At 38.4% G+C, this 72,089-nt stretch overlaps 1 pseudogene across 1 annotated transcript; it reads left to right on the forward strand.

The window, feature by feature from the left end:
• The first annotated feature begins 12,219 nt into the window (after positions 1 to 12,219).
• On the forward strand, positions 12,220 to 45,651 carry LOC149161764 (putative ubiquitin-conjugating enzyme E2 23; annotated as a pseudogene). The gene is made up of 9 exons (XR_016261887.1): positions 12,220 to 12,345; positions 12,488 to 12,547; positions 27,192 to 29,531; positions 42,777 to 42,989; positions 43,077 to 43,658; positions 43,801 to 43,870; positions 43,974 to 44,113; positions 44,521 to 44,832; positions 44,937 to 45,651. The product of XR_016261887.1 is annotated as a putative ubiquitin-conjugating enzyme E2 23 (transcript).
• Positions 45,652 to 72,089: the final 26,438 nt, after the last annotated feature.

Below are 72,089 nucleotides of genomic sequence, written 5' to 3' on the forward strand. Positions count from 1 at the left end.
CATCACATGTACATTGTACACGGTGCCACCTGCACAACATGTACACAACACCACTTGTACAATCATGCACACCACACCATATGTACGTAGCACCACATGTACAACATGCACGCAACACCACTTGTACATAGCATTTCATTCCCAGCATGTACATAGCATTATTTGTACACAACACTGCATATCCGACATGCACAGAGCACCATATGCACACATGCCGCATATACGTCATGAAGACAGTAAAATATGTATCACCCCATATGCAATATTCGCACAACTCTATTTGTACCATCCTGTACATAACATTGCATAAATAACATGTACAGATGCTATGTATACACAACACCACAAGTGCACACATCATATATGCAACATGTACAACATATACAACGTAAGCTCAACAATAGTACCACACATCCAAAACCACACTGTCCTTACCAAGAAACCTTGCTTCCGGTATCTCATCCATGCTTATCCTAGCATGACGCAAACCACACTGCTTTCACTTTGTTGATGTATCCTTCAACATTACCTGTTATAACATAGACATAGGTATAATACAAGTATACAATATCAAATCATATCCACATGATACTGACCTCATATATTTTTCGTGACTATTCTTCCCAACTGGTTCCTCATATGACCAGGAACCTCTTCATGTTGTTCTCCTGCATAAGCAATCATTCCTCCACAATAATGATCCCTAACAACCCTGTTAGATAGTAACATAGATACATGGATACATACATATGTATATAAATGTTAGCATAAAAGAATGATGATCCTGTCAGACAATGACATACATACATACATGTATACATATATAAACATCAACATAATCCTGATCATAACAAAATTTCCAGATAACATAAGCTCAAGGTTAAGAGAACTTCCTTTATTCATGCACGACATGCATGATATTGAGAATAACAGTTCCCAACATATCCAAGGCATATGACACCTCTGATCCATTTACTTTACCTTTTCTAGTTACTTTTCTCATGTCTGAACTACTTCTGTTCATTTACCACAATGGACACAACCAGTCCAACCGACTGTCATAGTCTTACCTTCCGTTGCGCTTACTCAAACACTGAGCTCCATCTAAGTCTTACATTAGTTGTTGGGTACCACATATCTCTCCTCGAGCTACATTAATTTTCCTCTTTCCCCAAACAATTCCCAAGGCTCAAAGCGTAAAAGGAAAGAATGAAAATAACAACAAGAAGAAAATCATGAAAACCAATAACAACACGACTTCCCAAACAAAGTTGCATAGCTATGCACCAAACAAAATCAAACCTGCAAATCAAGCACAGCAATCGCAAAAGACCAAAAGCACAAGACTAACAACAAACACCATGACTCGATCCCCATGGTTCCCAAGGAAACTCAACCAGAGCCTTCTTCAAGATTTCATGGCAGTCTCTTGCCATGCAATCCCCTGCATCATACTACCATAAACACATAATTGTCAGTGCATAAATAAACATAATAATATACCAGTTACCTCATCTAATTGTGCCAAGCACGCTGCTTGCAACTGAACACATCCACATCATCTCTCAAGGGACTCCAATCCTTTAACAGATCCACCTGTAGCTAAAGACTAGCTAATATACCTGTCAAGTGCATGTTCATGAATATAGCACATATCCACATAATGTCAGACAAAATCAAGGTTAAGAATACTTCCTGTGTGCAAAGCACTCATTCGTTCAAAATTACGGTTTCCAAACATAGCCAAAGTAATTCTTGCCCAATTCCTTTCTTTTACCTTTTTACCTTGCTGCAAGTGAGTCTTACCATGTACTATCACATCACACAATTGTTAGTTATATAAACACATCAATTATTACCTCGTCACACTAATACCAAGCATGTTCCCTACAACTGCCCACACATGTCAATCACATGTTCCAAATATCAAGACAAACATATCTATCAATTTGACATCAACCATTCCCAAGACTAACAATCGTGTCACAATCCATAGTCATTAGACATAATGTTACAACTACATTCAAGTACATATCGACTGTCTCAACACATATATTTTAGTACAATCATCTTAAAACAAGATAATTTGAACACATACTCATATTATGAAATTCATCAAACATTCAACCAACTCACAAACATACCATGTTAAATAAATTAATTAGACGACATAATAGGCACCAAACACTCAAATACCAAATAGACGACATAATCAACTATGAATCACCAAATACGATACATTAAAAAAATCATACCTTAGTGTACCTCAGGGGAGGCTACCTTGTCTGCATAATCAATCTAGTTAGCGAGATATAACTTTACAACATGTCAACATAAATCATGATATCCATAATAGTAACTAACTAACATGTTCATAGTACAAGCTCATAAGCATATGTCGTTCATGCATAATAATCACATATGTATGATCCGTCTAAATTAGTACGACACTACATCACAAATATGTCATCTCATACCTGAGTATCGCAACCATAACCATCTGCATAGGTCAAACCAGGTTAACACAATACATATAACATCAATATCTTCAATGCAATGAACATAACCATCACACATATGACCAATCCAAATTACAACATCAAGATTTCAATGAAATAACCCTAATGATCAAGTTAATAGCACATAACAATAATAAGTTATATATCATGCTCATCACAACATAAAACCTAATTGTCAAGCTAACTATCCTTGAACATACTCAACAATAATATATAACATAATCATCAATTTATCTAACATAAACAACAAAAGCAGTGCATACAACCACATGTTACTATCACTCATGACTATATAACACATGTGCATATAACTACACTAATCATCTAACATTTATCATGAATGCAACCATAACACCAAATGCATGTACATAAACCTAATGTGTATAACCCTAATGCATATAAAAATCCTTAACTTGCATACTTGCATGCCGAACATACAATATATGTATGTCAATCTGCTCTTACCCCAAAGTCTAATGCTGCAACCTCATTATGATGATCTATATCCCTTGCTCTATCTCAACTAGCTCATTAGCATCATAACAACCAATAGCATCATGATGACCTAAATTGCATACAATGACTTCACAAGGAATGTTTGACCTACTATACATGCATAATCATAACCAAGATCATATGTGCATAACCACTGCATATACACACATGAAAAATGAGTACCAAACCATATACACATCATTCCAGCTAGAGTCCAATCATCAATGCATGACCAAATCAACTACACAAACCATGACCTTATGTATGACAACAACCATTACTCCATTGTAGACATTGCCACTTGCAACCAGCAATATGCATAAGCAATGCCAAATCAACTGCACCTACACATAAACGCATGTAGTCAAACATAAGCGATCAATTCTTGTAATCAACCTACAAGACTGATACATGTAATCAAAATACTAAAAAAAGTAACCTGGCACACAAGGATATAAGTAATTATCATGAAATCAACATGTAAGCGACATATAATTCATACACAGTCAGTCACATGTTCCAAAAATCAAGACATCGTGTCTATTAATTTGAAATCAACTTTCACCAATACTAACAACCTATAAGCATACCCCCTTACTATCCATGGTCCAAACTAAGGTAGAAGGAGGAAGCTACTATAATGGCCCGATCTCAATGTCCAATTATGGAAATGGGATCTCCAAAGCTCTACTAAATTTAACCACACTTGAAAATAAATTGATTTTCATTTCTCATACATTTGTATGAGATTAATTCAAAACATTGCACTTATTCCACTAGTAACATAATAACTAAAAACATGCCACTTTTCCATTTCCTTACATGCAACTTTCAAATTCTTTGCATGCAACCTTTCAAATTCCTTACATGAAACTCTTCAATTTCTTTGCATGCACATAGGCATAGATCAACTACATCCATATTATCATACTACAATACTATCCCATCTAAAAAAAAACATTTTCTTCAAACAATTACCGTACTTTTACATTTTCTTCAAACAACTACTATACTATTACATTTGCATGTAAGCATTTTTTCAAACACTTTACATTTAAAATATTTTCATAAAAGTAAGCATATATCAACTACATAAATAATATTACACATCAATACTATCCCCAACCACAAACAACATACTCACTGGGGCATTTTATCAAACAGTTTGTATGCAATTAATCATTGAACCATTTAAGCATTTCATCAAACACTTTGCATGCAAACTAATATAGCGAATGATTCAATGCATATATCATAAAATGTAGTAGTAAAAGTTATGGAAACTGAACCATATGATTAGTGGTATTTTCCCTCACTATGGTTCAAGTTTCAACTTCTAGGATTTCATAGATGAAAAGTTATAAAAAAAATACCAACACAATCATATTTGGTGCACAATTCTAGGAGTATCCAGAAAGCTCGACTTCCACTGGTCATATCTCCTACAATATAGCGAATAAATGTCTGAAATTTTTATCACAATATCAGTGGGATTTCTCTTCACTGTGGAAAAAAATTCAGCTCCTGAGAGTGCCCAAAAGAAAAGTTATAACAAAAATATCAATGTGACCTGTTTGAGACCTAATTTTAGGAGCATTCAGAAGACTCGACTCCCTCTGCTCATATCTCCTAAAATATTACGACCCAATATTTGAAATTTCTACCACATAATAATTGGTATTTCCCCTCAATGTGGACGATTTTTTAGCTTCTGAAAGCCTACAGAAGAAAAGTTATTGCAGAAATTCCAACATGACCTGTTTAAAGGTGCATTTAGGAAGGTCATCTTCCTTAGATCATAATTCCTAAAGTATTGTGAACCAATATCTGAAATTTTTACCACATTATCAGTGGGATTTACCTTCAGTATGGACAAATTTTCGACTTCTAATATTCCACAGAAGAAAAGTTATAACAGATATGACAAAAAGGTCTAAAAATTAACCTTTGTTCTTCATTTTACCTATGATAGAGCCCATCCAATCCAAGTGTTTGAACCATGCTCTGATACCACTCTGTAACAACCTCCGGGGTAAATGTGCATATAAAACAACATAATAGGAACAGAAATACAATAAACATATCATCCATCAAAATCCATATATACATCAGTACATTTGCACATGAAAATCAAGGGAATGATTTTTTTTCATTAATAAATGGAATGAACCAACCAGAGATGAGACTACCACATTCCACCCGACCATAGATTGGCTGAGCCAAGTCTCTCTTCAGCCAATCACCCCCGTGCCATATTCCAAGCATGAATGTGGGATCTCATAGAACACATCAATCAAAACTCATCCAGGGCTTCCAGAGGCCACCCACCTCAACCCATCAAACAGTGATTTCACCTCATGGTCGGACATCACTATCATCAGATTGGTCTCCATCCAAGCCTTCCAGGGCTTCCAGAGTGTTTTTCCAACCAAGGCTTCCAGAACTAGTAACTCAACCCACATCTTATACAGGGCTTCCAGAGCGTTTGTCCAACCAAGGTTTCCAGGACTAGTAACTCAACCCACCAAGGGCTTCCAGAGTGTTTGTCCAACCAGGGCTTCCAGGACTAGTAACTCAACCCAAGCTGTTACAGGGCTTCTAGAGCGTTTGTTCAACCTGGGCTTCCAAGACTAGTAACTCAACCCAAGCTATGGAAAAATGAGAACCAACCAAAAACAAAGCAATGAAAGTAAACACACAATCACCATGGCTATCCAAGAAATGGCAAGGCTAGGCAATCCACTGTCAATCCAGGCAATCCTCCATGCCAATGATAGATCACAACCAAGAAACCAAATGCATGTGCCATGCATGCCAAAACTAGTGAATAAATCATGCATGCAACTTGATACCTGCAAGCAAATCTAATGTAGTTGTTGATGTTGATTCCCTCTTGTGCTTTCCTGCTCTTCCTTTGCCTTCTTGCTCCAAGAATCCAAGTATGCCACACCCTCCAAGAGTGTTCCAAGAAAACTCTAAGTCTCCAAGAGTATGAGAGAAAGAGAGAGAATAATGGGAGAGCTCCAAAGCTTAACGAACCAAGTCTTGCCCATTGATCCTCATAAGCCTTTTTATTAATGAAGCCTCTATTTTCTTCATTTTCCATTATTTTCCTTCAATTTCCTCCTCACATGCAAAATGTGACCTTTCACCTTCCTTTTCTCCTAATTTCCATTATTTTTCATAAATAAGTGTGCCAAAATACCTTTTTGCTCTTTAATGCCTTATCCATTGCCTTTGCCAATTTCCTTAGTCATAAACAACCAAAGGAACACCCGCTAGGATGTCCTGCCCACCATTCAGCTTGGATTATGTGTCCCATCATCTGTGGTATTTATATATTTTTACATGGAATTTTCACTAGGGCTATTACAGATTAACTGAAGAATATTGATGTTCTCTTTCACCAAATTAGTTTCACTCATGTCTATAGGGAGCTAAATCCTAATGTAGACACTCTCTCAAAATATGTTGTTCTTTTGGCTAAAAATCATAAGGCTTTAGAAGATTTTTTTTATGGAGAATTACTCTTCAAAAGACAATGTAACTTTGTAGATATGTAATGTTTCTTTATCCTATGTATTAGGACTATTGTGTAAATGCTATGTAGATGGTCCATCTGTTTTTTGAGTAAGTATTGGATTGTGTAGGCCATAGTTTAGCCTCTTTAGACTATGAGCTTGCAAACTTTTAGGTATGTTTGGATGCTAGAATGAATAAACCTTAAGATGTTTCTTGATGTAAGCATAAAAAGTGCCTGTTATACCTCCCATTTAATTTAAATAAAAAGTGTTCTCTCTCTCTCTCATTATGATGAAAAAAATAGAGCTATTTTTTTTGTAATCTAATATTTCGTTAATCCAAGTAAATTATAACAATTTCACATCCTTGCTTATCATTGGCTTTCCACATGGGAAATGAGACCACTAGTAAAATAACAGGGTAGCAACTCAAAAATATACATGGAAATTATACCAATGTGCCAAAAACTTAGAGAGTTTAGAGAGGTCCTTGAAGCACCATGAAATGTGCATATAAATAATTAAAAGTGCCTATGAATAATACTATACAGACCAAGATACCACAACGTAGTAGAACTACCTAACCAGAGAAACATAAAACAAAATTCATTAGAAAACTAAGTAGAAGTGGAGATGTCCACGCCAATTAGGTTGGTGTGTGCCTAACTACAACCACTTGGACATGGAGCAGGAGCTAATTGGCCTTCAATATATTTGAGATGATCTCCCATGTCTTTTTGGTGAGGCACCGCCTTGTCCAACATCAACATAATATCCTCTTTAGCTTCATTCTTTTCCTTAATAACCCTTCCAAGCAACATTTTCATCCTCCAGTAGATGTCAATAGTCAACAAGTATTGGTTTTGTCTGCCTCGGGTGTGCCTTAAGTGAGGCACCTACTTAGTAATATCCATTAACATCTTTGAATCAAAATGGTAGTTGCGTTCAACTGCCACATATGGTTCAAACTCACAAAGCTCTTCCTAGACCACTGTAGGGACTTACTTATGAAATATGTGAGTGTAAGCCTAAACCTTAGATCTAGCTGAAGAAGCTCCCATCCCTCCACCACTGCCATTACCTCGTCTGCATTATGCTCTCTGTCAAACCATATTTTTAGACTCAGGTGACTGGACCAACCTTTTGTTTGAGCAATATGTTATGAGCCTATGAACATAAGAGGAATAAGGGCTTGAATAACTCATCCTCTCTTGCAATGAAAGTGGAAAGGCAAAGAAGGCTCACACATAAACAACCAATGTGGAAGGAGCCAACATAAAAATAATAACGACTGGTAAAAAAGCAACTGAGACCACATCACAAAAGACCATAAATATCAAATCCCTTTTGAGGTTGAGGACAATGAATGTCCCAACCCAAACCAACATTAAGAATGCTTGAAAATACACCGTAGCCATTCCCCTTTTACCTTCCCATTGTGTAAACTGCAAAATCTCATTACGGTCTAGTCTCATACCTTGTTCTTTCCATCTGAAAACATAACCACCAAGCCTTGACCACATTGCCAGTTTAATGTGTAGTGTGTAACACATCACCCTTGTTGATTGTGTGAGCTGACATTTGCCTCATTTCGTCCCACCTCACTTGATCCAGGGAATAAAGTATAAATCTTATTATATATAATACTTCTTATATAATAATTACCCTAACTTTGAAGCATACTCATATGTTAAAATGAATCACTCTTAAGATAATTTTTGATGTAACTTCAACAAGTACCTATTATACCTTTGATTTCATTAATATATATGTGTATATTTATTTTAAAATAAATAAATAAAAATCTTTTATTATTATTATTATATTTCTTCAAAAGACATATATGTAAATAATTATACTGACAAAAAATTTAAATAAAAAAATAATTATTATATATAATTTATATATCAAATTTTAAATTATTTTTTTTCCTTACGAAAACTTTCAAATATTACAATGAATCAATCCTCAAATGTTTCTAATATAAACCCAAGAATTATCTATTATACCTTTCCATTTCATTCGGAATAAATATATATTCATGTAGATGATAATTCATCTATCCAAATGTTAAATCATTATTTTATTTATAATAATTTATCTCATCAATCAACTTCAAAATTAATATGCTAACTTTACACTTACACTTATTCAATTTATTATATTTAATTTATCATAAACTTGGTCCAAAATAACCCTTAAACATATTTAAATTCCTTAAATTTCCCTCTCCGGACCACTCATAATGTTCTAACATCACCGACACAAGACACCCAAGGCCAAGCTATGTGACCTCCAAGGTAAACTCTGACAGAAGAAAGGCGTAGAATGTTAGATGCCAGCCTTGCTTGCAGGAGAAATTGGAAAAGTATTTTTGGTGTTTTCATTGGTTGGAACACTTTGCCCTAACTTAATAAATTTCTTTACGCACAATTCACGTTTAAATGTTATGCAAAAACGGTGAGAGGGCCCACAATTATAGTGAATAGGCTATATCTTTTCTCTTGTTATGGAAATGTAGAAAATTTAAATATCCTTTATATATTGTCAAAGTAGATACGTAATGTGTTAAGGTGAACTTGAGACATACGTAATGTGTTAGTGATATAACTGGGGATTTATAATTTCCCCCTTTCAATTATAATATGCACTTGTTGAAAAAACCAGTGATACTATGAAGTGTGTGTGTTTTTATATGTATATATTTTGCAATTATTATTTAAAATCTAATATATTATTTAATTGTATAATTTGTTATTGAAATTGAAATTTATAATTATGGAATTTATTTTTATCGAGGTTAAATTTTATTTTGATTTTTCAAAATATTTGTACAGGAGTTATGAAGAATGTATTATATGTATTGATTAATTGAATGAGTCTTTTTAAAATAATGTAAAATTAATCAACTTTTATGGTAATTAATTTTATAGTTTCTCAATTTGATGGGTTGTTATGATGGGCATTAAATGATTTTATAGATTTGATGCTTCTTCTTATCGCCTCCTCTGTGCATGCCATCACTTCATGGCGAATTTATGAGACCTCTCCTCTTAAGGAGGGTGGTAAAGGTCCCTTGGCACGATTCTTGTCTTTGCGTCTGTGTAAATTGGGTTTACTACAATATGCTCTTTATCTTTGGCACTAGCTCAAGCTTTGGTTTATCCTTCATCGCCTCCTCTTCTTGCTTCCCTTGCCCATCGTGCACTTGGATTGATGTCTGGTTGCTCAGGTGGCTTTCCTTCCATCTACATTGTTGGCTTTCCCTCGTCCCTTGGTGGATTTTTCCAATGGTGAAGGCTTGGGCCCAAGCTTGCCAGTGGTGAAGCTTTCCTAGCAAGTTATCATGGCCTCCCTCTTTCATAGTTATCTCATGCAACTTTCCTCCCATCTATGTCCCGGTCTTTGTGATGTCTTGTTGCCTTTGGTAACCATGGCTCATCAACGAGCTCATTGTTCGTGTGGAAGTGGTGGTCGTGGTACTTTAGGGGGTTTTGGAGCATGATTGCGAGCCAAATCTTCAGCCCACAACTTCCATACTCATATGCCTTTAGACATTCAAGAGGAAATCCATCTCATGGAAGAGGAAATTCATCATAACAACTTGTCACTTTGGATTCAAAAGTCATGGTTGGTATGGCTTATTGAGTTTCGAATACATACAACTCTCAGGGCCACCAAAATCACTATATGCATATAATTGATTTGCATTGGTATGTTAAGTTGCTATTGAGGATGATTATGGTTGATAGGAGACAATGTAGGTCAATCTAATGCACAAACTTGGATGGACTCAAAGATATTATGCTAGAGGTGGAAGGAAGGCTTGCCAAGCTTGAGATGGGATAATTGCCTAACTCTCCAATTCCATTGCCATGCAAGGTTGAGGAACAACCCATCAACCATGATACTTCACTCTTCTCCTGATGCTCAGGTTCCCTATATTTCATCGTTTCATTTCATGGTCTTCCTACTTGCCCATCTGGGTTGTTGATATGTTCTTAGAGTTTTTGCACAGTTATTTTTCTTGTTTCCTTAGACTGTGCAATCCCCAAAGGTTGCCCATTTTGGTTCTTGTTGTTGGTTTCCCCATGGTGGGGCAACACTATCTTTTGGAGTTCTCAAGCTTTGGACAATCAATTTCAACTAATTTTGTTAGTTATTAACTCTATATTTTATTGTCCAGGTCTATGACTTTTACCTCTTTCCCATTAAGGAGCTCAAGATATTTGCATGAATATTTCAAATGGTATATATGTTGACAAAATCGATAATGGAAGTCATGTAAGCATAATAAAACCTTAGGATCGTTTGTGATTACCACATTATTTCACGATATAAACATGTGCCCTACACTTAGTTCACACTTAATACGTATTCTAGAGGAAGTGTTTGATGAGTCTCTCAACTTGAATAGTGTAAATTTTAAGAAATAAACCAAAATGATTCTTAACCTCTAGCATAATGGTGTTGTTCCCTATGTAGATGGGGAGATTTCATAGTTGCACCCAAACTAGGTATGGGTAGAGACATGTTCACTTAGTTGAATTCCAAGAACCGTTATTTCTGGAAAAGACTAACATTGCTCGATAATTGTAATCTTATTTCCATGATTAGTTTTTGTTCTTTGGCACTCTTAAAAACCTCAAGAGCAATAATTCCGCTTCAACAATTTGCACACATAATATTAAGTTATTCTAAAAGAGCCATATAAGTTGGCCATAGTTCATTAAATATATGTATTATAACATTTAATTATATAGAGCTAGATTATCATGGTGATCTTTGACTAGTTCATTAATTTTGGTTACATAAATATATACATTTTACATCTCATTGTAAGGTGGACCACCATGAGCGAGTGAGTGTAATGATCATGTTATATTTGCTTATAACATATGATAATATAGATCATTCTTAATCCTAGATCTATCAAGAATTGAGAGAGATAAATCTCTCGAGGTGTATAAATTTAAGCAAAGGTTCGTGATTCCTTTCCATGCTTAATACATATAAAGTTAAGATGAAGCTATGTTCATGCTATTTTTCTAATTTTAAAAATTGATATGATATTTTATACAAAATTGTTAATCAATTCACAAAGTGTTTGTTTAAGTGATATTGATATTGTATTGTTTGATTGTGTCATATATAGTTTCAATAATATGATTAATTTTTCTTCAATATTATATGGGCTAACTTAAATGATGACTAAGACAACAAAGCTTGAAACCATTACAAAAAATACTCATTATGAAACAAGTATTTCTCCTAACCACCTAAACTAAATCCAATTAATACATCTCTTTTTTACTTGCTATAAAACTCCTTTTATTCAATTTTTTTTTATAAAATATATTAGTTTAATAATTTTAACCCATTAATAAAATATACACAAACAAATTTGAATTTATTTTAATTTTAAATATCAAATCTTTAAAAACACACTTGTATTAAAAAAAACAATTATCCCCTCATAATGATCAAAATATTTATAAATTTAAAATTAAAACAAATGTCAAAATAGGAGAGTGAAAATTCGAATTAAAATTAATGTCAAAACATGAGAGTGGAAATTCGTAAAGTTTATTCCAGAGGGATCTATATTAATCTATATTTAAGACACCCAATCCAAGTTAGATTCTCTACTATTCAAAGACTATGTGACAATCTCTTGAGATAATTTCCAAAATTTCACGGTCTCAAACCAACAAAAAGGGATCCACTTACCAGAAATATATATATGCTTGGATGACAATTGTGGTAGAATCTAAGGAAGGGTTGGCAAGCGGGCGCACGAAGTTAGGAAGGTGTATGCACACGGCCACTTTGAATTAAGTTTATTACCTATCCGTTGGAGGGCAGGTCGATCCGGCTCCTCTGCAGCCTATATATATACAAATATATTTTCTTCCTCTTTTCAATCCCTTTCATTTCAACTTGTCTGTGCAGCCTTGCAGGAGCTCCTCTCTCAATTGGGCGGATTCGATCCCGGGACCTGTCGATTCGCTGGTGGGTAATCGATCTCAGGACCCTTTTAGAAGAGATTTTCGTTCTTATTATGCAGTGGTTCAATGCTTTAATTGGTCAGAGTGTCGTTAATTTATTCATATTTGGATATTTATTTTGTTCGGAGGGAAGGATCTGTGGGGTGGTTTTGAGGCTTTCAAACATTTTGGATATTGATTCTGATTAAATTCTGGAAACTTTATTAGCTATTGTTCGCTCCTTGGTTCTGTTTTGGTTTTGGTTTTAGGTTCTTTTCAAAAATTAGATTTGCTAATTGCCAATTTTTATCTCCCATATTTGGCTTCAAATGTCTACTACATTCGATCATTTATATTACTTGCATTAGTTGTGAGATATTTATTTTTCCACGAATATTTACAGTCGATCTTTCAGATCCCTGTTCGGAAATCTACGCCCACTGAATCTGTTTTAGGTCAATTAAATGATTTAAATGAAATCCGAACTGATGAATCTATTGGGTTGAAGAAGGAAATGAATTTATAACGATTCAATAAAAACTGGTCATATTTTGCAGGCGAGAGAATATTATAATCTGTAATTTATTTTGTCCGGTGAACCCTTTTTGATAGGACATAGAACTCATTGAGAATATGACCTTCACAATCCAATGGCCTCTGGCTACAATGCCACGACTGAGGGATATCTGTTCTATCAAATTCACCCAGTACATAGCCCTGGCCTTACTGGCAAAGATTGCATTAGCATAGGGGCCACCATTAGCAGCATCTCTCCACTAGCATGGAACCAGTGTTTGGCACATCAACGCGACTTCACACCTCGGAAAGATTAAGTCAACTACATTATCACAGGGGCTATGGCTGCCTGGTGTTGAAACTTGGTCATCGTCATGGAAAGCACCGCCAAGTTTCAACTAGAGCTCAACCCAATGGACCTTTTAGTATAATTTGGTGGACTTAAACCTCACCATAGTAAAATAATAGAAAACTGCCTGAAACTGAAGAAAAATGAATTCAGATTGCTTTGCAAAAATTGGAAAGAAACATTTTAACTAAGTCGTTTTTGGAACAATTTATTCGGTGTGAGATAGAGTATATGAATCAAGGAATACTTGACCAAGGACTATTATTTTGATTAAAAATTTAAATGAAATAGATAATCAATGCCAGATGTTTAACAACACAGGATCATTTTATGCAGAGCCTGTATCTACAAGTAATTTATATTAGGAAGTTATGGGAATTGATTAAATAAAAATTTAAAGTAGGACCCTGTAAAAATTTGGGTAGATCCTCAAGTTTGCAAGAAAAGGGATTTACTGCACAGATTCTAGTTAATTTTAGTCTGACAACGGAATTGCTTGATCTTTATTTAATCATCTACCTAACTTTTCCTCGAATTAAATAAATTGGAAAATACAATGTTGGCCTTGTCTTTACTGACCTGTGGCTCTCAGAAGGAACGGCCATTTAACCATTATATTGTACAAGCTTCTCTAGCATCATAGCTGCACAGGTTTTATAGGCATGCTATACTTTTCTTTGGGAAAGGAAGTGACAAAATGTTGACTCAAGATACTTGTACAATAGAAGGATAAATTTTTTCAGTAGCAAGGTACTGCCAATATGTTTTTGACATTTGTAAATTTGGTCTTAATTGTTTATCTTGACTCTTATTCATCCATCAGTGGTAGGCTAGGGTCTAGGCCCCTCTGAGATTGTATGAACTAGGGTTAGGAAATCTTTGTCCATATGCTGTGGTGGGCTAGTTGAGAGGCTATGTTCATGCTCACAACGTTCTCAAACCAATTTGTTGACTTCGTGCTGAGGTTTGCTCATTGAAGAACTTGTAGAGGTAGTGCAATAAGAGGCATGGGCATGAGTGGGCTTTGGGTCTGGACTCTGAAGTCACATGTTCAAAGTGACTCTGGACGAGATGCCCCAAAGGAGACCTCAGAGTCCAGACCCACATGTTCATGCACACATCAAGTATGAACATCTTGACAATAGTCACTTTGAACCCCTGCTTCACCTCTTGATTACCAATACATTCCATATATTAGACATAAGATAAAAAATTCAACAATAACAAGGTACAATTACAAGAGGAATGCATGTATAATCCAATATTGATCCAAGATAATTTCTCCAATGACAATAAAGTAGCTCCAATAAACAAAATACTCTATAGATCACATCTTCTCCAAGAGACAAAGAGGCCAAAATCTCCTAAGAGGGCTGAATTAGTCACAAATGATGATAAATAGAATGCATGATCTTCTCCTCTATTTATATGAGAAGGATGACATCTAATTAGACTAATAAGCCCCTAAAAACATGTTTGATGACAACATATGCTTGGTTTGCAAGCCAACCCATTCGCTTTAGTCATAATTACTCAAATAAGCCCACACCTGGAGTTGTTAGCCTTCTAGGGCTAATGTCATGCATGAAATAACATCCAAACGGCATGTCCAAATGCTATAAGGTGTCCAATGTGATGTCGAAGCATGTCCTTGCCCATCTTATGCATTTTGATATTCTTTCTTTTGATTTTGCTTTTCTTGTGGCCATGATATGCTCTTTTTGTTTCTTTTAGATGCTTCAACCTCCTAGGGCAAGGTTTCCGAGCCCTACCCAGATATGTGGACATATGGGTGCCAAATCCCAAGGAACCAATGGTCAGTTGAATTTGAAGAATGGATGTGAGATAAAGGCTTGTAATGTATGATGGAAAGTGTTAGGTATGACATAGGGATAGATGGACCCGCACTATCTTAATTAGGGCTTCCCAAATAGTGCCCCTCCTATACCCATTGGGCCATTAGGGGAGGTCCCACTAGACTAGGATTGAAAATTAACCCCCCACTTAAGGTGAGAGAACAAGATCATGGTCAAAACCCCTCCTAACAAATACCCAAAAACAAACAAGCATAAGCACTTGATTGAAAAATGATTAAAATACCTTTTGAGAGGAAGCTGGATGGGTGAGAAACATATGGCTGATGCAAGTGGTGGAGATACATGATATATCATCAACTAGTGGTGTCTGTCAGGGGCTATTGGCTATGTGGCTGACCAGATGGCTATCAAGAATAGGAGAAAAGTTTTCTCCTATAGGGTTACCCATTTTGGTGGGTAACATAGATGAAGAGCTCAACAACCTCAAAATAAAATAATACTAAACCTCTAACCAACTATCCTCAAAATAGTAATTCCTCTAAGTAACTAGAGAGGATGAGGTAAAAAAAATAATAAAATATAGTGTATTGGAGGCTACATGTACAACAAGATAAGATAAACACCTCAATCAAGTGGGCACCCTCAAAATAGCAAATGGATGAGGTCAAATCGTAACAAATTTCCTTCTGGGGAAGGTTGACCCAATCGTCACACAACTAACTCTCCTTAAAATAGTAAAAGATCACCTCATACATGTGTATATGGTCCAAGAAAGAAGTGTGTCCCCACAAAATGCTCCAACAAGATGCAATAAACTCATAACAACCCACACATGTGAAGCAATATGAGCTCAAAAGAGGTGCGCCCCAAAAAAATCTCTAGAAACCACCTCACATGTGTGAATGGGGCTAGGAAGAAGGGCTCTCTCCCAGAAATGTTCAAACCAGTTGTAACCACCTCAATTACTTTATACTTGTGCTAATAAATGAGAATGCTCTCCCAAGAATATGTTGTAACAACCCAAACCACCCAAACCACCTCACACATGTGAGGGAATATGTGTTAGGAAAGTGGGAATTTCATCATAAATGTCTCACTAAGCCACAATAACCATCACATGTGAGGGTATGCTAGATAGAAGGCACACCCCATCGAAATGATCCACTTTCTCCATGAGTGATGACAAATGGACAAATAGGTGACACATGTGTTAGTAGTGTTGGCATTGATGGCACATGGTTTGAATGCCTCCATTGTGATGAAAAGAACAATGAAGTTTAATTTGTTTGGAAACTATGACCTCAAGGATGTTGCTATACATTGCAAGTTCTAGAGGGTTCTTTGGAGGTAATGAACTGACAAGTAGTCAAATTATATTCTGCTTGTGTAAAGGTTCCAAAATCGGAATTTGAAGTAGCACAATGTGGAACTCTTTCAACTGGTGAGGGATTGCTCCTAAGAGTTGCAGGTGAACTACAAGCACCTCAGGAAGAATGTAGAAAGTATATCCAACAACAACATTCAAGTATTCAGCACCAGAGGAGGTGATGACTTTTCCAGCAACTTGTGGAGCATGTGCAGTAAGATGTGAAACTCAGATGTATGCCACAAACATTCCATACTTCAAGGAAGTGATCATTATGGCTTAAACCTGTGATCTCTGTGGATTTTGCAACTTTGAGCTTAAGCCAGGTGGTAGTATTCCTGAGAAGTGACCTTAGTTGGGATGTCTTAAGTGACATTGCAATTGTTATTGTATCAGAGTTGGATTTGGAGCTTACACCTGGTACTCTTGGTGGTCTTGTTACAACAGTTAAGGGGCTTATGGTTGGAATTACTGAGTCTGAAGAGATTGCATGGATTTAGTATTGGTGATAGTGCAGATGAATGGAAACAAAGCAAGGGGCAAGATTTTGATTCTCACTTGATGAAGTTTATTCAAGTTGAGGTACTTTGGACACTAATTCTAGATGATGCCCTTGCAAATTCATTTATTGCCCCAACAACTAAGACTGTTGAAGATGATACACAATTAAGGTTTGAAGAGTATGAAAGATCATGGGAGCAGAATGAGGAGCTTGGGCTGAATGACATGGACACATCTTCAACAGATGTTGCATATACTTTGAGCTTAAGCAAATTCATTTATTGCTCCAACAACTAAGACTGTTGAAGATGATACATAGTTGAAGTTTGAAGAGTATGAAAGATCATGGGAGCATGGAAACATCTTCAACAGATGCTGCATATACTTGAGCTAGTGGTATGTCGTAGGTAACTGGATCAAAATTCAAAGAGAAATTCTTGGTGGCAAAAGCTTTCAGATGTAAGTTATTGCTGATGCTTTAATTGCAATCAAATTTCAATGGTTTAAACTTGTGTGCAACAGGGAAGAAACACTTCACATTCATTGTTTACCTTTAAATGTTTTTAACTTAGTAGAATTTGAATTCGACCATACAACAAAGTATAGCAAGCAAGGCCAGATCATTAGAAATAGAGCAAGATTGGAATGCAAAGGCTATGCACAGGGATGATGATGTGTACATGATCTAGAAGCAAGGCACCATCATGAGGAAGGCCATCATGTGCAAATGATGATGTGGAACTCGTGTCATGATATTTAGTGCAATGTTGCAATTTTCAATTTAAGTGCACATCCTAGATAGAAGGTGCACCCCACCAAAATGCTCCACTTTCTCCATGAACAATGACAAATGGACAAATAAGTGACAAGTGCACTCCATGATAATGTCTCCATGATCTAGAAGCAAGGCAACGTCTTGAAGAAGGTCAACACATCTGCAAATGATGATGTGGAACTTGTGTCATGATATCTAGTGCAATGTTGCAACTTCCAATGTAGGTACACATCCTAATTTGAATACATGGTTCGCAAGGTACTGTCGTGGATCAAAGACAAAAACATGGATATCGATGCAAGTACACAAATCTCAAGGCAAATACATGGTTCCCAATGCAAGTGTTATGCTCTTAACCTACAATACGATACCAGAATACCAAATATGCGAAGAAATATACCCAGAACATAGAATAGTGAGAAAAAACAACAAGTATTTTATATTTAGAAAACAATGTTCACTTGCCTCTTCGAGGGGGCAACCTCCAATAGAGCAGAGCTCGATTACAAAATAAGACACGATGCTCCTCGCAGGGAGTCTCTATCCTTTATATATGACTCATACATGCAATACCATGGATCAATACCATGGTTTTTATTAATACCATCTATCTAATACCATGGCCCATTTGCAACTAACTGTGGTCCCGTCATTAAATGCGGGTTAACCACTTACAATTATTAATATGGGCTTTATTGACTTTTTACTATGACTCGATCCTACTACATAAATAAGGGGGTTAGGGTGGGACCCTAACATGCCCTCCCCCTTAAGAATAGCCTTGTCCTCAAGGCTGAAGCTGCGGAAACTGCTGAAGAATAGTGGCTGGTTCCCAGGTTGCATCTTCTGGAGAGGTGTCTTTCCACTTGACGAGGACTTCCCTGATCATGTGACCATGCAGGTGCCGTTCTCGTGTGTCTAGGACCTGTTCAGGTTGGAGCCAGATTGACCCTTCTTCATCCAATTCAGGTAGACTGGTTTGAATTCTGCAATTGTTCCCAATCACTTTCTTGAGGCATGAGACATGGAAAACTGGATGGATTTTTGCAGTGGGTGGCAAAGCTAGCTTGTAGGCCACTTCTCCAATGCGCTGAAGTATTTGATACGGTCTGTAGAATTTTGGAGATAGTTTCTGACAACCCTTGTCTTTGAGTGATGTTTTCTTATATGGTTGCAGCCTCAAAAATACCTGATCCCCTTCTTGAAATTGGCGCTCTGAGCGATGCTGATCTACCTGCTGCTTCATGCGGTTTTGAGCTTGATGAAGATTCTCTCTAAGATGGGCGAGCATGGTTGTGCGGTTTTGTAGGAGTTGATCCACTGCTTGTACCTTTGAGCACCCCTTGATATAAGAAGTAGGGGAAGGAGGGAGTTGACCATAAACTGCTTCATAGGGAGTCACTTTGGTGGTGGCATGATAGTTGGTGTTATACCACCATTCAGCTAGAGGTAACCACTGTACCCAAAGATGTTGCTTTTCTGAAGTGAAACACCTAAGGTAGGTTTCCAGACATTTGTTGACGACTTCAGTTTGACCATCCGTTTGTGGATGATAGGAAGTACTGAGTTTTAGTTGGGTGCCTTGTAGCCTGAAGAGTTCCTGCCAAAAATTACTGGTGAAGATCGGGTCATGATCAGACACAATAGAAGTGGGCATGCCATGCAATTTGAAGATCTGATCCATGAAAGATTGAGCGACCAAAGTCGGTGTAAACGAGTGGGGTAGGGCGCAAAAATGAACATACTTAGAAAGTCGGTCCACAACCACCATGATGACTGACTTGTTTCCTGACTTTGGAAGACCTGTAATGAAATCCATAGAAACCTCCGTCCATATTGAGGCCGGGATGGGCAACGGTTGTAATGTGCCTGGTGCTTTGACTGTCTCCCCTTTGTGGCGTTGACAGACATTGCATTCTACTACAAAAGTAAGGATGTCCTTTTTCATGCCTATCCAAAAAAATGATCTTCTAGTGCGAGCATACGTCTTCTGAAAGCCTGAATGTCCTGCAATGGGGGATGAGTGCAATTCTGCCAAAATGCAGCTTTTGAGGGTGGATGTTGGTGATATTACCACTCTGTCCTTGTAGCGAAGAATCTCATCCTGCCACGAGTAGCCCTTGGTGGAATTTGGATCCGCCTGCAATTGAGTAATGAGTTGGGAGAGCCAGGGATGTGAAAACCATTCCCTGCGAGCCTCTTCAATCCATTCTGGAATGGGAAGGGAAATTGCGAGCAGGGTACTTTCCTCCTCAAATTGGCGAGATAATGCATCTACTACACTATTTTCGCGCCCTTTCTTGTAAATGATCTCATAATCATATCCCAGCATTTTTGCGAGCCATTTATTTTGTTGTGGGGAGGATAGGCGTTGCTCCAAAAAATATTTAACACTGTGATGGTCTGTGCAGATTTGGAAACGTCGCCCCAATAAGTAAGGTCGCCAGGTATCTACTGCATGTAATATGGCCATCATTTCCTTCTCATAGGTAGATTGTCCTAGATTCTTCCCACTTAGTTGTTGGCTTGTGAAGGCCAAGGGTCGACCTTCCTGCATTAAGACCGCCCCAATACCCGTACCCGAAGCATCACATTCAATGACAAAAGATTTGGTGAAATCAGGGAGTGCTAAGACTGGAGTGGAACACATGGCATTTTTGAGAGCTGTAAATGCCTGTTGTGCGTCATCATTCCAGAAGAATGAATTTTTCTTGAGGAGTTGAGTGAGGGGCTTCGCAATGCGACCATAATTGTGGACAAATTTGCGATAATAGCCTGTGAGACCCAAAAATCCTCTCAGGCTCTTCAAGGTCTTAGGTTGAGGCCAATCCTGCATTGCCTGGATCTTTTTGGGGTCCACCTTGACACCTTCACGCCCCACAATGTGGCCCAAATACTCAACTTCTTCCATGCCAAAAGAACACTTGGACATCTTAACAAATAATTTATGCTTGCGGAGCAGTTGCAAGAGCAGATCTACATGCTGAAGATGTGCGGCCCAAGTGCAACTATAGATGAGGATGTCATCGAAGAAGACAAGGACAAATTTCCTGAGATATGGTTTGAGAAGGTGGTTCATAAGGCTCTGAAAAGTAGATGGGGCATTAGAAAGACCGAATGGCATGACCAGGAACTCATAATGGCCTTCATGAGTTTTGAAAGCAGTCTTTGGAATGTCGACTTCCTTCATGCGAATTTGGTGGTAGCCTGAGCGAATATCGAGCTTAGTGAAGAATTGAGCCCCATTGAGTTCATCCAGTAAATCATCAACAACCGGGATGGGAAATTTATCTTTGACTGTCAACTTATTGAGGGCCCTGAAGTCTGGACACATCCGCCATTCCCCATCTTTCTTGAGCACCATGACCACCGGTGATGAATAAGGACTAATGCTGGGACGAATGACACCTGCTTCCAAAATTTCCTTGATTATTTTTTCTATTTCATTCTTTTGGGTGAACGGATATCTGTATGGGCGCACATTTGGTGGTTGGGCCCCTGGAACCAAGGTGATGCTATGATCATGTTCCCCTCTCGAGGGTGGAAGCTCATGAGGCTTGTCAAAGACTGGCAGATGGTTATTTAAAATCTGTTGCATCTCAGGATGAATTGGTAGAGAATTGGGTTCGACGGCCTGGATGGCATTAAATTGAGCTATAACTCCATGATGGCCCTTTTTTAGCAATTTTTCCATCCTATGTGAGCTGATGATAGAGGGAGCTCCCGCCTGGAGTCCGCGGAGGGTATGTGTGGAGTTGTTCTGCTTAAAGCTCATATATAACTCCTGGAAATCCATTGTGATTGGCCCAAGAGTGCGAAGCCATTCAGCACCGAGGACAATGTCGCACCCTCCCATGTGTATGAAAAACATGTGGGTCTTCAACTGATAATCCCCCATTGAAGTTTGATATTTTCACATCGGCCTTCACATTTCATTGTTCCCCCATCCGCAATTTGGACTTGGAAGTTAGAAACTGCTCGTACAAAACAATGCACGGCTTCCGCAACTTTTTGATGGATGAAATTATGTGTGCTTCCACTGTCAATCAAGACTACTACTGGGCGATGTTTAATAAAACCTCTGATTTTGAGAGTTTGCGGTGAAGAAATCCTTGCCAAAGCATGCAGCGAAATAACTGGTTCGTCAGGGACATTGTCCTTCTGGTTGTCCTCTTTTGCCTCCTCAGGTTCCTCAAGTGGTGGGGCTTCCTCCGATGAGCTGTAATCAGTGGCATCAATTTGAAAAAATTGGGCTCCTTGCATTTATGACCTGGGGAGTATTTTTCATCACAGTAGTAACATAATCCCTGCTTTCTTCTTTCGGCCATTTCTGCAGGTGACACCTTTTGAACCTTAAGTGTTTGAGTCGTGCTGTGAGCCTGTGGGGGGCGACCCTTGGCGGTGAAATTTGGGCGAATGGACTGGGCCGCTAACACACGTTCCACGTTACGAGCTACCTTGCAAGCCTCCGACCATGTGGGAGGGTGGTGTAGTCGGACATGGGCTTGTATGGCCTCTTTAAGACCGCTGGTAAAACATTCCGTGTAGAACGCATCCGAGAGATCCCTAGTGCGGAAAGCTAATGCTTCAAAGGCTGTAACATATTCATCCACTATGCCAGTCTGTCGGAGCTTAGTGAGACGACCCAAAAAAGAAGATTCCTGGTCAAAGCGCCATGTAAGAGCTTTTTTGAAGGTGGCCCAAGTCATAAAACTTCCATTGCAACGTTGATGCCATTCCCACCATTGCCATCTTTCATTGTCCAAGTACATGCTCCCCACCATAAGCTGAGTCTCATTATCTAAGATGTTATTCAGATTGAAATACTGCTCCATTTGTGCTACCCATGCGGCCGTGTGAGAACCATCAAATTTATGCATATCCAGCTTGGGAGGTCGCGGACGGGATTGTTGGCGGGTGCCCCAGAGGTGAAGAGAGTGGCTAGACTCACCCTCACTGTGTCCATTGCCAATATACGCCTCCTCGCGAGCTTCCTCCTTGCCCTTAGAGAGTGCATCAGATAGTTTGTCAAGCTGAGCTTGGATGGCTTGCAAGGATTGTTCAAGTTTGTCGATCTTCTCATTGGCCATAGCTTGAGCTCTAGTTTCTACCATGCACCGATCCGATGTACTTGAAATTTGGGACCGCCCGAATTTTTTTCGCTAACAATTGAATGGTACCACCTTGATCAGCTCGTCGTCCTGATTCTTATGGGCTAGATTTATTTATTTTATTTATTTATTTATTTTATTTTTTATTTTTTTATTTTCTGAAAACTCCTAACGGAGTTTTACTCCTTGCTTAGGAATACTGCAGTAGCCGAATCCTCAAAATGTCAATGCTGCCAAAAGTCCTGCGAAAATCACGCCCCGGTATAGGAACCCCACACAACTACTCAGATCTGGTGGATCTGAGAGATCTGAATGGCTGATCGGGTAGCTCTGATCGGCGGAACAGATTGCTGCTGCGGATCTGATGGATCTAATAGATCGGAATGGCTGGTCTGCTAACTCGGAACTGCGGGACTGATGTCTGCTGCTGCTGCAAACCCCTTGCGAGATCTGATCTGGCAGAGATTATGCGTGATCCCAAGATAGAAAAGGGAACTATGGTCTCGAGGAGTGTCAGGTGCTACAGATCACAATATACATAAGGGTCTGACAGTAGTACTCGGCCCAATGTTTCAGGGCTCTAACTAAGGAGGATCAACCGTACCCTTAGCCATACAACTCGACTACCCTATTGTACGGGTGAGTAATCTCTCCGAGTGCTGTTCTCGGTGTACTGTAGCAGCAAGACGACCGACAGTTTATCTATGGCGAGGTTTCAAAGGAGCTAGGGGGCTTCCGATATACCCAGAGGGTACTTGGAAGACAGTCCGTGCGCGGTTCTGTCTAATGCGCTACTACTCAAAGGGGTACCCACAGGGGTTACAAGGGAGTCCAACAAGCGTGACCACCTCTTGTATTTTTGTGTGCATGCCTCCCCAAATCCGTAGGTTTATGCGCTCAACGACAGATCCCGTGGTTTAAAGACGCCGGAACACGTCTCTAGCCAAAATTTTTTTTGCTAAGAAATGGAGATCCCACCTGCCCTGGAAAGTGCTCTGATACCACTTGTTATGCTCTTAACCTGCAAGACGATACTAGAATACCAAATATGCGAAGAAATATACCCAGAACATAGAATAGTGAGAAACAACAACAAGTATTTTATTATTCAGAAAACAATGTTCACTTGCCTCTTCGAGGGGGAAACCTCCAATAGAGCAGAGCTCGATTACAAAATAAGACACGATGCTCCTCGTAGGGAGTCTCTATCCTTTATATATGACTCATACATGCAATACCATGGATCAATACCATGGTTTTTATTAATACCATCTATCTAATACCATGGCCCATTTGCAACTAACTGTGGTCCCGTCATTAAATGCGGGTTAACCACTTACAATTATTAATATGGGCTTTATTGACTTTTTACTATGACTCAATCCTACTACATAAATAAGGGGGTTAGGGTGGGACCCTAATAGCAAGGTGCCCACCTATAGTGAGAGCTAGGCCTCAATATACATGCTATTAAGTAGTGCACATCAGAGTGACTTCCTATAACTAAAACATAATGTTACTTAGTTTTTATGATGTGCCTAAGTTTTACCATGGTGGGGACAACCTTAACCTCTATTACATGTGACAACTCCTAAGACAAAAGGTATTTCCTAGGACACTAAGTTTGGAGTATATGATGTCAAGGGAGGGGAATTTTTTGAATTGTCTACCACAGCCACGCATAGGTCTTTAAAGATGTTCATCCATGAGTGCCTTTAAAGATGAGGATGTGCTTAGCATTGTTTCTTGAATCTTGGCATTTTTTCTTACTACCCCTTTGCTTCCCTTTTTCTTTCTTTTTTTCTTTTATTTTTATTTGGTCCCTTTTCTTTAGATATGCATTGTGCATGGGACTAGAGGCATTGGTTTCATTGTGAGGTGGCATGGTTCAAGCTTTATTATTTATCTTTTTTCATTTTAGCTACTTTATGCTCGAGAGCATAAAGCTCATAGCTTTTAGATGAGTTTTTCCTCACGAGACTAATAATGATACACCTTCATCGTATGACATATGATAAATCAATCATGAGTGGGAATATGATAAATGTTTATGGATGTTAATGAGAGGATGAAGAAGTGTATAGGTCTCTAGTAGTACAACTTGACTCAAGAGATGATGACGCTTATGTAAAGGAAAATTCCCCCCCCCCCCCCCCCCCCCCATGGTACCAGAGGCAAAAAATAAAAAACTTGAGTGTTGTGATGTGTTATTAAATTACACCTAACATTAACCACAAGCACAAATATATAAGAAACAGTAACACTAAATACAAGCAAGAACCAAAACACCAAGAAGCCATAGTATATAACTGAAGCAAACAACTAAAACCGAGGGGCGCTATCATCATGTATGTCAGTTGCATGTGCAACTGTCAAGGTAAATGTGTGCAATATCTCTAGTGACAAGCAAGTCTGTTGGGCAAGTCCATTGTGTGAAATGGAATAATCATGTAGTAGAAGTCTAGAAGGATGTCATCAATGTGTGCTGTGAATGACAAGCAAGAGTGCTCACATCAAATGTGAACTGTAACGTCGTGCCATTGAAAGAGTGGTGCTGGTACTAGTTGCCCATATGCGATCACAATCTCCTAATGCCATATGGGGAGCAACACTATGAGAGAGTCACTCTTGCTTGAAAAGGTTCCTTCAATTTTTGAAGCTAAGTGCAACCTAAATGTTCTAGCTTTTGTCGAGTTAATTTTGTCAATACAACAATTACCTTTTTAGAAATGTGCAAAACATGTTGCTTGATACCACTGTAACTAAATAATATCATCATCCCCACTGTTTTTTTGGTTTGTTTTGGGTTTTTTTCATGTATTGAAGGATGGCTTTTTGTGGGTTGTATGGGCCTTCAACAAATTTTGAAAACAGTTTGTAAAAGCATTGGTTTTCCCACTCCACTTCTATCTACACTTCCAATCTTCAGTGGTTAAGCAGAAAAGTTGTTATCCTCTGCAACTAGGTTCAAATCTCACTTGTGACATGTTTGCTCCTTGTGGGTTGTAGGTCACATGTTCAAAATTGGTTGAGACCCCTAGGGTTACCAGCTGCTATTGTGGTTGGTGGTTGAGTTTCCCTCCATTTGGATATTCGAGGTTAGAGGCTCTCCATGAGGTTTGCCTCTTCATGAGGTTTGGGGATTAGTTTGACTTGAGAGGCCATTGTTTGTGGAATTCACATGAAAGGCCTTCCAACTCTGGAGACCTTCCATCTGCCATGCCTGGTTAACTTTGAGCAACTCATCTAATACTAGAGGCTATTGAAGGAGGCTTTGCTTAAATTGAGAGGTTCAAGGGTGTAATTTGCCTCAGAGAGCCCTTTTCTCCTAATAAGATGAAAATCCTTCAATCTTGGTCTTGGAAAAAATTCCTTATTTGGTCTTCATCTTATGTTAACTCTCCTTGCTGTTTTGAGCAATACAATAGCTCTGAAGTGCGTTTATTTTCAAGTATTGAAATTAAAGATACATCCTTTAATTTAGACATAAGAAAATTGAAATTGAGGTTTCAAAACTGTAAAAACCGTAACAAGCTTGGCACAACTTTTGATGGCAAGGCCATTGGAATTCTATTATACCTGAGATGAGAACTGTTCAACATTTTTCTCTATTTGGTTTGAGGTGTAATCTGATTTCTGAAGAGAGTATGAGAAATAAAACAAATCCAAAGGGCATTTTATGTATATAGTTCTTAAAGTGCATATGTGATATTGCTTGCTGGTATTGATTTCTTTGTTTAGAAGTTATGTTCTTTAATGAAGTTCATGAACACACACACCCTCCTTTCTTTCAAACTTGGGTGGCATAGTGCTTTCCTTATTTGCTTGGAATATTTTATTGGAATTGGGTGAGGTAGTTCTTTTTCATTTCAACTTCAAATTTTACGTATCACTTGTTAGGTTTCAGGGTTTAGTTGTAATCTATACACATCATTTTCAGGTTTGAATATTGGAACAACAATTACAGGATATAATTCTTATGGTATATAATCACGGTTTTAAATTTAAGACTGGGACTCTGGAAAGCCCTTCTAGTCTATTTGTAGGATTAACATGGTTTTATGTTGCCTAGCCCTTCTTTCATGGCTGCTATTTATGTCTCAAAATGTCTTTATAGTATTAATATTTTCGTTTGGCCAATTCTGGTATGCAAATTTTGTGCATTGTGTTGATTCATTACATCGCAAATAAAATGTTTTGACAACTATTTTGTTGCAATGAAAATCCAAAACAGAACGGAGTTGGACATTTCTAAGTATCAAAGCTTACAACTAAAGATATCCCTGCTCATATTGCATCACAAAGTTTGTTTGTATTCATTTGAAGCTACAATGGGAGACATTCATGATGACAGAGATTGTGCCACACTACCGGAGAATACCGTCTGCTCACTGAAAGAGCCATTTAATTCCACTGAAATGTGTAAAGAAAGCCTTTTATGCAAGTCTGATAGTTATTCAAGAGAGACGTGCGAATCAGAACCAACAGGTGTTTCTGCTGGGAAGTGCACATCTATGTCTACAGGGCAATTCGGAGAAAGCTCTTTGGCTGCTGGGCAATCGGGGGAGGAAAGCTCCTTAGCTTCAGGAAAGTTGAAAGAAAGCTCCTCAGGTGGTTTGACAAAGTCTTCACGGAAGGGTTGTCAAAAGCCAACTATTGCAAGTGTTTACAGACAAGATGTAATCCAACATGCTTCAGAAGAGGGTGTGTTTGGATTGGTAACTAAAGTTGCAGGTGATTCAGATTCTGATAGTGATAATGAAGATCAGGATGATGCTGAATCTCTTTCGGGGGATCATGCACGAGTAGTTTGTTCAAACCTTTCAGAGACAAATGAAAAAAATGAAGATCTTGTGGTAGTTGACAGGAGCTTTTTGCATGGTGACATTGTTGCAGCTGTTTCAGATCCGAAAGGGCAGATAGGCAGAGTAGTTAATGTTGAAATTTTGGTAGATCTGAAGTCAGCTACTGAAGAAATTAAACAAAATGTCTCCAGCAGGAAACTAAGACCGATAAGGGCCTTTGCAAAGGGTGATTACGTGCTTCATGGACCTTGGCTGGGTAGAGTGGTTAAGGTTGTGGATAATGTGACGGTTTTGTTTGATGATGGTTCAAAGTGTAAAATAATGATGGATGATCCAAAACGCCTCATGCCTGTTTCCAGGAGCCTTTTGGGAGATACAGATTATGATTACTATCCAGGTCAGCGTGTACTACGAGGTAGTTCTTCAGTGGCTTTCGGGAATGCTGGATTGTTGCCAGGTACATGGAAGGCAAGTCGCATGGAAGGCACAATAAGTAATGTGGAGGTGGGATCAGTATATGTTTACTGGAACGTTGCAGCAAATCTTGGCCCTAATTCGAAGTCAACAACCATCCCTGCATATATGCAGGATCCTAAAGAGTTGAAGCTCTTGTCTTGTTTTCCATATCCAAATTGGCAACTAGGTGATTGGTGTCTCCTTCCCACATCTGAAAGGAGAATCTTAGGCATAACTGCCACTGCCAAGCAAGATACGGCACCAGATAGAAACACAGAAACACTTGTAGGGAATCACACTTTTCCTGCTTCAGATTCCGGTGTCCCTACAATTTCGGAATCAGTTGGGAATGACATTGTATCCAATTTGGATTCTTGTATTCCTGCTTGTTCAGGCTCAAAACCTTTGATGCCTGACAACTGTGTTTTACGCTGGGGTGTTCATAAACGCAGAGTCAGGCGAGATAAGAAAGTTCACAAAAAAGAAGACATTCTTGAACGGGCACTTGTTGTTGTGAACACTAAGACTAAGGTTGATATACTTTGGCAAGATGGCACAACATCCTTTGGAATAGATTCCAAGGTTTTGTTTCATGTGGATAATCTTGGTGAGCATGATTTCTGGCCTGGACAATATGTGCTGGAGAAGGGCTCAGAGGAGGATGTAGAAGATCTGGAATCAAAGCGTTTAGCAGTTGTGAAAAGTGCCAATTCAAAAGAGCGCACAGCTGTAGTGAGGTGGCTGAAACCTATGTTGCAGCCGGAAAAACCGAGAGAGTTTGACAAAGAAGAAGTGGTAAGTGTCTATGAGCTAATTGAGCACCCAGATTACAATTATTGTATTGGGGACATTGTTATTCGACTGCCCTCTGTTGCAGAGCTACCAGAAGTGTCTGGTGTTGTTGAATCATCAGTTGATGATAAGGTGTGTCAAAACATCTCACCACTTGAGAATTGTATGAAAACAGAAAATGATTCAAACATTGAGAAAGATTGTGAAATGGAGCCAAAACCTGAGTATTGTATTAGAACAGAATATCTTCAGAACAGAGATCTTTGAGAAAAAGACAAAAAGCTAAGGCTGGTCTGGCCTTTGAGGATCAGTCTGGTGATGATAAAGAAATTGAACTGAAGCCAAAATGTGTAAATGACACCAAAAGTACAGAGCAAATTTTCCAGCAAGGGTCTTCAAGAAGTTGTAAGGCTAAAGTAGGTATGAATACCGAAGAATCAGATTTATCCTCGATTGGGAATATTATAGGTCTCAAAGACGGGGATATTGAAGTGATGTGGGCAGATGGAATGATTTCAAAAGTAAGTGCTCTCTTGTTTTTGCTTGGATCTATTCTTTGTTACATTGATGTTGACTCTTTTGTGATTGGCTTCACTAACAATGCAGTATTTAAGTAAATTTTGGTACTGGTTTCCTTCATTTGAGTTTTCTAGTGGCTTAGGTGTTAAATTTGATATATTATTGTCTGTGACAGTAAGTTGTTCTATTTGAAATTCAGTTCTGACTACCCTTTTAAACGTTTTAACTGTAGTCAAAGTTGCACAGGACATAAACATTTTCTCCTCAGGACAATTAAATAAGAAGTTAAGAAGGGTCCTACCTTTTTTATCAGTCCAGACTCCAACCATTTGACATTATAGTGCATCCAGTGTGTTCCCATGATGCCTTAAACTCCTCCAACCTAGTAGTGCAATTGGCCTTTTCATTTTGAAAAATAGGCCCTCTCAACTCATCATAGGAAGGGGCCTTGTACCCCACGGCAACAATAGTAACATCATTGAACATACGCTGGTAGACTGGATTGTTATTAGCAATGTTGAAAGGAATATCCCTACATAAAAAACACCTACCCACCAGCTTGTCAACTTATTCCTTCTCTTTTATTTTAAACATTGACTTGATGGAAGGTTGTGTACCAAGTGTTTTTCTTGGAACAAAGAAAAATGAGGTCGATAAAGGGCCGACCATTGTGGAAGATGATGTTGAAGAACCATTGTCACTTCCTCCCCCTGGGTTCTTGTAACTCTTCCCCTTGTAACTTGACTTTTCACAGCTTGCTTGTTCTCTTTGGCTACATCCATATCTGCAAGAGCTTTGTTTGCAATACAGAGGATTTCTAGGCTTGCTTCTATGCAAATTTCTATTTTATGTCCTGAAATTTGTGCAAGGTGGTAACCAGGGGACTTCCTTGTCAATTTTTGATCACATAACTTGCAAAACAAAATTTTAAAATTTTGACCTCGTAAATTGCAATTCAAATTTTGCCTATTGAATTCGCCCTCGGGGTCACCATATTCCCACATAGCATCCAAATGTCTTGGCATTTTAGTCTTCAATGTAAATTATTAAAGTTAGGGTAAAAAAATTGAAAAAAATTTAAAATCAACATTCTTAGAATCAAAATATGAAAAATTGCATTAAAAAATACAAATCTGAATGATACATAAATGGTAGATCTCCTAGAGAGAAAATTGATAGGCATGCAAAACCTATCAAAAATTAAAAAAGGGAGGAGGATATACCTGCAAATACACCATGGGATTCCCTCCCCACTTCACAATAAATTTATGATGGCAAACAAAACACACGCTCTCCTTCAAAAGATGACAAAAAACTAATGGGTAAAGTAAACCTCATGAAAAATCTTTAAAAAACAAAAAAACAGTGGAAATTGATGTCCATGCCTACAAATCAATCTCCACTCCAAAAGAAACATGGTGATGGCAAAGGAAAATGGTGATCTTATCCTTGGCTCAAACAAAACCAGTCTCCTCCTTTGCTCTCCAAACCCTCCTTTTGTTTGCCAAATGAGCTAAAGAAACCTAAAAATTCACTTATGCACATCTGTCCATGGACTTGGTAATATTTTTAATTGTCATGATATTTTTGTTTTTGAAAAAGCTCCACTATTTACTGTCGATGATATTGTTTTTCCCAAAAAATTGTGACATCATGATATTATCGCAATGTTGGTAACATTTATTTTACTTTTAATTATTTAAGTCACTTATAATAAATCAGTTTTCCATAATAATACAAAATTGAATGATACATAAATGGTAGATCACCTAGAGAGAAAATTGATAGGCATGCAAAACCTATCAAAAATTAGAAAAAGGGAGGTGGACATACCTGCAAATACACCATGGGATACCCTACAAATGTGTCCATAGTCGAGGGAAATCAATCTCCACTCCAAAAGAAACATGGTGATGGCAAAGGAAAATGGTGATTTCATCCTTGGCTCAAACAAAACCAGTCTCCTCCTTTGCTCTCCAAACCCTCCTTTTGTTTGCCAAATGAGCTAAAAAAACCTAAAAATTCACTTATGCACATCTGTCCATGGACTTGGTAATATTTTCCATTGTCATGATATTTTTGTTTTTGAAAAAGCTCCACTATTTACTGTCGATGATATTGTTTTTCCCAAAAAATTGTGACATCATGATATTATCGCAATGTTGGTAACATTTATTTTACTTTTAATTATTTAAGTCACTTATAATAAATCAGTTTTCCATAGGGATGCACCTCCTAGGGTGGAGAGTGTGGCGGTGGCCCTCATGTTTTTTCCCATGCTTCCCAGATGGGTGGACACCTAGGGGAATGTTTCCCCACATTCCCTTTTTGGGGAACATGGGGAAACACTAGGGATAAATGTTTCCCCAATGCGTGGGACATGTTTCCCGAAGGGGGACTTATGGGTGCACCCTCGCCCCTTCCCCCACAAAAAAAGAAAAAGAAAATTTGTGCTTCTAGGTGTTCCCAGAAGGATTGTTTTTGGGCGTCGTCCTTGAAAAGGGGTGCTTTTGGGTATCACCCCCAAGTAAAGGGGTGCATCTGGGCATTACCCCCAAATTTTTGCCAATAAAGGCTTTGATGCTTATTTACTTTCTCTCTTTGATGCTTATTGTCCATTGTCAATTTTCAGTTCTAACTTTTGAGTCTTGATTCTAGATACCTGACATCAGATTGAGTCTTTGACTTGACACTTTTTACTAATTTTGAGTTTGAGTTAGACTTCAGTATCAACTATTTTTCTTAGTGCTAATAAGATCCTAGAATGATGAATTTAAATCAATATATCAATATTTTACTGTGTCTATTTAATTTATTTTTGATGAATCAATGTATATCATTACTGAATCTTAATTTGAATCATGTTTATATCATTTACAAATTTGAATTTAGTACTAATTTATTATTAAGAAAAACTTGTCCAGATAGATCACATCAGTTTTTGTATCAATGCGTGTCAAACCCCTACTAAGGTTCATCATCGGGAAAAGAATGGAAGTGAGATCAACAGACCATATGTTTATAGTAGAGGTGCAATGGTAAATTCAAACGACTATGAAATTAAATAATAATAAAATAAATTGGAACATTATATAATATATTAAAATAAATAATACAATTAAAAGAAAAAGTTTCCATTATTATTAATATATCTAAATCAAATAAATTAGTTATAAACAACCTCAAAAATACAGTGATTAATTGGCTTTTTGATTATTATTATTATTTTTTTTTCTTGCAGAAAAAACCCATAATTTTCATTAATAGAAATATAAATTACACTTTGTAAACACGTGTGTATGCATTATACGTCACAAAAAAGACACAACTTTTCAAGAGATCAGAAATATGATTATATGTGGTAGGAAAATGGCAAAAAGCCTATAATATGCCAAAAAAGAACACAAATAAATAGAAAAATTCCATTTATGGATGACCATGTGTGCTGCTTTTTTCCTTTTTTCCTTTCCTTTCCTTTGTTGCACCTTTTGCCATCCTTCCAGATCTGGATCAATCAGAACCAAAGCAAGTTCTTGGCCCCCATCTAGATGAGGAGAATCTTTGCCTAAATCTAAGGACTCTGAAACGTGTGCTCGTTTAGTGCCTCCTTGACCTACTGGAGACTGCTGGTTTCCTAAATGTGGGCCCATCAAGGATGGACATATTGAGGGTTGATGTTCTACATTTGGAGCCATAGTTGGCGAGGAGGCAAATCCAACTTGAACCGCATCCCCCCTCCATTTTATCTTCAGTTTGTGTTGGTTGAGTCTTTATTTTCCTCCTCCTCGTCTTCCGAAAGTGGAGGATCACCAAACTGCCGTCCTTTTGGCCTGTTTGGCTGCTTCTTCTTCCTTTCTGGGATGTTCTTTGCCATAGAACATGTGTTTTGTAGATGACACACGACATCTGAAGGCCATGTTTTCATAATTTAAAGTTTGTGTCCAGTGAAAATTCTTGTGCTTCATAGTGATGTGATCTGGTAGTCCTTTGCTAAGATCTATCTCCACACAAATCCTAGCAAAAGTGAAAATTCCTGTTGAAATTTGGTACCGGAGGACAGGTGGTTCCCTTAGGCTTTGATCTTTGGCCTAGGGAAAAGTGTCCAAAAGAATTTAATTTTTCTCCTAAAGTAACTTTATAATTTTTATAAAGTTAAATCTAATTTAAAAGTGACTTTAAGTGATAAAGTTACTAAGTCTAATTTTAAAGTGACTTTTATAAAGTCAATGAAAAATTAGAAAGGAAAAGTGACTTTGGAAATAAATGACTAAGTGGGTCTTTATTAAAGTGGGGTGAATTAAAAAAATAGAAAGTGAGATTTAAATGAGCATTTAATCTCAGCCATTGATCTAAATCTATTTCAGCCATTGGATTTAGGGATCACCCAAAAGTCATTAGGGTTGGGTTAAGGGAGGAAAAGGAAAAAAAAAAGATCATTCATTCTTTCATGAGCAGATTGAGAGAAGGAGAGCAAGAGAGCAAGGGAGATTTCTGGACAGCTGAGAGCGGAGTTTCAGCAGCTGAAAGCAGAGAGAGTTTTAGCAAAGCGGAGTTTCAGCAGCTGAAAGGTGAGAGCAGTTTCAGCCGCTGAGAGCGGAGTTTTCAGCAGCTGAAAGCGGTTTTGTACAGCAACAGCCGCGGTTATTACAGCAACAGCTGCGGAGTATCTGCAGTGGTGTATCAGCAAGGGAGATAAGTTGTAAAGTTGTTTGCTGATTTTTTTTTTTTTTGCTGAATATTTCTCTACTGTAAAAAGGCATTTTCAGAAATAAAGAAGAGCTCTCAAACTGGTTTTCCCCAAGAGTTGTAGGGGGTTTTTCCAGGGTCAAGTTGACAAAAATCTCAGTGTTTTAATGTGTTTTAATGGCTGTTTATTACCGCTGATTTTTATTTCTGCAATTTCCAGCATTCTGTAAAATTTCCAGAATTTGTGTTTTCAGCAATATTTATTTTTTCCAGCTTGTTAAATGTATGGTTATGGGAAAAGGAATTTAACTATATGGGAGAAATAAGGAGAAACTGAAAACCGGGGTGGGAAAACAGAAATTTTTACATGGTATCAGAGCTTGAGTGCTGAAGGGCAGTTTGGGACAGCAAAAGGAAAAATTACAGTTGCTGATTTTTCACTCAGAAAATTCCAGCAAGCTGATTTTTCATAAACAACAGTTTTATCTTTACTACAGCAGTGCTATTTTTCAGTTTTAGGACAGCAGATGTCATTGGGATTGAGGGTGGAGGATAGGCTGGATGGGCATACAAATTACAGCGTTTGGAAGGAGAGAATGCAGAGTATCTTTGAGGAGGCAGAAGTCTGGGATATCATGGTGCATACCACACAGAACCCTGTTGTTGTGCCTACTGATGCTACTCAGTTGACAGCTTATAATAAAAAGAACAAGGGTAAGAGGCTGATTCTAGACGGAATCAAAGACCATTGCATTCCTCATGTGAGAGGAAAGAGCAATGCCCATGAGATGTGGACAGCATTGTCCAATCTCTACCAGAGTACCAATGAGAACCGGAAGATGGTCCTGAAGGAGAAGCTGAAGAACATTAAGATGGGTAATGATAGTGCAGCTGGATATCTCACAAAGATTACTAATGTGAGAGATGAGTTGGCAGCGATTGGAGAGGCCATTCCACCCACTGAGTTGGTGCGTATTGCAGTGAATGGCCTCCCCCGTTCATGGTTGAACTTTGCTGATGGGGTTTGTGCACGTGAGACCCTTCCCACATGGGAGAGGTTTTGGGATGATTGCATTCAGACAGAGATCAGGAAAGGACAGCTTGGGGCAGCCAAGCCAGTTGAGCAGGATGAGGACGTAGCACTGGTGGCAGGAGGCAAGAAAGGCAAAGGGAAGAAGCAGGCTTCCACAAGCAGTGGTGGGGGCAAAGGCAAAGGTAAAGGTAAACAGGGGAACACACAGAAGGACTATTCCAAGGTGAAGTGTTGGAATTGTCAGAAGATGGGACACTATGCAGTTGTGTGCCCGAGAAGAAGAAGAAGAAGGGGAAGAACCAGGACGTGGCAGCTTCAGCAGAGATTGAGGACTTTGCAGGTCGTTTTGACCGAGAGTTTGCGTTCATTACATGTGAGTCCTCTAGTGCAGGATCACCTGCCACACAGGTTCAGAGGGAGCATGCTTTTCCCTCGATTAGCGGAGCATCTTCAGGTATCTGGTATGTGGACAGTGGGGCTTCACGTCATATGACAGGAGTCCGTGAGTACTTCTCAGAGCTTTCAGAGAGTGGCACTGATATTGAGGTAGTACTCGGTGATGACAGAGTTGTTAGAGCAGTCGGGGTGGGGACAGTGACATTTCAGAGGGAGTCCAAACCTCCCTTGAAGGTGTCAGATGTTCTTTATGTGCCAGGGATGAGGAAGAACCTCATATCCGTCTCAGCTTTGGAGGACAGAGGATATGAGGTACTGTTCAGGGGAGGACAGGTGTTGATGTATCCCAGGGCACTCCAGCTGATTCAGCTAGAGTGATAGGTGTACGCCATGCAAAGGTGTACAAGTTTGCATTTCAGCCCCTTTTGGCATTGAGCAGTAGTACCGACAGCAGAGCTAGCAGTTCTGAGCTGTGTGAGATTTGGCACCGCAGGATGGGACATATGTATCATGGAGCCTTGAGGACATTGCGAGAGATCACTACAGGTGTGCCAGATTTCAGTACTGATCACTTTGATACTTGCAGAGGTTGTGCGATGGGCAAGTTTGCCAAATCCCCTTTTCCCAGCAGTGACAGCAGAGCGACGGGGATACTTGATTTGATTCATTCCGATGTGAGCGGTCGGATGTCTCATGTTTCCTTGAGTGGATATGAGTACTATGTTTTATTCATTGATGATCACTCCAGGAGGACCTGGATTTATTTTTTGAAGACCAAGAGTGAGGTCTTCAAGCGGTTTCAGGAGTTCAGAGCTCTTGTGGAGACTCAGACAGGTCGAAAGATCAAGTCCTTGAGGTCGGACAATGGAGGAGAGTACACCCTTGGAGAGTTTGTTGACTATTGTGCGGAGGCAGGCATTAGGAGGGAGTTCACTGTTCCTTACAACCCCCAGCAGAACGGGGTTGCAGAGAGGAAGAACAGATCCATCATAGGGGCTGCCAAAGCCATGTTACATGATCAGGGGTTGCCATTGTTCTTGTGGGCAGAGGCCTGCAACACAGCTGTTTACTTGCAGAACAGGAGTCCGCATCGTGCCTTGGGGCACATGACTCCGGAGGAGGCTTTCTCTGGGAAGAAGCCTGATATTGGTCATCTTCATATCTTTGGATGCATTACATACTCCTATATACCCAAGGAGAAGAGGACCAAACTAGAGCCCACCGCAGAGAAGGGTATCTTTGTGGGCTACAGTGAGACCTCAAAGGCCTTTCGGATTTACATTCCTGCACAGAGGAGAGTTGTTGTCAGACGGGATGTGAAGTTCGAGGAGGACAGGGCCTTTAGGAGGTCACGGGAGTTAGAGTATCTGGATCAGCCAGACCCTCAGCAGCAGTTGAGTCAGTCGCAGGGATCCAGTGGGCAGGGATCAGAAGGATCAGGAGGTACATCTATGAGGATGTCAGGTCCGTCAGTGAGCAGTGGCTCATCGAGCCAGAGGGGTGGTGCTCCGGGCAGCATGCAGAGCAGTTCACAGAGCAGTTCACTAGGGAGTCCACTGATGGACAGTTCACACGGTACCTCAGCTTCTACAGGTTCAGGTGCAGGCAGGAGGACAGCAGACAGACAGTCAGGAGTTCAGGCTACTGATGATGATGAGGAGGAGGAGTTTCATTCTCCGGTGGGAGAAGTGCGCTCAGGGAAGAGGAAGCCCAAGTGGCTTCAGGACACCTTGAGAGATGCCACATCTGTTGCTGAGCCGAAGAGGCCGGTCAGAGAGAGTAGACCACCTGAGAGGTTTTGTAGCTATATGGCGATGGTTACCAGCATCCTTGACTCTGAGCCTTCTAGCTATGAGGAGGCAGCTAGCCAGCAGGTCTGGAGAGAGGCCATGCAGGAGGAGTATTCTTCTATCATGAAGAATGATGTTTGGGAGGTGGTGCCGAGGCCTGAGGGCAAATCCGTGGTTACTTCCAGATGGCTTTACAAGGTAAAGCATGCTGCAGATGGCAGCATTGAGAAATTCAAAGCGAGGTTTGTGGCTAGAGGGTTCTCCCAGGTAGAGGGAGTTGATTATGAGGAGACCTTCGCTCCCGTGGCTCGATATACTTCGATCCGCTCCATTATATCGATAGCAGCAGAGATGGGTTGGAAGATCAATCGGATGGATGTGAAGACCGCATTTCTCAATGGCTTCATACAGGAGGAGGTGTACATTGAGCAGCCACAGGGCTTTGAGGTGCATGGGAAGGAGTCCCATGTGTGCAGACTGAAGAAGGCCCTTTATGGCCTGAAGCAAGCTCCCAGAGCTTGGTACTCCAGGATAGATACATATTTGCAGGGGATGGGTTTCACAAAGAGTGAGGCAGATCCGAACCTTTACTTTATTGTGATTGGTGAGGAGCCTCTCATTCTGGTGCTGTATGTGGATGACTTGATCATTACAGGTGCAGAGAGACTCATAGAGCACTGCAAGAGAGATCTTGCGGCGGAGTTTGAGATGAAGGACATCGGCTTGATGCATTACTTTTTGGGTTTGGAGGTGTGGCAGGAGGAGGGGCATTTCTTCTTGGGCAGGGGAAGTATATTGTGGACATCCTTAGCAGATTCCACATGGAGGATTGTAGACCCATGTCGACACCGATGATCACCAACTGGAAGAAGCTTCATGCTTCGGATTCCGAGTTGGTGGATCCCACATTGTACAGGCAGCTGATTGGTTCCTTGATGTATTTGGTCAACACTAGACCAGATATCTGTTTTGCAGTCAACACGATGAGTCAGTTTATGTGTGAGCCTAGGAAGGTTCACTGGGTGGCTGCAAAACACATTTTGCGGTACTTGCAGGGGACAGTGGATTATGGTCTGGACTACAGGCAGGGAGATGGAGTGAGATTGGCAGGATACACTGATTCTGATTGGGCAGGTTGTGCTTCTGATAGGAAGAGCACTTCAGGGTGCTGTTTTGGGTTGGGTTCAGCAGTAGTGTCATGGTTCAGCCGGAAGCAGCAGTCAGTAGCACTGAGTTCAGCGGAAGCAGAGTATATGGCAGCCAGTCTAGCTAGTTGTGAGGCTATCTGGCTTCGCAAGATGTTGTTTGGCTTATTTGGTCAGCCGTTGAGACCTTCAGTGATTTACTGTGATAATCAGAGTTGCATTAAACTCACGGAGAATCCAGTATTTCATGACAGGTCAAAGCATATTGGGATCAGATATCATTTCATCAGAGACTATGTTCAGAAGGGAGTTGTGAAGCTTGAGTATATTTCCACTGATGAGCAGGTTGCAGATATCCTTACCAAAGCCTTACCACGGGGCAAGCATGTCTACTTCAGAGACAAGATGGGTGTGGTGAGGAACACCTTCCTCGGTAAGAGGGAGTGTTGAAATTTGGTACCGGAGGACAGGTGGTTCCCTTAGGCTTTGATCTTTGGCCTAGGGAAAAGTGTCCAAAAGAATTTAATTTTTCTCCTAAAGTGACTTTATAATTTTATAAAGTTAAATCTAATTTAAAAGTGACTTTAAGTGATAAAGTTACTAAGTCTAATTTTAAAGTGACTTTTATAAAGTCAATGAAAAATTAGAAAGGAAAAGTGACTTTGGAAATAAATGACTAAGTGGGTCTTTATTAAAGTGGGGTGAATTAAAAAATAGAAAGTGAGATTTAAATGAGCATTTAATCTCAGCCATTGATCTAAATCTATTTTAGCCATTGGATTTAGAGATCACCCAAAAGTCACTTGGATCACCCAAAAGTCACTTGGAGTTATATTAAAGGAGGAAAAAGAGGAAAAGGTCATTCATTCTTTCATGAGCAGATTGGGAGAAGGAGAGCAAGAGAGCAAGAGAGATTTTTGAGCAGGGAGGAGAAGGAGACAACAGCTTGGCACACATTCCAAGGCAACAGTTGAGCAGATTTGTACAGCTGATTCAGCACATAGTGAAAGGCAGATTTTTTCACAAAAATCGAGGAGCAGTTTGCTGATTTTTCTGCACACAAAACGGAGGCCGTACAACATTTATTGCTGTCCTGTTTGCTGTAATTTCCAGATTGCTGTGAGGCACGGGAAAGGAGATAAGTTGTAAATTTGTTTGCTGATTTTTTGCTGAATAATTCTCACTGTAAAAAGACAATTTTCAGAAATAAAGAAGAGCTCTCAAACTGGTTTTCCCCAAGAGTTGTAGGGGGTTTTTCCAGGGTCAAGTTGACCAAAAATATCAGTGTTTTAATGTGTTTTAATGGCTGTTTTTGATTGCTGATTTTTAATTCTGCAATTTCCAGCATTCTGAAAAATTTCCAGAATTTGTGTTTTCAGCAATATTTATTTTTTTCAGTCTGTTGAATGTATGGTTATGGGAATGGACATTTAACTACATGGGAGAAATAAGGAGAAACTGAAAACCGGGGTGGGAAAACAGAAATTTCTACACTGTATGTGGATGACTTGGTCATTACAGGTGCAGAGAGACTCATAGAGCACTGCAAGAGAGATCTTGCGGTGGAGTTTGAGATGAAGGACATCGGCTTGATGCATTACTTTTTGGGTTTGGAGGTGTGGCAGGAGGAGGGGCATTTCTTCCTGGGGCGGGGGAAGTATATTGTGGACATCCTTAGCAGATTCCACATGGAGGATTGTAGACCCATGTCGACATCGATGATCACCAACTGGAAGAAGCTTCATGCTTCGGATTCCGAGTTGGTGGATCCCACATTGTACAGGCAGCTGATTGGTTCCTTGATGTATTTGGTCAACACTAGACCAGATATCTGTTTTGCAGTCAACACGATGAGTCAGTTTATGTGTGAGCCTAGAAGGTTCACTGGGTGGCTGCAAAACACATTTTGCGGTACTTGCAGGGGACAGTGGATTATGGTCTGGACTACAGGCAGGGAGATGGAGTGAGATTGGCAGGATACACTGATTCTGATTGGGCAGGTTGTGCTTCTGATAGGAAGAGCACTTCAGGGTGCTGTTTTGGGTTGGGTTCAGTAGTAGTGTCATGGTTCAGCCGGAAGCAGCAGTCAGTAGCACTGAGTTCAGCGGAAGCAGAGTATATGGCAGCCAGTTTAGCTAGTTGTGAGGCCATCTGGCTTCGCAAGATGTTGTTTGGCTTATTTGGTCAGCCGTTGAGACCTTCAGTGATTTACTGTGATAATCAGAGTTGCATTAAACTCACGGAGAATCCAGTATTTCATGACAGGTCAAAGCATATCGGGATCAGATATCATTTCATCAGAGACTATGTTCAGAAGGGAGCTGTGAAGCTTGAGTATATTTCCACTGATGAGCAGGTTGCAGATATTCTTACCAAAGCCTTACCACGGGGCAAGCATGTCTATTTCAGAGACAAGATGGGTGTGGTGAGGAACACCTTCCTTGGTAAGAGGGAGTGTTGAAATTTGGTACCGGAGGACAGGTGGTTCCCTTAGGCTTTGATCTTTGGCCTAGGGAAAAGTGTCCAAAAGAATTTAATTTTTCTCCTAAAGTAACTTTATAATTTTTATAAAGTTAAATCTAATTTAAAAGTGATTTTAAGTGATAAAGTTACTAAGTCTAATTTTAAAGTGACTTTTATAAAGTCAATGAAAAATTAGAAAGGAAAAGTGACTTTGGAAATAAATGACTAAGTGGGTCTTTATTAAAGTGGGGTGAATTAAAAAAATAGAAAGTGAGATTTAAATGAGCATTTAATCTCAGCCATTGATCTAAATCTATTTCAGCCATTGGATTTAGGGATCACCCAAAAGTCACTTAGGGTTGGGTTAAGGGAGGAAAAGGAAAAAAAAAAGATCATTCATTCTTTCATGAGCAGATTGAGAGAAGGAGAGCAAGAGAGCAAGGGAGATTTCTGGACAGCTGAGAGCGGAGTTTCAGCAGCTGAAAGCAGAGTTTCAGCAAAGCGGAGTTTCAGCAGCTGAGAGCGGAGTTTCAGCAGCTGAGAGCGGAGTAACAGCAATAGCCGCGGTGTAACAGCAACAGCAACGGTGTAACAGCAACAGCTGCGGAGTATCAGCAGTGGTGTATCAGCAAGGCTGAGTTTCAGCAAGGCTGAGATAAGTTGTAAAAGTCTGTTTGTTGATTTTTTTTTGTTTGCTGAACATTTCTTCTACTGTAAAAAGGCATTTTCCAGAAATAAAGAAGAGCTCTCAAATTGGTTTTCCCCAAGAGTTGTAGGGGGTTTTTCCAGGGTCAAGTTGACCAAAAATCTCAGTGTTTAAATGTGTTTTAATGGCTGTTTATTACTGCTGATTTTTATTTCTGTAATTTCCAGCATTCTGTAAAATTTCCAGAATTTGTGTTTTCAGCAATATTTATTTTTTCCAGCTTGTTGAATGTATGGTTATGGGAAAGGGCATTTAACTATATGGGAGAAATAAGGAGAAACTGAAAACCGGGGTGGGAAATGAGAAATTTCTACAATTCCTTTTTCTGTTCTTCCCATGTCCATTTTTTTGAATTTGCCCAATTTATTCCCAATGTCTTCAAGGACTTAATGGTGCTATAAAGGTAGGGGAAGATTTGGGAGTCTAATACAAACTGGCATAGTAGTAAGCTAGTAACCACCATGGATGTAGCATCAAACCTTGGAAACCACATAGCAATTGATAGTCCAACTCTCCCCCGGAGCCAAGGCCCTTCATTTTGTGTATCAATTTGTACTACGAGCATGGTAAATATCACAATTAGGTGTCCATAAAGAAAACACCCACTGATGTAGTGCTTCAGGTTTTGGCCAGAAGCCATTAAATCTGCAAATGATGGCTTTTGATTCCAGTGTTGTCAATAAAAAGGATACCTATGGGATATTGACCTCCATAGATGGGGCTTGTTCCATTTGGTCCACAATGTATGGGCCTGGAATGTTCTGATTCGGATCTGGAGTGTTCAAAGACTTCCCCAGTGCTGCTTCCTTGGAAGTGTCTGATTTAACTGCATCTTTAACTTAAATCTATTCTAAACTATATATAACAATATGACCATTATACTAATATTACTATGCATATTTTTCATGTAACTAAAGGTAATCTATGCATGCATTTTCTTTGTGCTGTTTTCTGTTATGTGGAATTTTCTAGCCATCACTGTTTCCTATTCACTGTTCTTCATTTTAATGCTTGTTTGTACGGTATAGGTTGGACCACAAACGATTTTTGTAGTTCCCTGGGAGTATGATATGGAATCAACTCAAAGTAGTTTTCATGATGGTGATGAGGATGGTGATATGGAATCAACTCAAAGTAGTTTTCATGATGGTGGTGATGATGGTGATGAGGATGGTGATGATGCTGCAAGTTGGGAAACTATTGATGATAATACAAGAGATGCATTTGAGGCTGATAAGGAGGTAATATGATTTATTTTGATCAGATTGATTGACTTTTTAGGTAGTTTGTTTAAATATATTTTCTAGTGACATGTCTATAATGAACAGCTGGAACAGGTCGTAGAAGATATTCCAAACCCAGTTACTACTGATGGAAATAACGTTGTGGGCACTATAACATCAGATGAAAACTTGAACGATAGTAGCAATGGTGGATTTGTTGCTAGGCTTGCCACTGGTCTTCTTGGATTTCGAGGTTCCAAGAGCTCATCAAATACCATGGATGCAAATTCTCAGGAGCAGACTACTCTGCAGAATGGACTTGAAAAGAACTCTGACAAGATGGAGATGAGCAATGTTGAATGTGAACGACTTATAAGAGATTCCAAGAGTCATCAATTGGAACATATTGAAGATGGTTTGACTACTATGCCTATAGCATCAGAGGTGACAGATTCTAAAATCAGGGTAGAATGTAGTGGCCACATAAATGAGGAAGATGTGCAAAGTTTCCAAAACAGAGTGCAAGTTTCCACAGGAGAGTATTCAACAGGCAGTATGCCTACCCATATGAAGCTCAATTCAGATCAAATGCATAGCTTGTCTTTTTCTGGCAAAGATGACCATTTCAAACACTTTGACAGTGTGAAGGGCCCTCTGGACCATAACTTTTTGAATGAAACAACCCAGGTATTTTCAGAGTATGCAAGATTGTCGCACATTTTCAGTGTAGTACGTTTATGTCTTGTATTGTTCTGCTTGATATTAAGAATCAAGATGATGTTGCCTTTTTACTGTAACAATGTTAAATATTTCAATATCTTCTAAGCAGAGTTCTAATGATAGAAAGTGGTCAAAGAAAGTTCAGCAAGAGTGGAGTATCCTTGAAAAAAATTTACCTGGTAAGCATTTAATTTTTTTGCTTTCTCTCTTATTTGGAATAAAAAATTTAACTGAATTATGCATACTAGCATGCCTTAAAAACCCTTTATTGTGACTGGACAGACATGATTTATGTGCGAGTCTATGAGGATCGTATGGATTTGCTCAGGGCTGTGATTCTTGGAGCCAGTGGGTCTCCATATCAAGATGGCCTTTTCTTCTTTGATATTTACCTTCCACCTGATTACCCTCAGGCACCACCGGTAATAGTCTGTTACTTTGACTGAAAGTAGGTTTTCCTTAGATGTTTCAATAAAGTGATATTTTTGTCCATGTTCTGGCCAGTTTGGTCTTCAATGGATGATTTATTGAAGTATCATCCCTTTTTTGGAGTGATTATCTCACCCTCCCGCATTTAAGCATTTAGAGCAAGGAAGCTGGTATCTTGCCAGTTTCCCACCAATTCTCCCTCTTTCCCAGGTTCCTGGATGTAGCACGTTTCTAACTACTCACTGCTATAGTAGCTGGTAACACCGTAGGACTCAGTGGGAATGGATCCCATGACCTTCCCAGGCATAACGCCTTAGTGGAGAGGGTTGAACCTTGGAGCTAGTATCATCCTTTTTTTGTTTATTTCAAGATTGGTTTTAATGGTGACAAAACTTTGCAGGCAGTCTACTATCATTCTCACGGGCTTAAATTGAATCCCAATTTATATGAAACTGGAAAAGTCTGCTTGAGTCTTCTGAACACATGGACTGGCAGAGGAAATGAAATATGGGACCCCAAAATTTCAAGCATTCTACAGGTCCTCGTTTCTCTTCAAGGTCTTGTACTAAATGCCAGACCATACTTCAATGAAGCAGGATATGATAAGCAAATTGGTACCGCTGAAGGAGAGAAGAATTCTGATGCATACAATGAAAATTCTTTTCTACTTACCTGCAAGCTGATGTTATATCTTCTACATAGACCTCCACAGGTACTCCAGATTTTTCTACCGAGGAAGAATTCGTATCTTGGTTTAATTCATTGTAATTTTTGAGTAATTTCAATAAAGTCACTCATTTATTTTGTTGGATGCAGCATTTTGAAAGCTTCGTAAAAGACCACTTCCGAAGACGTAGTCAGTCCATTCTTGCCACATGTGATGCATATATGAAGGGTGCTGAAGTTGGATCTCTCTCAGAAGTGTCATTGAATTCTGACTCAGTTTCAGAGAACAACAGTTCGGTTGGTTTCAGGCTGATGTTAGCAAAGGTTATGCCAAAGCTTCAAGCGGCATTTAATGAACTTAGAGATGATCATCAAAATCTGGAGACAACACTCAAGGAAGTGGAAGATAGAGAACACACTGAAGCTTAGTTGGTTAAATCATACATGTAAATACACACGATAATTGGTCTTTCGGTCAGTCAATGCTGACGTGGATTGATTATGCAAATTTAACAAAATTCAAAATCTGAAGTTCTGTTACCTTATCTTCTTGATTTGTAAAGTTGTAAAATAATCACAATTGGCAAACAGGTCCATGTGTTGTGGCAAATATATGTCAGTGTGTCACACTTCATGCGCTTCTCGAATATCTCAGCTTTTGTACCAAGACTTTTCAATTGCTTGTTCTTATTGACTGGGAAGTATTTAGTTCCCCCACCACTTAGTGATTGAAGGGTGCATAGATTTTAAGCTTTTCAATCTTTTGATTGGTGGGGTTGCCATCTGTACTGGAGTATTCAATACTGAAGATTGAGATTGCTGACATTGCAAAATGGTATATATGATGTTTGACAATAATTTAGCTGTGAAACATTGTTTCAATAATTGAGTGAAATATATGTATGACGTTTTGCCAGTTTGGAATATTGTTTCTTTCATTTATAAATGATGAGAGTTGCAATCAAGATCCATGTATGATCTGAGTATAAATGTGAGTGAAAATATTGATCGCCACCACTTAAATTTCCTGCTGCAAATGAAATTATAGTCCATCAATCCCTATAATCGCAGCTACGGACAACAATATTTCTCCTCATACAATGCCTCTAATATATGGCTTACATTGTGGCAGCTGGCCTGCCCCCCCACCTCTATTGTTTATTTTGTCATGTAGGCATTGTTATGCCCGCACATCTAGGGGTAACTAAAGGAGACTTTCTCTCGCATACTACAATTCCAATTCTCTCATATACTACAATTCCAATTCCACAAATGAGATCCATGGTTCTCCACAAAGAGTTTGCCAATGATGCTTCCCACAGTTTGTCTGGATCACTCACACAGTTTGTCTGGATCACTCACATCGATGATTACGGTGCTTGACATATATGAGTTGCATTATTTCCTTGCTTTACATTAAGTGTTAATGCCTTGTATGCTTGCCATGAAAGCGGCAATCATAATAATGGATTATGATGGTCTAAATTTGTGCCTTTTGCCTTGTTTTACCTTGATGCTCATCATCATCTTCTATCAAGTAGTATCACTCATGGGTTGAGTGATAGTACTTGGGTCTTTGAAAGTTGTAGTCTACTCATATCCCAATCCATACTTTCATTTTTTTTTTGTAATTTTCATTGTTCTATCTATGGTTGGTTCTAATATTCATGCTTCATAGTCCCATGAGGACCTATAAGGTCAAGGTTGACGCTGCTTAAAAAAAAAGAGAAAATATGTAAAGGGCGAAATGCAAAACAAGAAAAGAGATATAAAGGAAAAGTCGAAATCTAAAAAAATGTCAAAGGAAAAAGAAAATATGTAAAGGGCAAAATGCAAAACAAAAAAGAGATATAAAGGAAAAGTCGAAATCTAAAGAAAATTGAGTAATGCCTCCACTATGAGGCCATTACCCAAGTTCTATGCAATGAAACACATACTTAAAAAGAACTAAGTGAAATTATCTCAAATCGAATGTGATGGAATGCATATAGTGAAATATAGTGAAATGATATACAAATAAATAAATAAACAATGAAAATAGACAAATAAAGGAGTGTTAAGAGAAAGTGTTGAAGGAAGCACAACTCAATGCTCAAGCACTCCTGTAACAAAGGTGTTCATGTGAATGAATATCTAAAAAAATTTCATTGAACTATGCAATACAACTCAAAGTTATCACCCCCAACCACACCTATCACTATACATGCTCCTTGATGGGTTTTCCTGGGAAGCACTCCTGCAACAAAGGTGTTCATGTGGATGACTATAGAAAAAAATTCACTTAATTGTGCAATACAACTCAAAGTTATCACCCCAAACCACACCTTCTATGGCTATACATCCTCCTTGATGGGTTTTCGTGTGAATTACTCTTCTAGAGTGTTGACTCATGTAATAGGGGTGGATGATACCCCTACCATGCTTAAAGTTGACAAATTGTTTGAATTCTATGAGTTATTGTGAAGCTAGAAGATAATACTTAATGTGATCTACCTAATGACATTTACATTTGACATGGCTCACTTTTTATGTTGCATCGGACATGTGTACCCACCCTTAGATTGATGACTATAGTGGGTCACTTAAACCTCAATATGGATGACACTTTACATGAATATGGCTTGGCTTGAGCCTTTGTCATTTGGAGGATATTGAGGAGACCACTTACATGTTTGATGGAGGTCATTCCACTTTTGGAGATTGTTGGGCTTCTTTTGGTGACATTGCACCCTTGTGGAGATGTCCTAGCACCATTTGGAGATGATGTTGCACTTATTGATGAAACGTTGCACCCTTTGGAGGAAACATTTCACTTTTGAGCCCATACACATGCCTTTTCACATCATTTGAGTGAATCATCCACTCTTGGGAGCCCACACATTGCACTAATGTGACTTTACTTCATGCATTTATGGAGGATGATTTAGCAATTGGGCATACTTTACTTCACTTTAGGAGCATCATTAGGGCGCTTTTGATCCGTCCAGACTTTATAATGGATATTTTGTGTATTATGACCTTATCTCTAGGGCTTGTGAAAAAATAGTGATTGCTAGGAAAATGTTATTATCATATTGAGGGTGCTAGATGTCTCATATAAATAAAATAACTTCTCAATTGGAATCATTGCTAAAACTTGTGGAGAGCAATTTCTTGTCTACTTCTCCATTCTTAATTATGGATGGATAATTAGAGGGACTTCTTGAGGATGATGTTTAGTGAATGATTTTACAAATTTTATAAATGTTCTTGGCTAGGGTTTTGTGGATAAGATGATTTCTTGAGTAAGTGGTCTCGCTTATTCTTATTAGATGTTGTTTATGAATAATTGTAATTGTAGTTGTATTTCTCTAGTGGCGATGGTGCATTCACTTTATATTTTTCTTGAACAAGTCTCTTCTTCAAAACTCTTGAAAGATTACTAGTGGAGTATCTTCCCTTGAACTATCTTCAAGCTTGTAAAGAATAAGGTGGATATGTTAGGGTTTTAATGGACAACCCTATCACCCTAGTTTTATTTATACTCTCTCAAGGGAATCCTCAGTTGGCCAAATATGCCCTAAAAAAATATGCATGAGTCTTCTCCATTTTATTAATCATAAATTCTAATTTTCATTTTTTTTTCAATTTTAGGGTAAATTTGGGATTTACACCAACTTAAATTAATTTTAAGCCATCATAAATCTTAGACATCTTAATTTTTTGGGTGTGTTTGACCTAAAAATCATATTATTGCATTAATGACCTTGTTAAAATCATATATAGTTTTAGTTGGTTGCTACCTTCATTTGAATTTTTAGATTTTATACCCTAGATTTATCCATTATTTGTCCTAATTTCTATTTGCCTATAATCTATTTAAAGAGGCTAAATTTTTCTAGTTTACTTATAATTTTTTATTTTTTATTTTTTTTATTTTTTATAGAAGCATTATAACAACCATTAGAAATTTTCATATATGCATTATTTGGGGATAGTTCTACATTGGATAATAACTTGATACTCACCCTAGAGTAGCTTTACGACAAATAAATCGATCTAGAATTTACTTTGTGTAACCACCTAATCTATACTTTGCTTGCTAGTTATAATTGGCAATGAATTGCTAGTTATAATTTGCTTTCTAATTATAATTTTCTTATGAGGCCTTCGATTTGATTGTCTTGTCTTAGAGACACTAAATCCTACTAGGGAAGCCACCCTTATGTTGAACTTGTCCTTCACTAATATGATGGAAGTTGTTACTTAGGTGATAGTGGTAACACTAAGAATATTCTTCTAGTCTTTGCACCTTGTTAAGGCTTTGTGCTAAGGTGCAAGACTTTGTGATGATAAAGGGTCTTGTGAAATGCATTGGGCCAAATATAAAAATGACTTTCGAGACAATATTTTTTTATTTTTTTATTTTTTCCTTATTGTGCTTTGCCTATATTTTGAATAACTATTGCTTCATGTTATAATGGTATATTGAATTACCCTTGGGGCATCACTGGATGCTTAAGAGTAGGAAATGACCCCCCCATCAAGGTTTAATTTCCTAAAGAGTGTGGTTTCGTCCTTTAAAAATACAGAGGTTACTGTGGCCATTAAGTTAGGTCCTTTTTTAACAGTGCAACATGACATCACACCTCTTGATAGGTGTCGTCGTGTGCCACACATATTTAAAGAAAACATATATAAGAGTTTCCAATGCTATTGAATTACTTATGCTAGAATGTTGTTGGATTGCTTAATTTGAGACCCCACCCTTGATTAGAGATGCCAAACATCATATCAGAGAAGTACACAAACGAGGGGTTTTCTTTTCTTGTGTATAAAAAATTGTGAGAACTCATCTCTAATTGAGTATGTTACCTTGGAAATCTACCCCTAGAGAATGCAAATGAATTTACTAGATGAAAATTATGTAATGAGAACTTCCACCCTTCATATCAAACTCTCAAATATTCAGTTCTAGCTACTAGAATTTGGTTTTTTGGGGTTTATTTTGCTTTTGAAAGAGTTTATGCATTCATAAAATAAAATAAACGTAGAAAAGAAAACAAATTGTTTTCAAGATACGCATGAGGATATATTATGAACCAACATGATCGTAAAGAACAAAAACCATGTAAACTCAAATATTACAATTCATTTGAATAATATCATTCATTATAAATAACAAACACAAAAAATCAATAAACATTATTTATTCATCTCATTCCACTTCAAAAGTAAATAATGAATAATTGCAATGGAAATAATAAAAATAAAAATCCACCACAACAAACTCATTATTCATATGCTAAAATTAAACATCCAAAGAAGAGCACTTGCAACTAATCTCCATTAAGTTCAATTCCAAAAATTTCCTCAATGTTATTTGCTTGCTAATCTACAAATTTTGAATAAATAGGCTCATGTAACACCAAGTCTTTGAGCATCACTGCGTGAGTTTGTAACTATTTCTTGCAAATTATTTTATGAAAGTTATAGTGTCTAACTTAGGCTTAACATTTATCAATTTTAATTCACATTTTCTCCTTTTTAATTTAGCTAATATGTGGTAATTGTAAAAGTTCATTAGGAAAATTATAGTGTTTAACTTAGCATTTATCAATTATAATTCACATTTTCTCTCTTTTAATTTAACTAATGTGGTTACTTGAAAATTTTCATTATGTTTGGTAGCGCTACCATATTCTCATGGAGAGCGACTTCATCAAAAAACAATGCAACATCAATATGTGTCTTTTTGTCTTCAATTGCTAATTTGAATTCTTGTGAAATTCATTTATTGGGATGATATCATCCTTCTAGCTAAGACATGGCAGTATTGATTGGCTCCCCTTTTGCAATAGATAATACATGCCCAATCTCACTACAAATATTTACAATTTGACCTCATGTAGATTGCGTTAGACTCCTCAAATTCGAAGTAAAAGCTCACTGATTTTTGGTCCATTGAATGTTGCAATCCCTTGCCTGTGGATGTGACTTGTTCCTATTTATTCATAATAAACACTTGATGTTATAGGCATTCGACATTCCATATCTACCATTTCCCTCAGATCTTCAATAATTTTCCCTTCTTTCTCCAAAAGCACTCATGAGAACCTTGCAAGTCCACCATTGCTTTGCATCCATATTTTTCATAAACTTGTCTTTTCCCCTAGTGCATAACAAATAAACTTGCGTTCTCAACGCTTCCCAACCAAATTGAACCCAAAGAAGTTGGGAAGAGATGTCATGGATTATTGATTGAAAAATCTATTGGAGACAAGAACACTTTGAACATAACAAAATCATATGGGCTTGTATGTGCTTCACAATTAAAACACATGGAAATCCAACTTTATTTGAATTCCTTTGACCTATTGCTTGCAAGTTACCATTTGAGTGAAGATGGTCATTCACATCAAGCACATGAGCAAGGTTGTACTCAAACCCCCATTTTTCTTAACTAGGCGTTTTCCATAAAGAAGGGAATGTAAAGGTTCCAAATCGCAATGCTTCACTAGGGACTTGACCTATGCATTTCTTTTGATATCATTGTAAATGAGACTTTAGATTTGTATGTAGAGTATCAAAAGTTTCCCCTTCTATCTAACTAGTACAATTAATGCAAACTTTAAAATGCAATCTTCTTTATGAGGAAAATTGGAAGATTTCTCATGGTGCTTTTATCCTTGAATTTATAAGAAGTGACAATGGATCCTTCATAGGGAAAATTTTAAGGATGAAAATTTATTTTAAAGTTTAGAAACCTTGGCGAATCTCACTGGTACATAATATGCAATTTGTAAAATGTTTGGCAATGTTTTTATAAAATTATTTAAATTTATAATAATCTTATATAGTCTCTATATAAAATTTTGGCGATTTTTACGGTAAAACAATTTTATACTATAAAATTTGGGCGAATCATTTTTGGAAAATATGGAAATTAGGAATCCTTTTTTTGGAAAAAACATGGAAAATTAATCCACTTGCGAATATTAGCCCCTAAAATTTTCCCTTCCTTCACCATTATTATAATGGATCACCCTATCATGTTGAATGTACAACACATCTATCATTGGCTATATGGACACCAAATTAAGACCTATATGTCATTTTATTAATAAGGTTTATCCTGTTTAAATGAACATGCAAATATACACATCATGTGTAAATACTATAGAATATCCCTACAATCAAAAATATTCCTAAGATTAATGCAACCATCTACAAATTCCTAGAGCTTCTCATGGTTCACAATATGAAGCTACCTTTGATGGATATTTCGATGAATATACAAAACCCCAAATCTCAACATCCTTCAATTTAAATATTTTGTGTAAGCTAATCATATATTGCTAAATGTCTTTGAGGAAAAACTTGATCCATGCAATAAATCTCCATCCAAGTAAACAATAAAATGATTACCCCCCCAAGTGCTAGTGAACTAATGGAACTTAATGTAAAATAACAATTTACATCTATTGGAAAAGACATCATTGCTATGCAAAAAAACATTTGTGATAATAAAAGTATATTTTTTCCTTGCCATTTCTCATTGTTGGTTGGTCTAAAAGGTCTTGCTAATAATTTATGAAACAACACCATGGCTATCCCCATCTACCACTATAGATGGACCATGGAAAATTTTACTTATTTGGTACAAGGCATGAGGTGATACTCCATGCTTGCATGTACTATAATGGAACACCCTTTTCTATCCTTGTGATAATTTTGGTAGAGTAGAAGACAAGTAATTGCTAAAATGCTTTGATAGAAGCAACAAAGGCTAAAAAAATTTCAAAATCACGTTTTCTTGAATGGATTTGTGACAACCATATTTAGAATTTATATCAGGCTTTGTTACAAAATGCCAATCACCTTTCCTTGCATCATGAGCATCTTCTTGGATAGAAATTTGAAGACACCTCTTCCCTTGATAATATTTTATGATTGAGGATCATTTAGGTTTTGACATTGCCATATTTCATTATATCAAGGATTCTTTTCCTTTTAGTTAAGAAATGTTCATTTTCTTTTATATTACATTCATCCTTCCCTTCATTGTCATTGACGTGCCAAACACTTGATTCTAAACATGACATAGAAGAGTAGAGAAAGGCCAAAAAAGTATTGTTAGGCTCATTAACCTGGTTTGATGATCTCTTTCTTGAAAATGTCCTATGTCGTGTCATTTTCTTCTCCATGTCATCCTCCATGAAATTTTATTGCTTTTGCAACAACAAGTGCTTTCATTGGTCTTGGTAATTGTGTAATTGAATGCCTATAATGTCTGAATGGTGTTGAGTAGGAAGGCTGAGTTGTGACTTTTGGTGAGAAAATTATATTCTTAAAATGCCTTGGAATTAAGGGAAACAAATCTATTTCATATTTCCTTGGCATCTTGTTGCTGTGAAAATCACACAACAATAAAAACATGCAAGTGTGCATGATTAGCTCTTTGGCTACATGCATGTTTTAAGTTTTATGAAGTGATGACTGGCAAAAGGGTTGTTAGCTCAAGTAGGTTTAGGTAGCTCAAGATTATACATTTTGAATGTTGAATGCGTTGCTTAAACTAAGGTATCAACCTTGATTATTCAAGGCAAGCTACTCAACCAACCTAAAGCAAGATCTCCAACCTTTGACCCACAACAAATAGAAATAAACATTGTGATTTTTTCTTGTACAAGACTATCCAAAGGCCATGATTGGCAAATATTGTTAGCTTTTGGGGTTACTCCTAAAGTTCTTTTACTCTACACTAGCCCGTTAGTAATGCATCATGGATAAATGAATGGCTTGGTTTGGTTGAATGCTTGACCTTGGTTGGAGTGTTGGCATAATGCCTTTACCTAGGAGGTTGTACTTTAATCATCATGATGACCAATCCATTGGCTGCACATAATGGGAAAATATGTTGCTCAATTAAGGGGGGTACCAACCTAGGAGGAGGAACATTAGGAACTTGGAGGAGGGAACTAAGCCCTATAAACTTGGGACCATGTGAAATATACCTTTGAGGTTGTACACCTGATTTGAAAATTCTTGGGTTGACGAGCATACCTCATAGATGTATGAAGCCATGAGCTTTATTGGCTTCATGCATCTATGAGGTATGCTCCTCAACACACACACACACACATCAAATGAGGTGATTGTTATGATGGGAAGGCATATAAATATATTCTAACGGGGCACTTAGGTGACTTTCATGAAAGGTTATGATTGTTAAGTTATTTACCTTATTTTTATCATTTATTGCCTTTTACTACTTCAACTATATTATTTTTAATTCTTTCCTAACTTGTCCTTTTATGTATATAGCATTGTCCTCTTTAGAAATGCTTTCTCGTCAAAGAAATCCTAGATGAAATCAATTTACCTTGTGAAGATTCATCTTCATTATGGATTTGTTCTCTAATTTTTGGGAAACTCATTTGTACAAAAAAACATGATATTTGTGAGTTTTTTTAGTGGATAATGGGGATTTTCTAACCCATATAATTTGTAGTTGTTCCCTTACCCCTTAAATTCTGTAAATTATTCTTGGATGTTTGTGGCATTTTCGCCCAATTACATTAAGTTACCATTATGTTCCTAATAACATGTCCATCTCACTGAGTGGCAAAGTGTAACTTCTAATCTTTAACTCCAAGCTTTGTATCTATAAAAGGACTTATTGTTGTCCATCCACAATTATTACAATGAGATCCTTTGTAAGATATACAAAATGGTTTAGTTGTTTTATGAGATTGATATCCACGAAATTGTGTGTACTACTAGAGTCTATTAAGATTATGATATTTTTATTATTTATGCTTCCTTTGAGTTTTAATAACATCAATTCCATGTTTCCTATAACTGTTGCAAATAATATTTGTGAGTTTTTCATTTTGAATGCTCTAGCTTTTACCATTGTTACCATTGTTTTACTTGGATGAAATGGGGTATACCTTACTATAGATGGTTGCACTTTTTTCTCTGGCTTATAATTTCATTATGGACTCTTGTTTTTTCTTATTATACATGTTATCACATTGTTTAGTCTAAATGTTTTTTAAAGCGCTGATAACGTGAGTGTCAGCGCAAATTTGTAATAAATAAGGTTAAAGCGCTGACAACGAGAGTATCAACGCATTTTTATAAAAATGGTCAGTTAAAACTCTGTTTTTTCTTGTAAAATGCAGTAAATTCAGGCGTGGTTTTCGGACAACTAGAAATGAATTTTCCAACTATGAAAGAGGTTTTTGTTGAAAACAAATCCATTAACAAAAACCTCTCTCAGTTTTTACACAAGGGTCATGGTTTGAAATATTCGAAGGGATATTTGAAGCCTATTTTTTTAGGATTTTGTAATCATGTTTTAGTAACTGTTTTCAAAAACAGATTCCGAACAAATGAGAATGAATTTTAAAAAAAAGAAAGATGTTTTTGTCCGTAACGGAACCATTTAAAAAAAATTCTCTTGTTTTCTAGCATCTATCACGGTTTTGGAGTTTTGAAGGGATCACTAGACCCCATTTTTTAGGATTTCATGAGGAAAAAACTCATGGATAGTTGTTGACTTGGATGTCACCTCATCGAATTCAATTTGGTGATCCTTATATCCAACCATGACTCCAAAAACAACATGATATTTAGTTTGTAGTCTTTTCTATAAAGACAGGTTCTGTAAAATGAAACTTGGAATTTTTTGACAAAACTTTGATATATTTTGTATATAGTTTGACATTAATATAAGCCATTGCAACTAGTGTTATTTGTTCATAAATTCAAATATTCTTGTGTGATGGTTTTCTGATTTGTCTCCTAGTAATTGTTATCTTTTTGCTTCATAATATTTTCCCACATGCCTTCTACATTTTTGAAATTAAGTTATTAAGGCTGAAATTTGTTTATCAGCTCAGTTTTACTAATACCAAACTGCTATATGTTTTCCACTTACACGTCTTAAACAAAAATCATTAATTGCTCTATTTTTGGTATTTATTTCTACTTGCTTCTATCAAAACTAAATGATAAATCGTTTAAGAAAGTTGTTGCTACATTGCCTTTGTATTTTGTTCAAATAGCTTGTAAGAAGTAACTCGTTTTCAAACTGACTCCATCCCCAATGGTTTTTTTTGTCCTTTTCCATACCAACGTTGTTCAACTCCAATTAGATCTAGTCAATGTGCTGAATACATAACCAGTCATTGGGACTCAGTTATAGAAGGGATACCCCTTAGGATTGAAAGGGATAGCTTTCAATCTAAAAGATTGGTTAGAGGTTATCTTATAGTTTTTCCCATATCCATGGTTTTCTCTAAGTGATAACATTTTGGCATTGTTGTTGGGGAGGTAAAGTTTCATGTCAAATCATCCCTAGGATAACGACAAAGAAGAAATTATGATTGTTGATGGTGAACAATGGTCAGACATTAATCAAGTTGTGCACCATTCACTTAGCGACTCCATGTTGAGAATGCAACAAGATGATGGAGCTTAGTGGAAAGAAGTCGCCTTCACTAAGTGGGCCCGCAGGCTATTTTTGGCGCAAAGTCTATTTTTAGACTATGTCTATTTTTAGACATATGGATCATGGTCTATGAGTTGCAGGATGCTATTTGTGGATGATTGGTCATGTTGGTAAAAATAGATGGACTTCTATTTTTAGACATATGGGCGGTTTCTATTTTTAGACTACTAGGCTAAAAATAGAACAGTCGAATATTATTAGCTCATAATAATATTTGGACTATAAAAATTATCTTATCCTCTTGGAGCACTTCAGTTTGAGCTACAGATGTGGCACATGCAGCTGTCAGAAGGAAATACGCTTTTCTTATGAGTCAGTTGAGCTATTGCATGGTGGACTTCAGTTAGAACTCATGTGGTTGAGTTTCGTGGAGTTGATTGAGGAGTTGATGGAGTTGTGTTCAGTTTGACTTGGTTAAACTAGTTGTATTTAGTCTAACTGCAGAATACACTAGTGATGAGTGATGTGAATTAATTGTTAAATTAATTCACTAATTATTAACTCATAAAGCAACTAAAGAATACATCAGTTAACTCAGTGCATGGACAGTTCAGTGGAGACAGGTGTTAGAGGTTGAGATTGCTATCAGTTGTGACTATAGTTGTGCATGAGATTTGCACAATCAATGGATTGAGTATTGCCAATGAGGATTGCGTGGTTCAGCCAAGGAAATACGAGTTTGCTTCAGCCATTCTCATCTATTCTCATGCAGGATTGCGCAGTAGAGGCAGGCAAGCAACAGGAGGAGATTTGAACCTGTGATTGATTCAGATCTTAGCTAGTTTGTGTGTAACAGGTGGAGATAGTACTGAGTACTTGTGCAGAGTATTGTACTATGTATTGTTACATGTTCTCAATCATTATAATATACAGATAGTGTGGGGTTTTTAGCTGTATGCTTTCCCCGGGTTACATACTTTGTTAATGTGTGCATGTGATTGATGTTTCATTGTTTTTAATGCTGCTAAATTGATGATCAACGTAGAGGAGGTTATGTATTATGCATGTATTCCGCAATAGTGTATAATCAGGATAATCTCTGTGAATAAGTGTCAAATTATTCAAAATTTCTACATGGTATCGGAGCAGTTGATCATCAGATCTATTATTCAGAAAGTGTTTACATTTTATTTCTTCAGGCATAGTCTATAATCGGGCCAAGTAGCCTCTGGATTCATCCTTCCTTTGGAAGGTGAGTTATCCGATAAAAGCCCATACAGTCAATCTCTGTCCGAGAAATACTTTGTTCTCACGAATTTTAGATCAGAGGCGGTTGAGTTTTGAGCTGGTGGAATTCAAATTTGCAGCAGTGTTTTCTTGGTGTCAAAGTTGAAATGTCTTTCAACGGATTGTGATTGGAGTATGCTCTTGAGGGCAGCTCGAATTATATTGCATGGAAAGACAGGATGGAGGTGGTGTTAGATGATAATGGGCTGAAGGAGTTCATAGAGGTTGCGGTCCCAAAGCCTACTGATACTGCTCAAGTTGAGGCTTGGCAAAAGAATACAACAAAGTGTCGAAGGATTCTGTTGGAGGGAGTGAAGGATCACATTGTGTCCAGCCTGCATGGAAAGGCTTCTCCATACTTGATGTGGAAAGCGTTGACAGATCTATTCCAAAGCAAGAGCGACCAGAGGAAGTTGGCGCTCAAGGATAAACTCAGAAACATTAAGTGCGAGAAGGGAGACAACATGCCCAAGTATCTCACGAAGTTCACTCAGTGCAGGGATGAGCTGGGAAGTGTGGGGGTGACTGTCGATGATGAGGACTTGGTGAGCTTGGCTCTCCTTGGTCTTCCGAAGAGTTGGCATTCCTATCAGGACTCTGTCAATGGTCAGGAGAAATTGCCAGGATGGGAGAGACTTTGGTCAGATCTTGTGCAAGAGGAGATCAGGCGGAATACCAGGGACGGATCTTCATCAAAGGCAACTGATGAAGAAAATTGCGCTTTGGCTACCAAAGCAAAGAAGGGGAAGAACAAGAAAGCTTCTCATTCCAGTGCGAAAGGCAAGAAGCAGGACATGTCCAAGGTGAAGTGCTTTCACTGTCACCAGCACAGACATTATGCCACAAATTGTCCGCAAAAGAAGAAAAATAAGCAAGCTGCTAGATCTGCAGCGGGAGAGGCCTTAGCCTCGCAGTTTGAGCTTGATTTTTCATTGATCGCATGCTTGGTATCAAGTGTGATGGGATCGGTATGGTTCTTGGACAATGGTGCGTTTTTTCACATGACAGGAGATCGAGATTTGTTTTCTGATCTGGAGGAGAAAGATCTTGGAGTGCACATCGAGATGGGTGATGATGGTAGATACAGTGGGATCGGTATCGGTACCATTTCCTTTGAGAGGGAGTCTGGTAAACCCTTCGTATTGAAGGAAGTGATGCATGTTCCAGGATTGAAGAAGAATCTTATCTCTGTGGCGATGTTAGAAGAAAAGGGATATGATGTTGTTTTCAGCGAGGGAAAGGCTTTCCTGCGCAGTAAGACAACTGGAGAAACCTGGAAGATAGGGGTTCGAGTCAGGAACCTTTATCAGTTGCATGTAGATGGCTGCGCAGCAATGGCATGCAAGGCAGAAGGATTGGTGAGCGGAGATGAGGGCGAGCTGTGGCACAGGAGATTGGGCCACTTTCACCATGGAGCCTTGAAGATACTGCAGCAGATAACTACTGGGCTTCCTAAAGGCACTCTTGCGCAGTCAGATCAGTGCAAGGGGTGTACTTTGGGAAAATTTGTGAAAGCCACCTTTCACGAGAAGGATAGTCGCGCCACGACGATCCTTGAGAGAATTCACACAGACGTGTGTGGACCTTTCTCAGTTTCTTCGACAGAAAAGCACAGGTACTATGTGATCTTTGTTGATGATTTCTCTCGAAAGTGTTGGATCTTCTTCATGCAGAAGAAGAGCGAGAAATACTCAAAGTTCTGTGAGTTCAAAGCACTGGTCGAGAAGGAATCGGGGAAGAAGGTGAAGGCTCTTAGGAGCGACAATGGTGGTGAATACATCTCTGGCGAGTTCAAGGACTTCTGCAGCGCATAAGGGATTCGAAGAGAGATCATAGCTCCCCATAACCCACAGCAGAACAGGGTTACTGAGCGGAAGAACAGAACGATCGTGGGTGCTGCATGGGCGATGTTGCATGATCAGGGCCTACCCCTTCACTTATGGGTGGAAGCATGCAATACTACAGTATATGTGCAGAACCGTTGTCCTCACAGGATACTTGGCATGAGTACACCTGAGGAGGCTTATTCTGGTAAGAAGCCTGATCTTTCTCATTTGAGGATTTTTGGTTCTAACGTTTACATGCATGCGACGAAGGATGCCAGAAAGAAGCTGGAGCTGACCGCAGAGGTTGGGATATTTGTGGGGTACACTGATACGCCCCACAACTATCTTGTGTATTTTCCAGACAGTCGCAAGACTGTTGTGCGACGGGATATAAAATTTCAGGAGGAGAAAGCCATGAAGTGTTCGCTTGAGAGGGAGCCACACTTGCATGTAGATGAGGAGTTATTAGTTCCTAAGGATGAGCTTCAGGACGTGGATCAGCCATAGGACGAAGTTCATGGAGTGGAAGAGACCACTCATGTAGCGCCAACCATCAGAGGGAAAAAGCGCATTACAGAAGTTGAGCGACTGGCTCAAGATGCAGAGAAGGTTGTAGGACCACCTACAGCTCAACGTAGATAGAGACAGTCACCTGATCGGTACACTGGATACATGGCTCTTGTGAGCAAATGTGTTGTGACTGAGCCATCCTCTTTTGAGGAAGCTGTGGAGGATCCCGCATGGGTAGATGCCATGGTGGAAGAGTATGATTCGATTGTCAGAAACAGTGCATGGGAGATTGTCCCAAGACCGGAAGGGAAATCAGTGGTGGGTTCGAGATGGATCTACAAAGTGAAGCAGGCAGCTGACGGGAGTGTGGAGAAGTACAAGGCAAGATTTGTTGCCCGAGGCTTTTCACAGATAGAGGGGATCGATTATGAGGAGACCTTTGCACCTATCGCAAGGTATTCTTCCATACGGACGATTCTTTCTCTCTCAGCGCAGATGGGGTGGCACATTCATTAGATGGATGTGAAGACTGCATTCCTCAATGGAGTCATTGAGGAGGAGGTGTACATAGAGCAGCCCAAAGGTTTCGAGATCTTCAGTAGCGAGTCGCATGTGTGCAGGCTCAAGAGAGCGATGTATGGGTTGAAACAAGCACCACGTGCTTGGTACACACGGATAGACAGTGATTTCACCGGACTTGGATTCTCCAAGAGTGAGGTGGATCCTAACCTATACCAGATTGTGGTGGAGGGTAAGTTGCTTATCATTGTACTTTATGTAGATGATTTGATTCTAACAGGTGATGAGCTGTTGATACTTTCATGCAAGGATGATCTTGCTAAGGAGTTTGAGATGAAGGACTTGGGCCTCCTTCATTATTTCCTGGGATTGGAAATTTGGCAGCGTAGTGATGGACTATTTGTTTCTCAAGTTAAGTATGCTCGGGAGATACTGGAGAAGTTCAACATGCATGGCTGCAAGCCTTTTGATACTCCTCTTCCTGGAGGTTGGAGGAAGGAGGATGCTACTTCAGCAGAAGTAGTGGATGCCACTGTTTATCAACAGTTGGTGGGGTTGCTTATGTATCTGGTCAATACACGACCCGATATATGCTATGCTATTAACCAGCTTTCACAAGCTATGGTTAAGCCAACCAAGCTCTTCTGGAAGGCAGGCAAGCATGTATTGCGTTATCTCAGAGGCACATCGGGATATGGATTGTGGTACAGACAGGAGGATGAGGTGAAGCTATGTGGCTTCACGGATGCAGATTGGGTAGGGAGCCCAACAGACAAAAAGAGCACATTTGGAGGGATTTTCAGTATCGGGTCGACAACAGTTTCTTGGTACAGCAGGAAGCAGAGATCCGTGGCACTCAGTTCAGCAGAGGCCGAGTATATGGCAGCAAGTTTGGCTGCATGCGAGGCTATATGGATGAGGAAGATCCTGGTCGGGTTGTTCGGTTCATACTTGGAGCCTACTGTGATTTATTGTGATAACCAAAGTTGCATTAAACTCTCGGCTAATCCAGTATTTCATGATAGATCTAAGCACATTGACATCAGGTACCATCATATCAGAGATTGTGTGCAGCGGAGAATCATGTTACTTTCATACATTCCAACGGAGGATTAGGATGCTGATATCTTGACGAAGGCGCTCACCAGGAGAAAATTCGAATACCACCAAGGCAGGATAGGGGTTGCTGATAATCCATATCTTGTTGAGAGGGAGTGTTGAGAATGCAACAAGATGATGGAGCTTAGTGGAAAGAAGTCGCCTTCACTAAGTGGGCCCGTAGGCTATTTTTGGCACAAAGTCTATTTTTAGACATATGGATCATGGTCTATGAGTTGCAGGATGCTATTTTTGGATGATTGGTCATGTTGGTAAAAATAGATGGACTTCTATTTTTAGACATATGGGCGGTTTCTATTTTTAGACTGCCAGGCTAAAAATAGAACAGTCGAATATTATTAGCTCATAATAATATTTGGACTATAAACATTATCTTATCCTCTTGGAGCACTTCAGTTTGAGCTACAGATGTGGCACATGCAGCTGTCAGAAGGAAATACACTTTTCTTATGAGTCAGTTGAGCTATTGCATGGTGGACTTCAGTTAGAACTCATGTGGTTGAGTTTGGTGGAGTTGATTGAGGAGTTGATGGAGTTGTGTTCAGTTTGACTTGGTTAAACTAGTTGTATTTAGTCTAACTGCAGAATACACTAGTGATGAGTGATGTGAATTAATTGTTAAATTAATTCACTAATTATTAACTCATAAAACAACTAAAGAATACATCAGTTAACTCAATGCATGGACAGTTCAGTGGAGACAGGTGTTAGAGGTTGAGATTGCTATCAGTTGTGACTGTAGTTGTGCATGAGATTTGCACAATCAATGGATTGAGTATTGCCAATGAGGATTGCATGATTCAGCCAAGGAAATACGAGTTTGCTTCAACCATTCTCATATATTCTCATGTAGGATTGCGCAGTAGAGGCAGGCAAGCAGCAAGAGGAGATTTGAACCTGTGATTGATTCAGATCTGAGCTAGTTTGTGTGTAACAGGTGGAGATAGTACTGAGTATTTGTGAGGAGTATTGTACTATGTATTGTTACATGTTCTCAATCATTATAATATACAGATAGTGTGGGGTTTTCAGCTGTATGCTTTCCCCGGGTTACATACTGTGTTAATGTGCGCATGTGATTGATGTTTCATTGTTTTTAATGCTGCTAAATTGATGATCAACGTAGAGGAGGTTATGTATTATGCATGTATTCCGCAATAGTGTATAATTGGGATAATCTCTATGAATAAGTGTCAAATTATTCAAAATTTCTACACTCCATTCTCAAATGAATATAGAGCTCAAAACTTTCATGATGACTCCACTAGCCGAAGACTCAGTTGTCTAAAGAACTATTTGGTGACTCCACTGTCTTGAGATGGATCCACAATCTGCAAGGTATGATCCTACGAATCATGCTCATATTCCTTGCTTTCCAAATCGTATTCCTCGTGTAGATTGACAATTATATTTTCCAAGCTTCAAAGATGATGGGGATGATGTTTCTCTTCATTTGGTGAAATTTCATATGCATATATGTAGGCTTGGGGTTAAATTTCATGAAGACTGCCTGATGAAAAATGTTTGTGGAAACCTTAGAAGAAAAGGCAAGATCTTGGTAAGAAAGGTTTCCCCCTGCTAGTCTTTATTCTCTTAAATATTTTCATATTGTTTTCTATAAGAATTATAAGGAATGCTCCCAATATTCATCACTTTTTGGGAATCGCTATGAATCTTTTGAAAGATTTATTCAATATGCGGGAATTGATATTAATAATGAAGATTTAATGGATGAAGAAATCAAAGAAGCCCTCTTTGAATTATCTTCTCATTAGGAGGAAATAGTAGACGATGGCTTCCATCATACTCAGGAAAATATTCAGCATGAAGTAGTTTCTGTTTTGGTTATAGATGAAGGAAATTAGGACCTTAATTTTCCGACTCATTTTCCTTCCCTTGTTTAAGAAATCCAACAATATTTTCAGATTTTAAATGACCAAGATAGGAATGAAAATTTCCAATCGAACTGTTCTTCATATCACTCATTTTCTAAATGTATGTTGCAAGAAGAAACTTGTGAAAAACAGAGTTATGAAATTGCATGCCTGGAAACTCTAGACATTGAGCCAGTTCATGACAGTTATGAATTAGAGTTTAAGGGAAACAGTGAAGAAGAAAAGGTTGTCCTAGATTGCTTTGAAAACAAAGATGTCATTTAGGAATTTTCACCTTTTGAAGTAACAAATTCAGAATTTTTTGATAGTCAAAAGGAGAGTCATATTATGAATATTGTAGCTGTTGTGTTTGAAGATTTACAAGAATGTACAACTTTTTCTCTCGAGATGGAATATAAAGAAGATAAGTAGATGGTTGCTATTTATTTCGAAAATGATCTTGAGTTTAATGAAATGGAGCAACGAATAGCAACTATAGATCACGACTGTCATCTTATTTTTGCTGATCAACAAGAAGTATTTGTTCATGTTTCTGATGACCCTCTTGCAAACTTGTTGAAATCATCGGTTAAGGCGAATTTTGCAGATTTCATGAGTTATGGGAATAAATTCATTGAGCATGTTGAGTTTTCATTTTTAAAAAAATTATCTCTAATTAAAGGAGATGAAAACAAGTTTCAGTCAAAGAATCGACAACTTGGTTGGTTTCAATGGAAACGTGATTTCACTTGAGATGAATTGTTTTCAGTGGATTTGAATAGGGTAGATAATGTACATAAATAAGCTTATTTTGTTTGAACATTTCTTTAGTTTGCAGAGTGTGGATTTGATTACAGTAGTAGTGAATTTTCAGCATTCATGTGAATTTCCAATTTGGTTTTCAGTTGCAGAATAAGTGCAGGTTGCAAATTGCAGTTGTTGAGTTGGGATCAATCCAATGGATCAGGCCTCCGGTCTATGGGGATTCTTTCTATCATCTATGATTGACAACATCCCCATGAAGACAACTGTTATCACATTGTTGAGTCTAAATTACTTTTAAAAAAAGTATTGAAAACAAGAGTGTCAACACTAATTTGTAATAAACAGGGCTAAAGTGTTGACAATGGGAGTGTTAGCACATTTTTGTAAAAATGGTCAGTTAAAACTTTGTTTTTTCCTGTAAAAGGCAGTCAATTCAGGAACGATTTTCGAATAGATGGAAACAAATTTTCCAAATATGAAAGAGGATTTTGTAAAAAATGGAGCCATTAACAAAAACCTCTCTCATTTTTTACACAAGTGTCACGGTTTGAAATATTCGAAAGGATCTTTCAAGCCTATTTTTCAGGATTTTGAAATCCTATTTTAGTAATTGTTTTCAAAATCAGATTCCAAACAAATGAGAACGATTTTTTCAAAACCGAAATAAGTATTTGTCTGTAACGGACCCATTTAAAAAAAATTCTCTCGGTTTTCTAACAGTTATCATGGTTTTGGAGTTTCGAAGGGATCACTGGACCCTATTTTTCAGGATTCTGTGAGGAAAAAACTCATGGACACTTTTTGACTTGGATGCCATCTCATCAAATTCGAATTGGTGAACCTTATATCCAGCCATGACTCTAGCAACAACATGATATTTAAATGCTGATATGTTTGGAAAGATGTTGATGTGCATGTATTTGAGAGATACGCTTTATCTCTTTTATTTTTAGCAATTTGTAATTAAGACTATACTAGAAACTTGTTTTAGTTTGTAGTCTTTTCTATAAAGACAGGTTCTGTAAAATGAAACAGGGTTCAAATTTTTTGACAGAACTTTGATACATTTTGTATACACTTTGACATTAATATAAGCTACTTTAACCAGTGTTATTTTCTTAGAAATTCAGAGATTCTTGTGTGATGGTTTTCCGGTCTGTCTCCTAGTAATTGTTATCTCTTTGTTTCGTAATATTTTCCCATATGTCTTCTACATTTTGGAAATTAAGTTATTAAGGTTTAAATTTGTTTATCAGCTTAGTTTTACTAATACCAAACTGCTATATGTTTTCCACTTAGATATCTTAAACATAATTAATTAAATGCTTTGTTTTTGGTATTTATTTCTACTTGCTTCTATCACATCTAAATGATAAATTATCTAATAAAGTTGTTGCTACCTTATCTTTGTATTATGTTCATATACCCTATAAGCAGTAACTCGTTGTCAAACAGACTCCATGCCCAATGGTTTTTTATGTCCTTTTCCATACCAACGTTTTTCAAATCCAATTAGATCTAGTCAATGTGTTGAATACATAACCAATCATTGTGATTGAGTCATAGAAGGGACCCCCCTTTAGATTGAAAGGGATAGATTTCAATTTAAAAGATTGGTTAGAGGTTACCTTAGAGTTTTCCCGCAGCCAAGGTTTTCTCTAAGTGATAACAATACCCACAATTCTTCTTCCCTATGAGTTTTCCTAATGCATGTGATTAAAGATAATGATTTTTCATCCTCGTTAGAGTCTAAGATGGTTCTTCAGTGGAAATCTCGACTTCCCGCCCATCTAAAATTTGTAATTATATAAGTGAATAGATTCAATATGACTTGAATCCCACCTCTTATTGCATTATAACAATTGTTATCTTTCTTTTTGACCTTTCCATGGAGTCATGTTGGGAACTGGATCCCCCAAGGATAGTTTTGGGGATACAAGCCCATGTTTTGGGTCAAGTTTTGTAATAAAGTTGTAAAGTCTCTGCATTTTGTTGTCGTGGAGCGCGAAGGTGTCATGAGTCATAAAGGGTTGTTAGCCCTTAATTTGTAAAATGTAAAGTCAGCTGTAAAGATCTACCCATGACCTGCGGACCATGGGATTGTATAAAAAGAGATAAGTAAGTAAGCTCTAAGTAGTTTAAAAATGAAGTAAGAAGTCTTGAGCGATAAGGAGGAAGTCTTTAGAGAAGTCAAAGTTTCGGGTCGTCGCGTAGGTAGAGGCTCTGCAGTTGAGTGCGTAGAGGCCTAGGGTGGAAGTCCGCCGCTGAGTGCGCGGACCCCTGTAGCTGTGTGCGCAGGGCGAATAGTCTGTAATCCTCAGAAGATATCAATAAAGAGAAGTATTCTACAAATTCCGTGTCTTTGTTTCCTGTTAATGCATCTTGTTATCTTGTGTATGAATTTCATTTACAATGCTTATGTGATGCGCGAATGTATGTAATTACATTGGTTAATTGAACACAAGTAAGGATATCTGTTTACGCGGCGCTAACTATGATTGTTTAATAAGATAAGTAAGACACTTAAGATAATTTGGGAATCTGCACAATACGCTGCCCTAGCAGTGCGAAAGTACCTGAACCGCAGGTTAGGGTTGTGCAAAGGTCAATCGTACCCCTTCGCAGAGGTATCGAAGGATGGAATAAAGGGTTAGACAAACAGATTCCTAGAACTTGGGGACTTGAGCGAAAGTAAACACAGAAGGAATAAACCGACATCACGATCATCTTAAGGTGTGGAAATTTGGTTCCAGAATCCCCCCATACTTCTTCAGGTGAGACTTCGGTCCGCGCTCCGCAGGCTGATGCCGAAAGGGCCAGTAGTGTAGGGATTTGTTTTACTAACTAACATTGAACCTGGGTCAGACCCCACGCAACCAAAAAATGGTTCCATTTCCGGGACCAGAATCTACATAAGAGATGTGTGATGTCGTATCACTGGAATCCAACTAAGAAAGAGATCGAAGACTGGGCGGATAGGAAGATCCACGAATTCGCGGCGCAGGAGAACAGAAATCTATGACTGACAAAAAAACAGTGGCTGGACAGGTACCTATATACAAAAATCCACGAGATCTTTTTTTGTTCCTTTCCGGTTGAGCTATACGAGTGGATCGTGAAGCTAGCAGATAGCCAAGGAAGGTGGAGACTTGACGGTCCTATTGTTTGGACCCTGGAGTTAGTACAAATATTGGAAGCCTTTGAGGATAAGATCGCCCGCGCTGTCGATCATTGGCTCGATCACATCATAGGAGGATTTGTGACTGAATTCGCGGTCGATACCTCAATTAGCTACAACGAGGCGGAGCGATGCTTTTTCAAAGGTCTGCGAGGTAAGTACTTAAAGTCTTTGAATACCTAGATTAAGATGTTATTGTGCGAAAAATGGGTTATGTAGCTACCTTGATGTTCGGAGCTATGTGAAGTAGAAAGACTTACAGGAACGAAGGGAGAAAGGGTCCTGAATATAGTCCATTGATTTCACCTCCATTGGGTGACGAAGAGGGAGTAGCGTAGGCTTCTCCGCAAAGTAAAATTCAGTTAATAAGACAAGGCTTCCCGTAACTGCCACCTCCACCCACACCACCCCCAACTTCACCACCATCGCCTGCGACTTCACCCATACCACCACCACCTCCACCGTAGTTTAGAATGGAAAATTCAGTGAAGTTGCCTTTATTTAAAGGCTTGGTAAATGAGGACCCGGACCAGTTCTAGTTCGTCGTGAAAGTTGTATGGGAAGCTCAGGGTGTTATAGATGATCACTGTTGAAAATAGCAACAAGAAATGATAAAAATAGAATCCAAAATGATGGTTTGCAGATTTCTGTGGTGTGGTTTTTGAGGTTCAGGATTCATATATTCCACAGTTTTCATTTTGTGTTGTCTACGTTTCGAGTCTAGAACAAGACTCATCCTCAGGATTGATTTACAAAGAAGTGAAACCCTAGTTATAAATATGTTTCAAGGAATTGTAAAGAAAGCCGACTAGTTCAATTTTGTTAATTCTATTTTATTTATTTATTGTTTTCTATATTATTTTATCAATTTCTCTATTACTTATTATGTTTTGATAAATTGATATATCATTATCAAAACATAATAAGTAATAGAGAAATTGATAAAATAATATAGAAAACAATAAATAATTAAAATAGAATTAACAAAATTGAACTAGTCGACTTTCTTTACAATTCCTTGAAGCATATTTATAAATAGGGCTTCACTTCTTTGTAAATTAGTCCTGAGGATGAGTCTTGTTCTAGACTCGAAACGCAGGCAACATAAGAATCCAAAATATTCCAATTTTAATTTGTCCTTGAATTAAAAGTGAGAATTAAAATTCGAATTTAGTCTCACTAGTTGCTTGAAAAATAATTAATTAATTCATCTTGAGTTAATTAGTTGGAGAAATTCAAGCTAGAAGTCTTTGTGAAGTCATGCAACAATTATCCCTTAATTAAGGAGATAATGATGAGTTATATTTGATTTGTAATTAGTTAGCTCAGTTAACTGAGTTAAGACCAGTTAAATTAGTTCCAAACTGTTTGAGGAACTAATTGTGAGATCAGTCAGTTAATGCATGCATGCATCCAACTAGTGTACTCTAGATAACTGAAGATTCTCTCATCGATAACTCATGCATGTCTATTCTGAGAAAGACCTAGTTGAGATTAAAGACAGTGACAGTGTACTATCAGTTGCATGAGTTTTCCTATAAACAAAACTCATGCATGCAGAAGGAATTCATTGCTTTAGGATTAAGCAGTTTTATAGGGTGTAAGATTAGTGTGAGTGATCAGTGTTACACTTGGTAACAACTGGATCACCCAGGAGAAACTCCGTAAGGAAATAGGATCTTGGAGGGTAGAGGAGAAGGCATATGAGCAGTCTATTTTGTCTGTGAGCATCCAGGAGGATTGTACTGAGAGCTGGCTAGCTGTGAGAGCTAAGGATTTGTGTAATTTTGAGATATTTCCTCCTTGTATGATAATACAGATAGTGCAGTTTTTAGCTGAGGCTTTCCCCAGAGTATTCTTTTGTGTTTCATGTGTATTGATTCTTCTTTTGGTTATATGTGTTCAGCTTTAATTCAGCTCGATCTTTAAGCTTCCACAAGTTTGATAGTAGAAGTAGATTATTGTATTTTGCTTTGATATATTGCATTATCGAGTTAATCTACAGTTAGATTTTCTACATAGATTTCAGAGGTAGATTTGTAGAGAATTTGCAGGAAATTCTACATGGTATTAGAGCAAAGGTTATTGGAGCTGTGAATAGTATACTGAGAAGAGAATTCGAAGTTTGAAGTTCTTGGTTGCATGTGAAAAATCGAATTCTTATCATATTTCAAAGTTGACCAATGGCATTCAATGGCTTGAGACTCGAGTATGCCTTGGATAATAGCTCGAATTACATAGCATAGAAAGATCGCATGGAGGCTGCATTAGAAGACAACGGCTTGAAGGATTTCATTGATCGAGAAATCCCAAAGCCAACTTCAACTAATGCACAAGAGTTGGCTGAGTGGAAGAAGTGTGTAGCGAGGGCGAGACAGATCATCCTTAAGGGAGTTCGAGACCATATTGTCTCAAGTTTCCATGGGAAGGATACTCCATATTCAATGTGGAAGAAAATGAAGGACATTTACCAGAACAGTAGCGGCCAGAGGAAATTGGGGCTCAAGGACAAGCTTTGAAGTATCAAGATGGAGAACAGTGATACTATTTCCACATATCTGAACAAGCTCACCACATGTAGAGATGAGCTTGGAAGTGTGGGAATAACTATTGTTGATGATGATATGGTGAGCCTCGCTCTCCTTGGCCTTCCAAAGAGCTGGAATAACTACTAGGACTCTGTGAATGGAAGGGAGAAACTGCCGGATTGGGAACGACAGTGGTCAGATCTCATGCAGGAGGAGATCAGGAGGAGCACACGAGATGGTTCTTCATCCAAGGATGATGAAAAAAATCTGGCCTTAGCAAGTAAGGCAAGGAAAGGGAAGGAGAAGGATTCCCATTCCAAATTGAATTCTTCTCATGGAGGGAAGAAGGTTGACAAGTCTAAAGTGAGATGCTTTAATTGTCATGAGATGGGACATTATGCAACTAATTGCCTATTGAAGAAGTACAAGAAGGGATCCTCGAAAGGATCGGAAGGTGAGGCATTAGCCTCTCAATTCGAAATGGACTTTATCCTCATCGCATGCATGGTTTCATCGATGGTGGGTTGTGTTTGGTATATTGACAGTGAAGCCTCATTCCACATGACCAGTGATAAAAGTTTATTCAGTACCTTGGAGGATAAAGACCTCAAGATGCCGCATAGAGATGGGTGACGACGGAAAGTACAATGTTTCAGGAGTGGGCACGGTTGCTTTTCAGAGGGAGCATGGAGCTCTTATTACCTTGACAGATGTGAAGTATGTGCCTGGACTGAAGAAGAATTTGGTATCGATCGCGATGTTGGAGGACAAAGGCTACGATGTTGTATTTAGTAAGGGAAAGGTTTTCCTTAGACACATCACCATGGGACAGGTGAAGCAGATCAGTTCACGAGTCAAGAACCTGTATGTTCTTGAGGTTCAAGATGCATGCACAGCCTTGAGCAGCAACGCAAATGTTAGAGACTTCGTGGTTGAGAGGGAGAGTGAATTACCTCTAAACATGCAGCGCCAGAAGAATTCTCAGATAATTTTGGAGGAGCCACAATTGGAGAAGTCAGCAGAAGGATCACATGCAACCATACCTCCAGGTGTGAGGTGGGGCGATGTGAAGTGATAGTCCCAAGAAGGCTGAAATTGGGCAGGGTCCATTGAGAGATTTTATCTCATGGATTGTACCTTGCTATGGAAGCCCAAAGTATAGAGTAGCGGGAGGAATCAGTGGGATTGATGCAGTCAAAGATCAAAGTCACAGAGGATAGAGCAGTTAGATACTAAAGAGCGCATAGAAGGATTGACAAAAGGCAGAAAGCTGAGTCATTTTTTCAGTTGACAGAGGCAATAATAGTCAGAGACTTTGATGACAGATGCATCATACTGATTCAGGTTGGATGTTCTTTTTTTTTTAATTTCTGGAGTTGCTTGAGCAACAACACTAGAGAGAAGTGTTGCATACAGAACATTCCAAAGGTTTAGGATTAGGATCTAGTTGAATTCCTCTCTTGTTGAGAGGGAGTGTTGAAAATAGCAACAAGAAATGATAAAAATAGAATCTAGAATATTCCAATTTTAATTTGTCCTTGAATTAAAATTCGAATTTAGTCTTATCAACTGCTTGAAAAATAATTAATTAATTCATCTTGAGTTAATTAGTTGGAGAAATTCAAGCTAAAAGTCTTTGTGAAGTCATGCAACAATTATCCCTTAATTAAGGAGATAAGGATAAGTTATATTTGAGTTGTAATTAGTTAGCTCAGTTAACTGAGTTAAGTCCAGTTAAATTAGTTCCAAACTGTTTGAGGAACTAATTGTGAGTTCAATCAGTTAATGCATGCATGCATCCAACTAGTGTACTCCAGATAACTGAAGATTCTCTCATTGATAACTCATGCATGTCTATTATGAGAAAGACCCAGTTGAGATTAAAGACAGGGACAATGTACTATCAGTTGCATGAGTTTTCCTATAAACAAAACTCATGCATGCAGAAGGAATTCATTCCTTGAGGATTGCGCAGTTTTACAGGGTGTAAGATCAGTGTTACACTTGGTAACAACTGGATCACCCAAAAGAAACTGCGCAAGGAAATAGGAGCTTGGAGGGCAGAGGAGAAGGCATATGAGCAGTCTATTTTGTCTGTGAGCATCTAGGAGGATTGTACCGAGAGATGGCTAGCTATGAGAGCTAAGGCTTTGTATAATTCTGAGATATTTCCACCTTGTATGATAATAAAGATAGTGGGGTTTTTAGCTAAGGCTTTCCCTAGAGTATTCCCCTGTGTTTCATGTGTATTGATTCT

Source organism: Pinus tabuliformis, chromosome 5_2, assembly GCF_031772625.1.
Source record: "Pinus tabuliformis cultivar Carrire ecotype Pingquan chromosome 5_2, CPIR1, whole genome shotgun sequence".
In the NCBI taxonomy this organism is placed as follows: domain Eukaryota; kingdom Viridiplantae; phylum Streptophyta; class Pinopsida; order Pinales; family Pinaceae; genus Pinus; species Pinus tabuliformis.